The sequence below is a fragment of the Mytilus galloprovincialis genome, chromosome 7 (assembly GCF_965363235.1).
Source record: "Mytilus galloprovincialis chromosome 7, xbMytGall1.hap1.1, whole genome shotgun sequence".
NCBI classification, from domain to species: Eukaryota; Metazoa; Mollusca; class Bivalvia; order Mytilida; family Mytilidae; genus Mytilus; species Mytilus galloprovincialis.
In genome coordinates, this window is record NC_134844.1 from 66124876 (window position 1) to 66188775 (window position 63900).

The window sequence follows — 63900 nt, forward strand, 5'->3', positions numbered from 1 at the left end:
TTGAGGTGTTTATTTGATTCCTATTATATAGTTGCTATTAATGTCTGTGTCATTTTGGTATCTTGTGGACAGTTGTTGGCAATCATACCACATCTTCTTTTTTATAAAATTGAAAATTATACAAGACTAACAAAGTCAAGATTTCTTCTGTAATTTTTTTCTTTCAAAATAAGTATTTGCTTTATATTTCTTAAGGCCCGATTTGAAAATATTGCCTTGCTATCACTACCTTTGGACAATTTACGTTTACTTTGTGATTATTGATTTTAATTGATTCAATTTAAAGAAAGGATATAATTGACCAATGAATTTAATGAATATTTCAAGTGGCATATATATTGAATTCCTTCATGAAACTGTTGTATTGTAGTATTTTCCAGATAAATCTTTTAAACATAGGTGTAGGTTAAGACTACAATGCTGTATATTGCATACTGTATCGCTTTTCACAATTTCGCCGTCTCTGTTGTTCTTGCAAAGTATGAAGGGATGTATACAAAATGTGCTCAAGTAGAGATAACCTCTGTTAGCAAAAGTCCGTTCTTAAACAGTACTAGTATATCAGATATTCATTGTGCAAAATTGTGCACAGAAGTTGCTAATTGTTATGTTTTTAGCTACGATTACTTGAGTGAAATGTGTCATCTCTATCAGATTATAACAACATTAAACTGTGATTCGAATGAGAAGAATAGAGGCATCATTTTTACCAAAGAAACGGGTAAGAAAAGATAACTTGACATTTTGTTTTGTCCTTGATTGTTGATAAGTGCATGTTTTTTAATGGAAAATTAGGAACTTTACCCTACTTTTCGCTATGTAAATAATCGTGAAATTATTTATCCGGAAAAGAAAACCAATGTATACATTTGAAAATAACCTGGAAAAAAGTATTTTTTGTCAGGTTCAAATCGATAAATTGTTTGTTTGCATTTCATCTCTGAAAATGATAGTTAAGCATCAATACTGACATTATTCTATTTATAAAAGATATTGAAATATTTAAAAAGTATTTTATGATCAACTAACCGTTTCGTACTACAATTCGTTAAGTTACGTCAAACCATATGCTGCGCACCTGTCTATCTTTTTGTATGACAATATAATGTTGTATATTAAACTGTTCAACCATTACGTAAACCTATAATATAATCATGCATGTTTATCGATTCAATTATAAGAAGATATCAAGCATTTGTCAATGCGAAAACAACATAATGAAAAATAAACCAAATAATTAATTTCACTATATTTACACAATTTGTTGTGTTTAATCGAATGTTGTATCATTTCTAATCACACAAAGTATATATTTTTTTAAATAACCAGACAAAATAGATACTAAATAATCAGAACAAAAAACGGATACTAGAAAGAAGAACACAACACCAACACAGAACGTCAAACAAAAGAAATAATTGGATAATGAATATTGCAATCACTCACTAAATCCAAACGCAATGTATACGTACGGCTAGGAGAGCCATACAGAAGAAACTTTCAAATGTAAGGTATCGAAGAGAAAACTAAGTAGCGGTCATGTACATGAAACGGAAGAATACAGATAACGAATAGTCGTCTGATATTTTAACCTTCAAAGCTGCATGCAGCGCACACTATTATATTTTTCTAAATTCTTTTCTCGTCACTAAATCATAAAACCAATGATGTGTCAAGTTTTGAACAGGCACTTCTGGCTATTCATTTTTTTCTGCATCAATTTTTTGTTTCCCCCCCCCCCAAAAAAAAACCCTAATGGAGTTAAAACACGAGAAAACCTTGTAATTATAGTCTAATACATCACTATTACTTGATTACTTTTGAATTAAACATTTCAGAAAAACTTTTTATTAATGATACATGATTATTTGAGAATATTTAAAATTGCATTCCTTATATGTTACAGATTGTCCTGCTAATTGGACGAGGTTAGAAAACAGTTGCTATTTTTTCGAAAACACAAAGAAAATGTCTTGGAATTACGCAACAGTAAGTTTAAAAGATAATATCGGGTATTAAGCATGGCCTTCTGAATACAAAGTGTTCGTCCGCAATTTAGTACAAAAACTAAAAAAGGCGCTAAATAATACAAGAAATCTTCGAGTTTAGAATATCATGTGAAGCATTTTATCATCTATTCGTTTATAATAATTAGTCTCAATTTGTCAGGAACACATGATATCACTTTGATTAAATTTGTTATCGTTGGTTTTGATCAAATGTACTGATTATAAAATTCACGTAAGAGTAAAAATTGGATATGTTAAAAGATTTGAGTTGGTCAATAGTTATTTCGATGCCATATTTAAATGTAGTTTAATAACAAATACTCAACGACATTTCTTAACAAATTTCAATTATTTTATCTACAATGGAAATTTAACCGAGAACATACATTTGAAATAAGAAAATAAATGATTGCACGTATGATGCGTGTTTCCGTAATTTCATAACAAACGATCTAACCCTGAATTGTAGTTAACATATGTTAAAACACCTGACTATGAGTGATTTCAAAATACATGCATTTAGATCGTTCTTTTGTTGTACTGTTAAACCACTGTACAAGGTGAGGGGGAGGGTTTATACCCCGCTAACATGTTTAACCCCACCACATTTTCTATGTTTGTAAATAAAGGCAACAGTAGTATACCGCTGTTCGTAATTCATAAATCGATTAAGAAAACACAAATCCGGGTTACAAACTAAAACTGAGGGAAACACATCAAATATAAGAGAAGAACTACGACACAACAGAAACACAACATTAAAATATAACACACAGAGAAACGAACTATAATATAACAATGGGCATTTTCCTGACTTGATTTTCCTGTGCCTGCTCCAATTCCGGAACCTGAAATTCAGATGTTGTTGTTTGTTTATGTGTTACATATTTGTTTTCATTCTTTTTGTAATTAAATTAGGCAGTTAAATTGCCCGTTTAATAGTTTTACATTGCCATTTCGGGGCCTTTTATATCTGACATGCGTAATGGGCTTTGCTCATTGTTGAAGGCCGTACGATAGCCTATTGTTGTTAATTTCTCTTTCATTTTGGTCTCTTGTGGAGAGTTGTGTCATTTGCAATCATACCACATCTTCTTTTTTTTAAATATATATACCCAAATTCCCCTAAGGTCAACTTTCCATGAGGTATTGCCTTTTTGAACCAAAGTGTCTTCCTTGTTGGTATCAAGGCGAAATGCAAGAAAATGTATGAAAAATGTCAAAACGTAATTAAAACTTTGCTGATGCTTGATCTTTCTGTTGGTATCAGGGGATAAGAAACGTCTTAATTTTCAGAAACACTTGAGTAATTTTGGATTTGTGCTACTTTATCTTTTGACGTCTTTATAAGGTATTGTTTACTTTTCATTTTCTTTATATGCACCACTCTTTAATCATATAACAGAGTAACACAATTTGATCACTGATTGTATGAATACTGTGTATCTCAAGGTGGATATCTAGCGGAAGTTACAGATGAAGCAGAATTACAGCTGGTTGATTCAATAATAAACGGTTTGTTTTAATTTCAACTATTTCTAATCAAAAAATAATTTAGGCCTTTATTTAAAATTTAGAATGCTGAACCTGATTGCAATGTTTTTAATTCGGTCTTTGAAGTACTGTTTCGTCACATTAATTCCAATACTATTAGGATGGCACCAAACACATTGACTAAAACTAATATGGCTCGTTTAATTTGCAAAAACATTTAACACAATATTTATTTCACCCTTTGACAAAAATATCAAAATTTAAAAAGACTTGAACCACACACTATATTGCACACATTTCATTTGATAGCTTGAAGGTTTAAAAAAAGTTTAAATGAATAATTGATTCAGGTTATCTATTAGAAAAAGAAAGAAAGTATTGAAATGTCACTTTCGTGATTTGTCAATTGCAAGATAAAAATGAATATATGTAATCTAGCAAATAACAATTATGAGGTCTGATAAGACCTTAGTTAGTCAGCTGACAATAACAACATATTGATACTGCTCCATTTAAAACTTCTCATTTCAAATTAAAAAAAAGATTTCAGTAGATCGCTATCCAAGCAAAAATGAACAATCAAATATAAAGTAAAATAATTTTTATAGTGTCCATCATAAAATCTTTTAATCAACGTTTTTGTATAGATTAAAAAAGAATTAATAATTAAGTGAAAATAACAGTAATAGCTGATACATAAAGTTAATTTTAGCGGATGTGTATATTGGATGCCGACTTTACAATGGGACATGGCAGTGGACGACTTCTGGTAAAGAGTTGTTATTAAATGACACCTTGTGGAGCCCTGGTGAGCCAAAGGAATCAGAATGCGTTCAAATTTGGAAAGGAAATAAATTGGATGACGTTCTGTGTATTATACCGAGAAATTTTCTCTGTGAGAAAGTAAGTATGTTTATTATTTCATCCTCAAATATTCATTTGTTTTTTACTTGACATACATAGGACTTACCTAATAAGTGATAAGTCAGAACGTAGACGTAGTTTAATGATGGAGGCAATTATAAGTTGAAAATGATTGATGTCAGAGCATCATTTAAAACGATTGTTTCTATCTGTTCATGGAAGCGCAGATGTCAGGGAAATTATTGATTTTTTTATTCCAAAATTTTATCAAGTTGTATTCGAATAATTATTCATTGCTTCATGTATTTCATTTTTGTTGAAATTTTATGATATCATTAATTATTGTTTTCTTATAAAATTATTTTTTTCTTATTTTCAAAACGCTGCGCTCAGTGAACTTAGATGAAACAATTTTAAAAAAGATATGTTGCCTCAAAATGTAACAACAATACACATTATTAGTGGGTCATATGCACTGGTATGGATTGTATGTTAAAACATTAATACACTGACTAACTGATAACAATTATATATTGTTCATATGTGTAAACTTCAAATTACTAGTTTCCTAATTCATTGTAATTCGTTCGGAACTTAATTTAATCAGAAAAAATAAAATTAAAAAAAAACAATAGTTCAAAGGATATAATTTAAGATCTTACCACATCATTTTTTTAAAAACTTCTTGTTTACTAAAAGCTGCTATTAGCGTCCATTCACATGTTTTGTTTTATACTGATTCAATAAACATATGGTTTATATATACCTTTGCCTATAAAAAGGAGCTTATCAACTTACGGTTTAAAAAATGTCACTCCCGCTCTCATATGATAGCTTTATTAACACTGAGTCCAAAAACATGTAGTGAAGATATAACTATGCCTGTGATAAGGGAGATAATATGCTATTTTCGGTTTAAAGAAATGTCACTTCTGGTCTCGAATGATAGGTTAATGTACGACAATTCAAACAATATATGATTTCTACGTATTTTTACATGAAATAGGTGCAAAAATTACATCTTCCAATTTACTCAATATCACTTCGGGTTGACTTTTTTCAAGGTCTATCTCACCCAACAATTTGCAAAAAAAATTATGGCTTAAGCATGTACCAATCTGACGGAATAATCAATGTACCTTAAAATAAATCATTTCGAGGGTAATAACTTCTATAAGGTGTCACCTGATTGTTTCAGAACAATGTATCAAATCTTCCACAAAATATAACAATCATTTTCCTTTAGTTCGTTTATATATAACATTAAAAGAATCGGTAAAAATGCCATAAAATTGTAAAAGACAAAATTTAGAAAATGACATTGACTTTCTACCTTGACCTCATTTTCTAAGTTAGGAATCAAGGACCTCAAATGAAAAGGATATATGTTAATACGGCTTACGGTTTATGAGTAACAAAAACTTTACGACATATTTATTTGATCAAGGTAGATAATTCTAATAAAATTTCACCAGATCGCTTCGCTGGTGTAGGTTTAATTCCACGAGGGTATCGCTAGCCCAGTAGTCAGCACTTCTGTGTTGACTTGAGTTATCATTGATATTTTCATAATTATAAGTTAACTGTTTACAAAACTGTTTTGGCGAATATCGTATTTGATTTTTATGTTAAATTGTACATTCCGTTGTTTTGATTTTTCTTTTAAACAATACTGTTTAAACTAAACACGCAAAAAGGGGATCAATCAACAGTACGTAAAAACAGTTCAGAAGATTGGTTCCAATAATTGAAATATATTCGCATCTAAAAACACTTAAAGAAAGTTGGGTTCTAAAACTAAAACTGGTGAAAATTAGACACTTTTTTATATAATTTACAAAAACGACCGATTGAAAATTCTCATTTATTCTTGTAAACATGTATTTATAAAAAATTTATGATACTCTAAATCGGCTGAAAGCCAATTAATTAGCTCTTTAAACAGCATATGATTCAATAAACAATGACAAGGAGTATTGCCTTATTTTGTATATAAAGAAATTCGTGTAATGACGGCATTAAATATTCAATATTTCAAAATTCGAGGTACATTTTCTGAAGACAAATGTATCACTTTGAATATAAGGATGAATTGCAAATATTACAAGTACTGTTAGTTAACAAACACAATGACAAATCGTACATATGTAACATCAAAACAAATATTATGTGTATCATGAAGTGAAAACATGTTGTTTATTTTGTATTTTCAGGCAACTTTGTTTGTATGAGAATCAAACTTTAAAGATAAAAGAGTGGTGTGTGACTTGGATTTGTTTCAGTTAAATCGATTTGTAACTATTAAACAGCGGTATACTACTGTTGCCTTTACTTATTAGTGTTGTCTGGATTAATCCTGTTCACTCGTTATTAAGCATTTGAATATAACTCGAGACTAATATACTAATATCGTTTAAAAAAGGAATATTTTTATGTGAATAACTTTCTATATTTCTAGTATTATACTGTTTCTATATCTTCTGAAGTTATCTGTTGACGTATTTCATATAATATGTGAAAACTATCTAAATAGCAAATGTTTTCATTGTAACGCATTTTTTTTATTTTTTTTTGTGTTGGCTTTCATCACGTTTACCCCTTTATTCTTAATGATTCCGTATAAAAGAAGTAAAATAACAAATATATCGAGCTCCCAAAAATTTGAAACGGAATGTTCCACATCAAATGGTAAAATCAAAAGCTTAAACACACTAAAGTAATCATATATCTTCAGTCAAAAGTAAATGTGACACATTCACTGCATGAAATGATGCATTTAATATAAAATTAAATGCATATGTTATGCATATGAAATTTCAAATTACAAAAAATATTATGCATTTACTTTGCTGGAAAATTTCTAATTTAATATAGATTTAAACTAAATTTAATATTGCAAATAAATTCCCAAATTTCAACCTAGTTTAAAGGTATTTTTAAATCTAAATAAATTTCAAATTTAAAGAATTTAAGTATAGACTAAATTTGAATAAATTTCTTATTTAAAGAAATGTTTATGTAAATTAAATTTGAATAAATTTGAGATTTAAAGAATTTTTAATATAAATTAAATTTCAATAAATTTCAAATTTAAAGAAGTTTTGATATAATTTAAATTTGAATAAATTTGAGATTTAAAGATCTTTTAATATAAATTAAATTTCAATAAATTTCAAATTTAAAGAATTTTAAATATAAATTAAATTTAATTAATTATGTAATTTAATTACATGTAAATTCAAATAAATTTCTTGTTTATGACTTATTTAAATTAGAACTTCCATCAAATTTAATGCAATTTAAAGTCAATATAATCCTGTATAACTACTTACAAAACAATAGTGCAAATGAATAATAAAGAAAAGGCAGAATTTTTCCCTCTGCTTTTAAAAAATTTTTTTTTGGAAAAGGGATGTTGGGGATTTGTTTTTACTTTAACCCAAATATCTGGTTTGAAAATATCTAATTAAATAAAAAAACAAAAATTAGGAAAAACAGGATTTTTTAATGGTGATAACTTTGTAGCTACTGTACATATAAAATTGATCCTCCAACTTTTCTGATCCATGTTTACAAAGTATTAGACTTGAAAGGCATGGATTGCTGCTCTGTGTATTTACAGAAGAATAATATTTGTGGTTTCAAATGACAATGTGCAAATGTATAATTTGTCAGTAACATTGAAGACTGTATTTTTCAGATGAAACTTAAACAATAATCCAACGAATACATGTCACTCATTTGCAAAGCTCAATACCATTTTGTAAATATGCCTTTACCTATATGTAAAGAATGGCAATGCATCTGAAGTTATATAAGAACTTGAAGAGTTAGAATCTAAGACATACAAAAAACACAAACACCAGATATAAACTATAGGACAAGACTATCTATGTGTGATTTGGATTTTGACAATGGCAGCAATATACAATACAGGAGATAACAAAAACTTTTGGACAAAGCATAACCATACACAACAATTTCTAGCATTTTCTTATTGTCATCCTGTCTAGGGCATAGTTATTTTCATCACTTCTAATCGGGTCAGAATAATAAAAAAAAAACAATTTTGAGTTATCTCCCTTTGTATATACTTCAATAAAAGAAACAAAGTATCTAACAAATTAATTTTATTCAGATACTGACAAATTAGAGTTGTTTTGGTGATAAATTAAAATAATTGTCAAAAAGTTTGTTATACAATTTTAAAAACATTTAAAACAAATAAAAAAACACTTTTGTTTAAAAAAAGTAAAGTTCTACATCAAAGAACCTCATCAAATTCAAACTAATTAATAAAATAATGGTTATTGACAAATTAACATGCTTACTTGTATAGATTATTTAAGAATCCTAACAATTGGGTTATAACAAATAGCAAACATAGGCACCTCTAAATTTCAAGTTTGGCATCATAAAAATATTAATGAATAATCTCCCCTGCTAGCATTATTTGTCAATTTTAAAAACTTCAAAAAGCAAAAAACAAAAAACATAACATTATTTACATGATTAACATAATTCGTAAATTCACAAGAGTGCACACACTGAAATGTCTCGCCTTCTTTACTTATCATTGATATTATGTTGATAGTCCTAAGTATAAAGCTTTATTAAAAACTGTCACATAAACTTAACATTAACCAAGATAACTAAACAAAGAGCAATGAACCACAAAAATGAGGTCAAGGTCAGATGAACCATGCCAGGCAGACATGTACAGCTAACAATGCTTCCATACAACAAATATAGTTGACCTATTACTTATAGTTTTAAAAAAATAGACCAAAACACAAGAACTTAACACTGAGCAATGAACCGTGAAAATGAGGTCGAGGTCAAATAAAACCTGCGCGACTGACATATAGATCATAAAATATTTCCATACACCAAATATAGTTGACCTATGGCATATAGTATTAGATAAAAAGACCAAAACTAAAAAACTTAACTTTGACCACTCAACCATGAAAATGAGGTGAAGGTCAGATGACATCTGCTCGCTAGACATGTACACCTTACAATCATTCCATACAACAAATATAGTAGATCTATTGCATAAAGTATGAGAAAAACAGACCAAAACACAAAAACTTAACTATAACCACTGAACCATGAAAATGAGGTCAAGGTCAGATGACACCTGCCAGTTGGACATGTACACCTTACAGTCCTTCCATACACCAAATATACTAGCCCTATTGCTTATAGTATCTGAGATATGGACTTGACCACCAAAACTTAACCTTGTTCACTGATCCATGAAATGAGGTCAGGTCAAGTGAAAACCGTCTGACGGGCATGAGGACCTTGCAAGGTACGCACATACCAAATATAATTATTCTATTACTTATAATAAGAGAGAATTCAACATTACAAAATCTCTGATCTTTTTTTTCAAGTGGTCACTGAACCATGAAAATGAGGTCAAGGACATTTGACATGTGACTGACGGAAACTTCGTAACATGAGGCATCTATATACAAAGTATGAAGCATCCAGGTCTTCCACCTTCTAAAATAATAAGCTTTTAAAAAGTTAGCTAACGCCGCCGCCCGATCACTATCCCTATGTCGAGCTTTCTGCAACAAAAGTTGCAGGCTCGACAAAAAAAACATCCTGCTGTTCGAACATTGATTAAAATTTCATTCCAAATGCTGTATGCAAGAATAAAAATAATAAGGTGTAATTAAATACTTCAAATATGTACAATTGAATAAAATACCACACAAATAAACTTTTATCAACAAAATTATGTAATGTCAAGCAAAAAATTATCAATATTGAATATGTACTTGGAGCATTGAAGAAAATAATAAGTTTATATGCTTATAAATATATTTGGTGTATTGACTGTCTCCTGATTAGTTAAAATTTTTTAGTTTTATTTTCAATTTTTTTTGTTTACAAATTTTATGAAGTCAACATGTGCATGATGTGTGTACTTTGTTATTATTTATATAAATAAAATAAAAAAATTCTTTGAGCCTTATTTTTGATAGAAATTTATTTATAATGAATGGCAATAACTTATTTTGATTTTATTGAACCATAAAATTAATTTTCAACTTTTTACATTTTACATAATCCTCTTCGCAGATTATCTAATGTGAAGATTCAAATAGTTATCTCCCTTTGACCAAGCGATTATAAATAATGTGAAATCTTACAGGAAAAATCTTGACAGCAAACACAACACACTGAAATGAGCAACACTCAAATTATTATTCAGCATTTAATTAATTAGAAAAGGCAACAGAAAGTTTAAGTAAAAAGAAATATATGTAGTTTAACCAAACACATTAACATAATCTGATGTCACCGATATGCTGCACTTGTAAATAATTTAAATAAAAAATGCCAATGTTGAAATAAAAGAGCAGTAATTCATTTTTTTACTTTAAAAAATAATCAAATTCAATAAACCAAACCACTTCATTTTAAGGGTTCCCCCCTTAAACTGAAAACTGTCAACTATAATTCAAAAGTAAACATGAAGGTATTTTTGTTCTTGCAAATTCCAAAAGTGTACCTTTGAATTGGTCCTTATTAAAATTTAAAGAAATTTTTATTGATATCTCTCAATTTTGTGTCATATGCCCTTAAGTAAAAATCCATGCAAGTTCTGTACATTTCTTGTGACAAGGCCTCTCTGATTTACTTGGACCTCAGCTCTTTGCCTTGTGCATTCAGCTGTCTCTGGTATTTACAGTCTAGTAAATGACTTTAGTTTATCCATGTAAGATTTAAAATCTTGTGACAGTCAAATCCCAGTTGTGATCAGGCGAGTTTATCTACAGAATCACTGTCCCAACTTGACATTAAATCAATTTGCATGGCCTTTCTAAGTTTGTCCTTTTCTGACACTGGCAGTTTCTTGGCTTAAAGGGCCTTAGCTCTATTTTGTAGCTTCTGTAATAAAGTAATAAAAAAAAATGTTTAATTTTATTAAATTGACAAGTGATATATATGTGACAAAAGCAATAATTTTCTGCATGCAATTATTCTATCTTAATGCAGTTGTAATCAAAATCATATATTTAAAAGATATTCTAATGAGTGACCCAAAAATATCTCGTGGAATAACTCTATAAAAAGAATAGCTAGAAGTTGTGATAAATTTTCTATTTTCAATGGACCATGGAATTGGGGTCAAACCATTAATTTATCCTTAGAAAGATCATAACATAAGGCACATGTATATTTATTTTTAAGTTGATTGGTCGTTAACATCATTAACAACTATCCTGACCAAAAACTTTTACCAAAACTTGAACCTAAAGCAGAACAGATGAAAGAATAAACAAACAAAAGCATGGATCATTAAACATAAACCCCTTCTACTATTGTAGGCTGGCATAACAATTTATCACAACTATTACACATTGTGATTTATTTATCAACATCAAAAAAATTATTGATTTGTATCAGTTTAGTTTTTCAACTATATTTTAAAACTAACTCCTTCTATCATTGTTTGGTCTTATTCACGGTGTAGAATATATACAACTTTTATAATTTGATGTGTGATCCCCTCAGGGGTTCAGGCTTATATTTTGGCAAGTGTTTGATGTGTCTATGGGCACTATGGAGGTCTAAAATTAAGTAGCACCCCCTTTTTTTCGCTAGGGAGATTGATATTGGAATAGCTCATTATTGAGTTTGTTGTCTTTATCAATTTCAATATAAATCACAATATCAGGTACAGCAATTTTTTTTTCTTTTGACATATAAGAAGTATTTGTAAATAGTATTAAAATACAATCAGCTGTATACAATATAACCAAAACAAAAATCTGAGACTGGATTACTGCCCTTTTATCTATTTATTATTTGATCTATAAAATAATATTTAATCAATAGAAATGTGAAAATTTCAAACAAGATTTAAGTCAGTTATTGTTTGATTTGGCTAATTCTACTAAATACTCAATTATTTTGATTTTTGTTGTTGTTTTTTTTCCTGCAATTATTTTGTAACACTCTAATAAAAATGAGTATGAATTCAATCCTCCATGACTCTATTCATGCTATTTGTTAGATGTCTCTACTCTCATTGGCAACAACACTTCATCTCCTTATAAATTAATTTTTGCAGGCCTCAACTAACAGTATTTTCCATAAAATATATAAACAATAAAAAGCTAGTACAATCATGACAATGAGTACTATTAATTTATCCCAAGACTTGGTCTGGTCATGTCAAATTAATGTAATCACCAAATAGCTTACTTCAAAATAGAACCAGCTGCTGTTTTACATGTCCAGACTAGATTGTTTATGCCTATAAGCATCACAAACAGCTGCTTACTGCAAAATAAAACATAAAAGTTCCTAAAATAAATGTGTATTGCCAGGAGATAATTAGTTGAATTTAAACATTCATATTATATTTGTTAAACTTGGTCTAAGGAAAGGGTGTACAGGATTTCCAATACTCAATATATATATATATGTCTAGCGGGACGGCTGCAGTGCAGGCGATTTGGTGTCACGATATCACAGTAGCATGGGTTCGAATACCAGCGAGGGAAGAACCAAAAATTTGTGAAAGCAAATTTACATGTACAGATCTAACATTGTTAGGTTGATGTTTAGACGAGTTGTATATATATATATATACATGTATATAGCCCAGGTGGTCGTGTGGTCTAGCGGGACGGCTGCAGTGCAGGCGATTTGGTGTCACGATATCACAGTAGCATGGGTTTCGAATCCCGGCGAGGGAAGAACCAAAAATTTGCGAAAGCAAATTTACAGATCTATCATTGTTGGGTTGATGTTTAGACGAGTTGTATATATATATTTTACAATGTTTGGCTATTTAAAACATTATGATCACATGCATATATGTATATATTCTGACAGACATTTCAACATACATGTAATATACATAAGGTATATTTATAGATTTTAACAAGGCTAAGTAAGTATATAAGCTGATAATACTAAAAAGGCATACATGTAACTCTATCTTTTATCAAAGACAATGGCACGTCTCTATTTGAATTACATGACTTACAATGTACATTTATATCTTTTGAAAGATTTTTAAAATCATAAATTCAGAAAATGTAGACAAAATATATATATACAATATATACCTTTATATGTGAAGGAACATGGATGGCTGTTGTATTCCCTTATCTTTGAGCATCTGTTTCTGCTTGAAATCGATTCTCTGTAACAATTGGTGCAATTATTCATTTTTTTCACTGTCATCAAGATTTCTGTCTGGGAATCCATCATCTTCTTTATTAGCTAAGTAAAATAAAAACTTTTTGAGAAAATGTAAATATTCAACATGATGTTCATACAAAATGATATTAAGTTTAAATTCTTTTATGGGCTATTTCAAAAAAAATGATGCCTTTCCTTTAAACCTTTGTCAGTCTCTTGTATGATACTATATCTGTAATGTTTTTAGGTCAGATAATGTATTATGATTAGTTGGTCCTAACTACCAAAGAAAATAGCAGTATGTGCTCTGTTTAAAAAATATTGTCCAAAATTGTACCTCAAAATGTCAGGAGTGTAACGCTTTTAGTGTGACATTTAGAAGAAAGCATGTGCATTCATTGATGATATAGAATAAATAAGGGCAGATACAATACCAAACAATATCTTTCATCCAACTATTATATCTTGACTATGATGTCTTGTTCAATTCTTCCATATATTTTCATTTTTATGAGCCTCATAAGGTAAGTAAAATAAGTTTGTGTAAAAAAACATTGTTAGTAAAAGTCAATATGCTGCCAGAAAATGTCTTTGTAGGTGAAATAACATGTTTCTGTACATCTTGCACGGTTTATTTTTTTTGTTTAGTATCATAGCTTGGCACAGGTGCATCCAGTTGACCCTGAAGTTCTACTACTGGAATATTATGGTTACAATAAGAGGACTACCCAGGTCTATCAGGAGTGTAACAACTGGGCTAAGATGTATTTTTTTTAGAAACAATGTTGTTATAGTTGTTGTTTTTTCTTGAATTTCAGTGAACATTACCTGTTACAGTTTATCAGTAACAAACATGCCATTATTATGGCCTTCATTGCTTTTGTATGCTCGATACTTCAATGTCAGGAGTGTAACACAAAAAATGCCTTATAAAGTTCAATCTTATTAGCAAAGGTAAGTTATTGGAAGAAAAACAAGCTGACAATTATTATAAAATGACATTACTACACCTTAGCTTAACACAGAATACAAGTCTACATCATTACTTTTGAAATTTTTGAACTAAAATTGCAATTGAACTACATGTAGCTTGTTTAAATGTGTTACAGTCCTGACATACAAGTATTGAGCATAAACAAGCAATAAAGGCCACAATAATGGCATGTTTGTTACTGAAAATATGCAACAGATGGTGTTCACACTCAAATTCCAGAAAAGAACAACCAATAATAACAACATTGTTTCTATAAAAAATAACATGAATGTTACACTTAAACATTTTAAAGCGTTACACTCCTGACATTTTTGGGTACATTTTTGGACAATTTTTAATATACAGAGCACATAATGCTACCATCTTTGGTAGTACGAACAAACTTATCATAATACATTATCTGACATAAAAACAGCATATATATAGTATCAAACAAGAGACTGAACACAGTTTAAAGAAAAGCCATCTTTTTTTTTAAATAGACAATTAGCAAAATTTGTAAATATGTAAGAAGTATATATTTTTTTTTAACCTGTTCTTAATTTGCACTAAAATAATATGTGAAATATAAAGACTCTACATGATTTCAGGTCAGTTTCAGGTTAAAATATGGTAGCAATAAATTATGGTCATTTGTTACACTCCTGACAAGTTTCTGATGTAGCTTATCTATAACAAAATTCAACATGATTCTTTATAAAAATAATTGTAACATCTTTACAATGTAATGAGAAAGCCAATCTGTCTTGTAAAAGTGATTTTTCTGCACACTATTCACCAAAGATTCTTAAAAATTAAAGTGCAATTCTCATTAAACATGTTAAAAGTTTGCTCTTTGCTCAGAAATTAAAAAAATATGTAATCAAATATCTAATAAATTTATTTATTTGTGAGATTGTAAATTTAAAATAGATATATCATTACTGATTTTCTAAACATTCCATTAAAAAACAGTCTTACAGTTACTGAAAAATAATGTCAGGAGTGTAACAAAAGGATAAAAAACACATGTTGGTATTTTTTAAATGAAGAAAACTTAGAATTGACTGAAGCAATTGTTGTGAAATTTTCAGAGGATGTAATTAGATCATATATGTTTGCTTCCTTATACTTTTTATATACAATTAAAGCTTTTGCAAAGAGATATAAAAACTTTTGAAATAAGATATTAAAGATACACTAAAAATTGGTGAAATTTACATATTTAAAAAAAAAAAAAACTGTTTATAAAGTAAAAAAAAATTGCAGGAAAATCATTTAGTACCTTTATTGCAACAAACAAAAAAATTACATTGATATTTATATTCTTATTTATGTTTGTCAGTTGATATTATTATTTTGTTGTTTCCTTTGAAAAGTGGATGAATTCTTATGAGTAAAATGTTGTTAAAATTTTTGTCTTTATTATTTTGCATTAACCCTTGGTAGTTTTGTAAACTTGAATGTCTCTGGATTAAAGAAAAATGATAGAAAAAAGATTAGCAATGACTTAATTTTTTACCATGTTTGTCACACTTTGGCATCATTTTTTTTTTAATATAAATGCCTTTTAAACTTGAGTCGCTGAACTGTAGTAACATGTATATGTTACAGTAAATAGGTGAAATTAGGAATTACATGTAATTACTAAACACTTGAAGTTGGTCAAAAATTATCTGTATTATAATGCTCAACTTAAACTATTTTGGATTAAAACTAAAATTACTCTGATTTAACCAAATATTTGAAAGTCCATATTTATTCAAGATATTTTTTATACATATCAACCATTCAAAATTTTAAGAGTACTAACTGATCTTCTAGTTAGTATTACACAGCTAAAACAATGTTGTATTATGGTCAGGTGATCAAAAGTTATGGTTGTTTTAGCAGTCAGTAAATAGGTGTAAATATTCATTTTAAATTTAGTAATTACTGGTAATAACTGGGCCGTTTAAGGAATTACTTGTATTAACTAAGTGCATCGGGAATTACCTGTAATTCCTAAATTTTAGTAATTACATGTAATTCCTAATTTCACCTATTTACTGTAACATATATATAAACAGCATGTAAAGGTTTGAAATGTTTCCAAAAAAATACTCAATAATCATAAAATAAATGAAGGAAGTATGGTAACCTACATGTACGTATCATTTGTTTGGCTATAGTAATTGGATCAACATCAGTTGGTCTTTAGCGGATAGCATTTATTTTGGAAACATACCACATTGTTTACTTTAATCTAATTAATCTTCATATACAACATGTACAATGTACATATACATGTATCTTAGTTTTCTCGTTTGAATTGTTTTACATTGTCATATCGGGGCCTTTGTGGTATGGGCTATGCTCATTGTTGAAGGCTGTACAGTGACCTATAGTTGTTAATGTCTGTGTCATTTTGGTCTCTTGTGGACAGCTGTCTCATTGGCAATCATACCACATCTTCTTTTAATATATCATTAAGCATTTGAATCACAGGCACTTGTTTCTATCCATTGGAAGAACCACTATCAACGTATATTTTCGAGAAGGTACCCAAGTAATTTTTTCACCTCTCCGCTTAAAACCATTATTTCTGGTAAATATATACGTTAATAGTGGGTCTTCAAAGGGATAGAAACAAGTGCCTGTGATTTGAATTTATACCAATATCAAGGGTACAACTGATATGTCACCTGGGTAAGTAAGGTACATGTACCTATAGAACAAGTCAATTATCCAATAATCTTAAAAACTATAGCACAGTTTGTAATTATTCCGTGACAATAAACAATAATTTGGTTTGCACGACACTTTGACCATGTCCCATAAGGTTTTGGGAATAAAATATATTGGGCATGCATATCAGATTAATCATAAAAAGTAAATTGATTGTGTAAGGTTATGTAATATATAATGATCTATATTAAAGTAATGCGGTTACCAAATCGAAAATCATGTTGAACTTGAAGTGTGTTCTTCTTTTGGGATTTGAAAATCCCGCAACATGACGACTTAAACATTGCTATAATAGAAAACACTCGAGACAACCGAAAGGTGCACGGTCGCACTAAATACCAATAATATGTTATTAAGCCAAATAAAATAATGTATCCTAATTGATAGATTGATATGATGCGTATATAATATAATTGTTTAAAAGATGTGAATAACAGAATAAATGACAAACACATGATCTCCAGAAATTAACTAGTAAAGATAATAAAGTATTTTCCTGGTCTACTTTTTGGTCTTAACTTACACTGTTATTATAACAACATTACAAAAAAAAACGCGGGACATGACCAGATAATAAATATAATTTTTCATACGTACAAATTATTGCTTTAATAGTAAGCATAGGTACTTGGGTACAGGACATTTTTTTTACCCTACCCTTTTTTTCCAAAATCTGTTATATTTTCGTTTTCTCACTTTCGTATTATTTATTTTTTTCGCGTCTGTCTGTACGTGTCATTAGAACATAAATACACTACAAATTACTTGGTTTTGCTATTTACTATCAATTCCAAGTTTACTATCCACAGCGGTCACGGATATATTACTAAAGAGAGTGAATTTTAAAATAGAAAACGAAAAAATAACGGATATTGGAAAAAAGGGGGAGGGTAAAAAAAATGGTGACATCCCATTAGTCTGACAACCATTATTCGGACAGCCCAATACTCCGACAACATGTACTATTGACAGCCCATTATTACGACAACCCATAACTCCGACAGCCCATTATTCCGACAATATGCGTTTTTCTTAGTGTATGGATAAATTTTCTCTAAAAAAAAAAAAAACTCCGCTCTCTGATATTTGTGGTTGTCCGTTTTGATTCCAATTATTTTTTGCATGCGGACATTAATTTTGTCTCAGTATATTGGAGTTGATACACATGATTATAGCAACTGCTCAGTCCTTAACCTCGCCCCTCTTTCGTTTTGCGTGTCTAGTTACTTTATTTATCTTTATATTTCGTTGTTTGTGTGTCTACTATCAGTCTGTGCTGTTCTAGCTCGCTATTTCTTGCATGTGTGTCTTGATCTACCTTCTTTTCACTAGATCTTCGAATCCCCCTTTTCGCGTATCAGGGGAGTGAGGTTCCCCCACTATGAACTACATAAATAAATAATACATCGGAGTTGGAAAACACTACCCGCCCTCTTTGGTCGCAACACTTTCTCTCCTTGTATCACTCATCTGAGTTTTATTTAAATTTATTTTGTTGCAGAAATAATGGGATAAAGTAGCGTCAGTCAAAATAAGAAAAACAAAGAGACAAATACGTACCCAGAACCTAAAAAATAAGAAGACAAATAGGACGAAATATGTGCTCAGAAAAGATGAGCAATTCCAATCATGATCAATCATGAATACGGTATCATGTTCGGGAATGAGAATCCACGAAATACGGAGACAGTACATGTAGCACTTCTAATAGCGATCGTTCAGACATAATCCGAGAGATGACACTCAATATTTTGTTGGGAGACCGATTTTGTATCCTAAGATTATTTTAAATTCTATAGAGAAAGATATGCCTCTTTTTTAATGATTGGTGGAGATGCAGGGCTGCATGATAATTTACAACAAAACTTATTACGAAAAACAAATATGACGGACATGAATATTTCGGCAATTTCTATCTAAATATGCATAAGGAAAAGTGATATCGGGCCAGTGACTGTATATGTCATAGAAATATACAGTCAACGCATTTTGACTGCTCAAGTAGAACGAGTGCAGTATAAAAGACAATAACAAACTAGTAGAATAAGACAATGTGTGACATTCTTGTCCTTGTGTCTTTGTCAAATTGTTTAATTGTAAAAACTTAGTAATATGTGTTTTGTTGGAAACTTATTTTTCATTTAAAAATTGGTTTCAAGAAGAAACATATTTAGATATCATTGATTTTAAGAAAGGTAATTTATATGTTAATTCAGAATCGGTGCTCTTCCATTACATGAAGAATTGAAAATGCTAAATACTCAAAAAATCGTATTGTACAGCTGATACAGTTTAGGATGAGCGTCATTTTTCAATCGAATGCTCACTTCATTATAATTTGAGGGAGGAATTCTTTCGCCATATTTCTAGCACATATCAGAACTTTAAAACGTTAGACAATTATGATTAATTTCGAAGTGAACACAAGAAAACTTTACTATTATGGAGAAAAAAATGAGGATCATATCGTTAGTTCTTTTGAATAATGTAGTACATGTCTGGATACTGACTGTTAATTGATATTAATACGTATTTTTTTTGTATATTTTGTCTTAGCTCCGATTGTGACTGAGGCTTATAGTGCTATAAATATAATTATATCATATTAGTATTGTAATGTCTTAATGTTGACACAATCATTAGACCGCCGCTTCGAAAAAGTGGGGGTATACTGTTTTATCTCTGTCTGTCCGTCCGTCCAACCGTCCATCCGTCAGTTCGCCGCCCGTCCCATAACTATTTTCGTTGCATCTTTTTCATGAACTACATTACAAGGATTTCTGAAAGGTTTATTGAAGTCAGTTATATCGTGTGATGCTTTTTCAAACTCATTACTCATTACATGACAGCCAAGTTGAAAACTTTTGTCACATTTTTCTCAGGTACAATACCATGATTTCTGATATTTAACTTCAAGGTTTATATAAGTCAGTTATACTGTGTAATGCTTTTTCAGATTCACAACTCAAAAACTTTCTATCTACCGAAATCTTTGGGCAGGGTATCATCAGTAGCTCGCGCCATCAATGCTTGTTGTTGATTTACATCTAGATCCTTTAATTTGAAAAATAAAATATTATTTTCTGTTTTATTCTATATACAGATTTCGAATTGATAATTAACATTGAAAGTATACGAACTACCTTAGCCTTGTATTATATATACGGAGTTATTTCTTAAAATATGTTATTACAAATATAAACGTAATAATACAGACAGACACATTTTATTTTACCCTGATATCCTGATACTTGACTTGATAAGTGTCGGAATTATAGGTTGTCGGAGTATTGGGCTGTCGGAGCAATGGGTTGTCGGACTATTGGGTTGTCAAACTAATTGGTTGTCGGACCAATAGGCTGTCGGACTAATGGGCTGTCGGAATAATGGCGTGTTACCAAAAAAAAACAAAGTTCCGATGATAGTAAGACCCTTATTACTATACACATCCTTGATTCATGACAGTGATATATGCATTATAAACTGTATACAGAAATATACAAGATATTGACTTCTAAATTAACTTAATGTTACCTCAGTTACTGACTCCATGTTGACATTATTGTGTAATGTTGGTGTTAAATGAGATAGGTGTTGAAATTCTTCGTCGAATAACTGAATTTGGTGTGTCGATATCTACTGATCCTCCACATGCCCCGGGCAAATCCAGAGGCGCTAACCGGGCATTCTTTTGCATCTGACCGAGAAGACTTTCAGAAGGACTGTATAGACGAATCTTTAATTGTTTTAGAACCTTCATCAGACCCGAGTCTTGCATGGAGATGGACAATGATAGACGTAAGTACTGGTACATTGTATTAACGATTTCACTACGAGGAATATCATCATCTTCAGAATGTGAGAGACAAGCAAATCCGCCAGACGACATATCCAGACAGACTTAGTCAATGATGCAAATAATATTCTTGTAGACTTGTAGCCAGACTGGTATATATATATATAAGCAGACTGGTGGACGTGTAGGACATGAAGACAAACTGTTAGAAACGTAATCTGGCGGGTAAACATGTATATCGACTTGTAAACACGGAGACAGACTGACGGACACATAGAGACCGCGGTTAAAACGTAGTGACTTGTGGACATAGTCAGACTGTTGAAAATCATATGGACAGACTAGGGGGCTATAAGAAAGACTTTTGAAAGTAAAAACAGACTAGTGGATAATTGAAAAACTGGTGAACATGTAGACAGACTTGTGCAAATGTAAATTGACAGAAAATATTTGTCAGCCTAAAAATCTAATTCTAACTCTATTGGGTTTGATTTTCAGACTTAATAGACATTATTTTATTAAACCAATCATGGGCCCTTGTCAGGCAAGATACAAAAACATCATACAGTGATTATATAAACATTAGTGAAATACACAATATTATAAGTAATACACAAATAATAAATTGATAACATGAGCAATGTAGGATATAATTACATGTATATGAATACGAAATCTATATTTTTTTTTTTTGGGGGGGGGGGGGTATTATGTTGTAGGGCAAGCTAGGGTAACAGTTATCAAAGCCCCCCCCCCCCCCTTTATTTTTTTCAAATAAACGATTTTTTTTTTATTAATCTTCATTTTGTCGGATTAGAAATGTTCTATGATCTCATTTATGATTTAAGTATAAACTAAAGGACACTTTTTTACTTGGTTGTGCTATAATGGATTTAGTATTACCATTTTTTTCAGTTAAGAACAAAAATGAAAATAATGGATTATTTAAGGTTCTCGCATTAAAATATTCAACATAATGATTCTTTATTTGCAAAACAAACAAAAAAATAATTTTGATTATTGCAAATACATAGACTAAACAAACATAATGAAAAATTGTAAGGTTAACAGCTCATCGGGTCAATTTAATTAGCCGGATATCGTTGCCTTTACCAATTATTTCACACCACATTTTACACTAGTTTAACAAATAATTCATACTTTTTATACTGATTCAGAAGCGTTGTCTATGTGGTTTATTTATTATAAAAGTTGTAGGTCACTGGGTCATTATCAAACACTACAGGAAATTAAACAATGTATAAATTTGTCTTTGGTGTCTATATACTATACTGACTAATATAAGTTCAGCAGCGCATATTTTAATATATTTCAACAAATAAACAATACATATTGTCTGTGTGTGTGTTACAAGTATGCAAGTGATCTAATTATTACAGGAAATAAATGGAACCATAATGCGTGATTTTCTTTACTTGAAAATGGAAAAACTTGACAGAAATTAAGATAGATTTGACTTGAATGTATCTGTTGTTTTACCTTAATTGTAAAGCAGTATATTTTGAATTTGTTAATAGTATAGAATTTTTTATTAATCTAATCAAGAACCCATAAAGGGCATCATTTTACAACACAATATGTTAGTATACTAGTATATATAATGCGACGTAGGTAAAGATTTTTCTTTATAAAATATTATCATTTCCAATGTTTTGATGAAAACACAAAAAAAAAAGTCATTATGTGGTCAAGAGGATAGCGTTGAAAAACTAAAAAAATGTTTGCACTTCGCCATTTTTTAAGTTAAATGGTCAGTTTCATTTGGCCTTATTAACATTTTTTAGTCGAGCGTCACTGATGAGTCTTTTGTAGACGAAATACCCGTCTGTCGTGAATGTAAAATTTCAATCCTGGTATTTATGATGAGTTTATTTACATCTTTCTATTAAATATACCAACCGAGCTATACACTAGCTGTTGGCGCTTTTAATCTTGGTTGCAGTATTGAAAATAAATTGTAAAAATGAAACAATGTTACTTTTCTTAAAAGAGGATTTACGTATTCAGCTTCTTTTTTTAGAGTGAATGGCAATATATTTGTATTTTTTTTTAAACAAATACATGACAGGGTGCTGCCTGAACTAAAGTGAGGGGTATCTCCAGTCAGTTATTCCCTTTATGGTATATAATCAATAAAAAAAATCCCACAAACGGGGGACCCGCCCCCCCCCCCCCCAAAAAAAAATAATTGGATCCGCCTATATCAACCGAGCTATACACTTGCTGTTGGCGATTTTAATCTTGGTGTTATTTAACATTTGCAGCTATTGAGAATAAATTGTAAAAATGAAACAATATTACTTTTCTTAAAACAGGATTTACGTATTCAGCTTCGTTTTTAGAGTGAATGGCAATATATATATATATATATATTTGGCAATATATATATATATATATATTTGGCAATATATATATATATATATTTTTATATATTTTTTAACAAATACAGGACATGGTGCTGCCTGACCTAAAGTGGGGGGGGGGGGGGGGGTCTCTCAAGTCAGTGAATCCTTATATAGTATATAATCAATAAAAAAAATCCCACGAAAGGGGGACCCCCCCCCCCCCATCCCACCCCCCTCCCAACTGGATCCGCCTATACCAACCGAGCTAAACACTTGCTGTGGGCGCTTTTAATCTTAAGCTATTGAAAATAAATTGTAAAAATGAAACAATATAACTTTTCTTAAAAGAGGGTTTAAGTATTTAGCTTCGTTTTTAGAGTGAATGGCAATATATTTTTTTTCTTTTAACAAATACATGACAGGGTGCTGACTGACCTTATGTGGGTGGGGGTCTTTCAAGTCAGTGATTCCCTATATAGTATATAATCACTAAAAAAATCCCACGAGAGGGGGACACGACCCCCCCCCCCCCCACTGGATCCGCCTATACCAACCGAACTATACACTAGCTGTTGGTGCTTTTAATCTTGGTGTTATTTAACATTTGCAGCTATTGAAAATAAGTAAAAGAGACAACGACTCGAAAACAAGCAGACGATAGACGAAGGCAATTGGGTCTTCAACGCGGCGAGAATTCCACGCAAAATACGGATATAACAGAAAATGTTCTATAATTGCCGATCCGACACATGTATTGTAACTATCCATGCACCCATCGATTCAATCGAAAAACTCGACGTACGACCTTCGACAATAAACCAACACATGCGAAATGTATATACGTAACAATTTATAAAATGTCCCGATGTGACAAAATGTGAAACAATAGCCTAGAGTATGTAAAAACAAGAACAAAACAAAAAACAAAATTTGATAGAAAGCAACCATTGCATCCCTGAAAAATAACTTTCAATTCAGAAACTCAAATGTATTACGATCTTAGAAATCTTAGAATTCATGGCTATAAAGCTGAAGAGAAATGTTTAAGCATACTGAGCACTATGAGGTTTTGATTTTTTATAAGTATCAACTGCAATTTCAAGCTTATTTTATGACCTCACTTTCATCGAAGGGTATATTAATGTATCGCCTACAGGTTCGTTCGTCTACCCGTTCGTCTGTTCGTCAAGCTATAGATTGGTTTGTCTGGCTATCACCTCGTACAGTTTTTGAGTTGCAACTGAAACATTTTAAGTCAAATATCCTCAAAATTCAAGGTAGTTGGATACATTTTATTATAAATGCAGAGAGAGATCATGGTTTGTCCTGCTTCCTCTTCCGACATTTTTTTAACTATAAATTTATAGTTTTAATTAATATTTCAGAGGTTGCCTGAACATACAATTGAGATGTTCATCCATGTATTCCTATATATGCATCTTGATTTTTGTCAAATATTCTTAAATGCCAGGAAGTTGAACCTTAACAATTATGTATATAACCAGCATCTATAGAGCTACTCCTACATTTTTTTAAGCAACGACCTTGATATCTTGTAGGATGCAGAGGCGTATCAAGGAATGCGGTAGCAGGTGGGCCTCCCCCCCCCTTTTTTTTTGTTATTGATTATAAAGAGAAGCACTGAAACATGACTGGCACAGGCCCCCTTTTCGGCAGTACTGAGACCCACTTTTGAAAATTTCTAGTTCCGCAACTGGGATGTTTATACGCATAATAGTGATGTGCAAGTCCATATTTAGTCTTAGATACATGATTTGTTTTATTAGTTGTTGGTGGCTTTGAACTAGCTGTCAGTTAACTGCGAGTACTTTGAGATATGTTCCTATAGTGTCTTTTTGTTGGGGGATGAACAAGTACTCGGCCACGTCCACTTGTAGTTTTGTCATCTGATGAGTAAAGCCATTTTCAAACGATTTTAATAGTTCGTTCTTATGTTGTACTGTTATACTATTGTCCCATGTTAAGTGCATGGGGTTGGGATCCCGCTAACAGGTTTAACCCCGCCACATAATATAAGAATGTGCCTGTCCCAAGTCAGGAGCCTGTAATTCAGTGGTTGTCGTTTGTTTATGTGTTACATACTAGTATTTTTTTGTTCGTTCAATGTTTTATATAAATAGGGCCGTTAGTTTTCTCTTTTGAATGGTTTTACATTGTCATTTCGTGGCCTTGTATAGCTGACTATGCGGTATTGGCCTATCTTATTGTTGAAGCCCGTAGGGTAACCTATAATTATTAATTTCTGTGTCATTTTGGTCTCTAGTGGAGAGTTGTCTCGTTGGCATTCATACCACATCTTCTTTTATATATATATAGGATATTTTTTTCAAATATACATTCATATACATTATAACTAATAATTGGACTAAATCAACTATGGCTGGGGTATTTAAAACGTGTCTTATAGACACACATAATTTACGTTTTACTTCTGTATTGCGTTTTGCTAAATGAAATGTATGCAAACCTATGTTGTTTTATGCAGTGGTGTCACAAGGGGGATGGGGAGGGATCTTCTGCATGCATATGTAGTTCCTAAAATTTTATACTATATTCATTTAAGTCTGAATTACCCGGCATAGTTTTCTCGTTTGAATTGTTTTACATTGTCTTATCGGGGTCTTTTATAGCCGACTATGCGGTATGGGCTTTGCTCATTGTTGAAGGCCGTACGGTGACCTATAGTTGTTAATATTTGTGTCATTTTGGTCTTTTGTGGATAGTTGTCTCATTGGTAATTATACCACATCACCTTTTTTATGTAGTCTTTCTAAAACATTCGATGAACATCTTTTCATTTTCGCCAATACATTATTTTTTTTCATTCGCCCAAATTTTAGATAAAAACACACTTCTTTCTGTTATTTGCACCCGCCATGTTCGCCATGGGACATGACTGTGTGATAATCATATATAGGCGGTATGATATAACTTATAATTTTTTGTGAACGGGATGACGATCGGAATTCATTTTTGTTAACTTCGGAAATTAGTACATACATGTACATGTAAAAAAAAAAGTTCTTATTAATAATCGTGTCAAAAATATCGCTCTAATATATATTTTGACAACCTGGCAGTCAGCACTGTTCTTCTTTATATTTCTTAAATGTACCACCCTACGCGACATGCGTTGCATTGCGGTAGACCAGTCTGTTGGGCTAGCAGAGAGAAAACTCAAGTGAAATTGGTAAATGGCTATCGCAGTTTTGCGGTGACCATTCCTTCCCCCATGAAATCGAGGATTGTTTCACGTTTGACATTATGTCTGACGCTCGAAGCCGTCATCCATGCATTCTAAGATGTTGTACTTGTATATGCTGAACTTCAAGTTAGCCATCTCATTGCTGGTCGGCTGCACGCGTTGAAAACTGTAAGAATAACGGTGCAGTTTTTCATGGATGTAAACAGAGTGCTTTTATCTTAATTTTACTGGTATGTTTTTAAACAGTTATACCATTGGCATTGTCCCACGTTAGGGCGATGGTTGGGATCCCGCTAACATGTTTAACCCCGAAACATTATGTAATGTGCCTGTCCCAAGTCAGGAGCTTGTTATTCAATGGTTGTCGTTTGTATATGTGTTTCATATTTGTTTTTCGTTCATTTATTGTACAAAAATTAAGCCGTTCGTTTTCTCGTTTGAATTTTTTTACATCGTCAGATAGGGACCTTTTTAAAGCTGATTAAGAGGTATCGACTTTGATCATTGTCGAAGGCCAAATGGTGACCCATAGTTGTTAATTTCTGTGTCATTTTTGTCTTTTGTGGGGAGTTGTTTCATTGGCAACCATACCACATCTAAATTCTTTTTTATAATTCTGCTCGGAAGCCTACTTTCACCTCCTCTTGAGTATGTTACAACAGTTATATACAGGTTATGATTGACAATTTATAACTTATGTACTGGCTAACGGAAGAGATTTATAATGATCAAAACGACCCTGTAAGTAACATGTACACAAACAACGCAAATGAAACACAAATTCGGCAAAAAAGAAATAAAAAAAATCAGCGCAAAAGAAATGCAGATCAGACCTATGTGCAAATGATGAGTAATCAATGATAGCGTTAAATTAGAATTTGAATGTTATGGTCCCATATCATGGTTTAAAAGAATTAGGGACCAAAAACTGGCCATAATAAGCAAAACAACGTTTTTCTGGTTTCCGGACAATAACTTGTGTAAAAGTGTATTGATATCTATAAAATTATACTACAAATATTTGCACAACGGAGGGAGGGTTGGGTTTTATTTTGTTGGTTATAGCTCAAACCGTTCAGGAGTAAAGTGCAAACAAGAACGTAAACACAATACACGGATGTCCAACTCGCACTATCATTATCTATTTTCAGTAGATAGTGAAATTGGGGCCAAAACTCTAATTTGGCATTAAAATTAGAAATATCATAGTATAGGGAAAATGTGTACTTAGTTTCGAGTTGATTGGACTTCAACTTCATAAAAAAACTACCTTGACCAAAAACTTTAACCTAAAGCGGGACAGACGGACGACGAACAGACGAACGGACGCACAAAACAGAAAACATAATGCCCCTCTGCTAGCGTTGGTGAAGAATACAAATGGGTATTTTTAATGATTTTCGGAATATCAGTATACTAGTAATATTATCTATAATTTAAAGCACAAGATTCATAAGACCCAGAGGCCCCCTCCCCATTTTTGTGGGAACAAAATGGTTGATTGTATAGGGAATCACTGAATCATGACTGGAGCGCCCCCTTTTAGGTCAGTCGACGGGCCCCTCCTTATGAAAAATTATGCATGGATCCGCCACTGAGGTTTCATTCCACAAAAGAAAGGTTGGGTCGATTTAGGGGTTGAGGATATATTGCTTAAAATTGTTATAATAATAGAGGCCAAAACAAACTTTTTGAATACTTTGTAAAACCTAGATAGTTAATATTAATCAAAGAAACAAAAACCCTTTACTTCTCCGAAATCATTCCAACTGAAAATGTCAGTTTAGTTGTATACATAGAGATGAACGCGTTACGGACATAATTTTGCATTTACTAATCAATACATGTTGAGTAGTACAATTCATATTTCACTAACTGTTTTTCAATTTTCACTGAAGTTATAAGTAAGTAAGTAAGTAAGTAAGTAATTTGTTTATTATAGTGACTTGTGAACATAAATATAATACAATTACAAAGTTTATAGTCAAAGTTACACCCGGCCCATTGGACCTATAAGTCACCTTTTTAAAATATCAGTAAGGTTAAACATAATCACGTTATACATGTATATATACACAATTTCTCAAATCATTTGAAATTAAAGTTCAAAAAGTTAGAATAAATATACACAAAAATTAAATGTTATATAAATATATATTTTTCAGTTCGTGTTCCTAAATTCATGTCTTTAATGTGTAAAGATGTTTAGTAACTTTTTATCACAGTAGTATTGTCAGTTAAAATATTTTGGTTAATCTTTGGTGATGTATTTTTTTCCCTTAAGTTAAAGGTATATAGAGTAATGATCTCTTTTTAAAATGCATCAATATACTTTTCTATTGAACCGTCTAAAATATATTATAAGCTTATATTACACATTCACCTTTTAAATAATTTCAATACATCAGTTTTATTTAAAATTAAAGATAATTCTTCTTCTGAACACCCCGCCCCCCCCTTTTTTTTTCTTTTTTTTATATGTTGTATCGAAAAGAAAGGATCTGAATCAGAATTTACATCTATTTTTATCTGTGATCATGTTTCATTGAAAGCAGCTGTGTACCTAGTTGCATGGGGTTGATATAAATGACATGTTAATTTGAAGTTATGCAGTTACTGATAAGTTTCCTTGTCAGTTTTACTGGATAATTTAAGAGTGTTCAGACTGGAGCGTTGTCAATGTGCACAACTTGTGTTTTTAAATTATAAAATTTCAATAGCAAGGTCAACATTCCAAAACTGAATGATTACCTTTGGAAGACAAAAGTTTAGTCGGCAGAATAGCCTGCTACAATATTGTACAGATGCTCGAAAAGCATCTTTAACTGTTGTTTTTGGGAGAGGAGTCGTCAAAATTATAAAAGAGGATGTGTCAAAATCAGAGGCGGATTTAGAGGGGACCAGGGAGCCCCCCGGGTTTCTGGGGGAAGTTTGGTTGATTATATAGGGAATCACTGAAGCATGACCAGAGCGGACCACCCCCCCCCCCCCTAATCTTAGGCAGTCAGTGTGCCCCCCACGTATAACATTTCTGGATCCGTTAGTTAAATTCCCTATTCTCATACTATATATGTTTCTTATCATGGAACTTAATGCATTAATTCCCAGGGGAAGGCTATAGGGATAGCTTGAATAGGTCTTTCAAGCTTCATTAATATATGAAAAGGCTGGGAAATTTAAAACGGTCAGGGTTATTTCTAATTAAGTGTCTGATGCTAGTAGTATTTATCGTGTTGCGGTTAAAACCACATTAAAATTTTGTAAATGTGTCAGATGTTTCCGGCATTATTTGTAAATTTGCACCCATTTGACATCAAAAATAGACTGTAGGAATTTGCAAGTGTCGATAAGCTTTGTTTTAAAAATGTTTTAAGAGGGAATGGCAATGTAGCGCAAATCAGATCATTATATAGGTGTAGGTCTCCATTTTGGTATATAAATATCTGGAAATATACATGGACATATATATCATGTTTAAACAAAAATATACATTAGAAAAGGGACAGGTTATAAGCAGATCCGGGTGGGTGGGGTTAGGGGGGGGCGACGGGGTCGCCCCCCCCATTTCCTGAAGAAAAGGGTTGATTATATAGGAAATCACTGAAGCATGACTAGAGCCCCCCCCCCCCCCCCCTTTAGGTCAGTCATTGCCCCAAATCCCTAATGAAAAGTTCTGGATCGCCACTGCAGGTATATGGAGTCTTAATGGCTGACATCTACCTCCAAATAAATGAACAAATTAAATTCAAGATTAAACGGCCTTTTGGGAATAACTTTTTTGAAATGCCTATTTATTTTGATATTTATAAACATCATACAATAATATTTCAATAAAATCTTACTCGCAATGGGGATTCCTTGAAAATAAAGAGAAATTGTCTTTCAAATGACAGCACGCAGAACATGTATCTATATACATGTATGTTACTGTACGGCTTCGTTATCGATCCGTAGCATACCACATCGTCTTGGTTACATGTATATGCATAATTGTGTAAATTATGTTTGCATTTTAACCCGTTTGGGTATTATGGTTTGCAAAAAGATTATCAGCTAATTAAACTACTTATTTGGGGTTTTTTGGCCGCTAATTTGGGCTTAAATTTTATTTAAAAATTACCAACTTGACTGCCAAAAAAAATCTAAAAATGTATATATTATAGTCCAGGCATGTTTCATATTAAAGAATTCCCATAATCGAGTTCTTATCAATATTAAAGTCAAACATCGAGTAAGAAATTTAAGTATCGAGTTAACAAAGTAGGTTCAAATTGTCGATCAGACTCTATCAACACTGATCGATGAAGCCACCAGAAGATTGATTTGACTCGTTCAACGAAAATTTTCGGGTGTCTATCTTGCTTGACACTGATTCCAATTTCTATGCGATAACCTTTGAAAGTCAATAAAATTCGAATAGGGATCAAGAAGTAGAATCCATGCACTAGATATTCGTCGGGAAATGTTAGTATATATATAGAGAGATCAAGAAAGGTCATCATACAAATATTTGAGGTAAACGGACAGAAAGTCACAGGACAAAAGTCACAAGACAGAAAGTGAAAATTTGATAGGACAAACTAACAGTCACACTTACAATCAGTCACGCCGTTGCCGAGGAGGCATTAATTTTTAACCTTGTCTGTTCGTACGCATACGTAAAAATGTACTAATCTTATCGGGGCCTTTTATAGCTGACTAGGCGGTATGGGCTTTGCTCATTGTTGAAGGTCGCATGATGACCTAAAGTTGTTAATGTCTGTGTCATTTTGGTCTCTTGTGGACAGTTGTCTCATTTGCAATCATACCACATCCTCTTTTTTATAAATACGTCCGTACGTTCAAAAAAATGTATCCGTTCTTTAACTTTAGTTTGCCTTAACCAAATGTAAGAATCTCACACACAATGCTTATCACCACATAACACATATCAAGTTTGAATTTTGGTCTCAATAATTTTCACCGTTCCAGAGTTATGCCTTTTACAAATATGCAAAATTGCTGAATATTTCGTTTCCTGTCTCTAACTCAAATTTGCCTCAACCAAATGTTATGAAGTTTAAAAATGCTTACTGCCACAAAAATCACATCAGGAACACACTTTTAATGTTCTTGATTTATGAGCCTTTATAACGTCTTATGCAAGCGGGGGGGATTATCTGCATATGGCCCATGCACACATTCCATATTTAGTTTTTTTATTAAGTGTTTTCTTTTTCAAAGAAAACTAATCTCAGAACTAAATTGTGACTATTTTGCCAAGTGACTTTTTGTCCGTGACTTTTTGTCTAGTGACTTTCTTTCCTACATATTTTAATGGTCAGTACTTGATAAGCTTGACTTTTACTTGATAAATAAATATATACGACGCTTGGAGCTCAATGCCATTAATCTGCGTTTTATCTGTTTTCTAGATTTATTCGAACAATACTTCTTGATCACTGGCTGACTACTGCCACCATTAATAAATCCAAACCTGACCTATATTCGACTCTACCAAACTCGATCGCCTTTTGATTCCTATACTTAACCATGCACATGCACGAGTACAAATGATCGCTACAAGACTCTATGAAAGATATCCACATAGATAGGAAGATGTGGTATGAGTGCCAATGAGACAACTCTGCATCCAAGTCACAATTTATAAAAGTAAACCATTATAGGTCAAGGCACGGTCTTCAACACGGGGCCTATGCTCACACCCAACAACAAGATATAAAGGTCGATAAAAAATTACTGGTGTAAAACCATTCAAACGGGAAAAACCAACGGTCCAGGTCTGATCTATATATAAAAAAAAAAACGAGAAACGAGAAACACTCTTTCGATCGAGGTATAATATATATCTGTTATTAGGGGCTGAAGGGTCCTGCCAGTCCATTCCATTATTCAAAATATTCATTTCATTATTTAAAATTGGCTATTTTTCAATGTTCACGCGTAATTCGATATTTAAGTCCTTGGTTACTCCTGTAATATCCGTTGCAGAACATATTGTCTATATACCTTTTGTTCCTCTTTTAATAAGCTTTCGATTGAGGTATAATATATATATCTGTAATTAGGGGCTGAAGGGTCATAGCAGTCCATTCCATAATTCAAAATATCCATTTCATTATTCAAAATGGGCTAACATGTTTAACCACGTCACATTATTTATGTACATGTATGTGTCTGTCCCAAGTCAGGAGCCTGTAATTTAGTGGTTGTCGTTTGTTTATGTGTTACATATTTGTTTTTCGTTCAGTATTTTACATAAATAAGGCCGTTAGTTTTCTCGTTTGAATTGTTTTACAATGTCTTATCGGGGCCTTAAATAGCTGACTATATATGCGGTATGGGCTTTGCTCATTGTTGAAGGCCGTACGGTGACCTACAGTTGTTAATGTCTGTGTCATTTTGGTCTTTTGTGGATATTTTTCTCATTGACAATCATACCACATCTTCTTTTTTATATTTCCTCATTTTTACGCATGTTTTTGCATTTAGGTCCTCCGTAAACCCTCTTATGGTCATTGTGAATCAAAATATAGCTATAGTGTCACAGTCAAAAATTTTTTATATTTATTTCACTATTCACCGCTTCGATTTGAATAATGAAACATAAACCATTTCATTATTCATCATTCATTTTTAATATTGAATAGTGAATAGTGAACAATGAATAATGGACGTACTTCAGCGCGGTTCATATATGATATATGGGTAGGCCCAAATTGAATACTAACTTTTTTGCAATCTTTATAATGTTCATGTCGTGTTTTTGATACTTTTCGTATTTCATCGAGCACCCATAATATTTCATAATTGAAGGATGGCTAAAATATAGAAATAAGAAATATATTGTTTATTTTCAAATACCACAAATATCTGCCAAAGACCAAACGACGGTAAATTAAACAAACAAGTTGATAGACGGCCTTCAACAATGAGCAAAAGCCATAAAATGTAATGAATTGTTAGACAATTCAAACGAAGATCACCAACAGCCTTCGGTATGTTATGATAAAACATGATAAGACAGAAAGCAAAAAATCAGGTCCCTGAAAATTTGATTTTACCCTGAACACAGACTTTAATTTTACATGTGACAGAATCACGTTGTTTTATACTTCGTGCTTAAGAAAATAGACACATGCATGGCCCAGAGGCGGATTTAGAGTTGGTTTTTTTAAGTTGGCAGCCCCCCCCCCCCCCCGATTTTTGGTAAAACAAAAATGGTTGGTCAAACAGGGAATTGCCGAGGCATGATTGCAGCGTACCCCTCTTCGGCAGTCAGTGATCCTCCCCCTTATGAACATTTCTAAATCCGCCACTGCATGCATGGCAAATCAGAAAATAAAAGTCAGGAATAAAAGACCAGTTTAAAAATCTTTGTTTTCTACTAACACTGTCTATATTTTAAAAAGAATATTTAAGATAATATCTTATTTGAAAACTATTTACTAGTAGGTTTGTTTGAAATTGGTGAGAGAAAACAATGTTGCAGGGAGAATAAAGATTTTCATTGAACTTTATATTTCACTCTAAGTCATAAGCCCTGATTTTACACATAATTTACAGTTTTATCTCAGCATGTTATCAGTAATCTGTTACATATATAAACTTTGTGGTCACACTTTCTCTATGGTTCACTAATTGTAACCAGATGTATGTTGACTAAGTAAACCTCAATGTTAAACTGTTTTTATCAGAAATTGTTTTGTATAATTGGTATGTCCCTGTCCTTCCACAGGTTTCATTGTATTTTCTGCTCTCTCTGGTCAAAAATATGATGATTTTGAAAAAAAATCTGGGACTATTAGACCCCGTTTACACTGACAAATAAGATCGATCTTATCGAACGCGGCCCTTGTCTTTTTAAGATCGATTCAAATAAAGATCGATTCAGTTTCGTTGCCAGTGTAAACAGGGTCTTATACTAATAGTATAATAGTCCAGATAACATTTATAATAAGAAAAAAATACAAGATTGATAATGAAAAAACGAATATTTATTTTCTATTCCTTGTATTTCTTAATCTAATTTAATTTAATAAAATGTATGGAAAAAAAAAATCTAGATAAATTTCTCATTAACTTAATGACTTCCTATTTTTTAAAACTATTGTTGAAGTGAATTCAGGAAAAAACAAAGATGTACCGTAAACAATTATTCCAGCATCGACAAAGGATCTGATATATATATATTTTTTCGTGCGTAAAAATTAACTCTTAAGTAGGCACGAGGTATGCATTGCCCTGCCTGTCTAGTTTGTTTAAATGATCAAACAAACTTTCAATTCCAAGTGTAATACGTAGCTGTAATTAATAGAAAACAAAAACTAACAGATCTTGGAAAAAGGGGGAGGGCTAAACAAAAATATTGTCCTTGATCTATGGATTCATTTTTTATTTATTTTAAATTTTAGATATTGATTGAACTTAAACATACTTTGGAGTAAAGTAGTTTTGACATTTTAGCTACCATTTATTTTACTTAAACTGCGGATCCGGAGTCCTTGGGACTTTTCTGCGTGACAATTTCTTTTTGGCTTACGGTAATTCATCTTCTTGAATATTTTGTTTTCTTGGGAAAAAAGTTCTCCCTTGATGTCTTTAGCAAAGGTTTTAGGTCCAAAGTTGCATTCAATTTCTCCTGATTATAATTTTGATAGACACCCTTGACCCTAAACAAGAAAATCTGGAATAGGTGCAAAATGAAGACTTGCTGACAAGAAACCTGTATTTGAAAGACAATCTACTGTAACATTTTTTGCAAGTGTTTGAACGGTTTATTCAATTTCATTTCATTTTGAATATTTTATAAGTTAATATAAACTATACGAAGATTTCAATTGAACAATTTGTTTAACTTTAAAAATCATCAGAATGAATTAATCTATAAGTAAATTTGATAATTTCCAAGCTGGAAACGTTACAAGGTTTAAAGAAAATCCATAAAATAGGGTAACAAGAATTCTGATGATTTGTGACCATAACGAATCACCTTCACAATGTTATTCTATGAAACCCTACTATAGAAAATTCTAAAAGGTTCTATACGGGACTAGATACTAGCTTTTGATCATAAACAAGGTTCTATCCAAGTTTGGCAGAAATCAATGACAGTTTGAGAAGGTTATTATCATTTTTAAACCTTTTACCACAGAATGAATATTTGTGGAGGCCGCAACCAACTACGACGGAATGTAGGATGGCTATGTATCGCTTTTGCGACAAAAGTTGCAGGCTCGACAAAAAGGGAGAAATATTAAAAACAAGAAAAATGTCTGAAAAAACTGAAGAAAATAAATTAAACATAGTAAATTAACTAACATGCGATACAAAATTTCAAGAAATTCCATCAAGTAATATGGGAGAATATTACAGCACACACAACTATATAAATCGAGATATAAATGTTGAAAAATAAACTTTGAAGTCCAAAGAGAATTTGAGCAAACTGGATTTTATGACAATATGCACATGACTTTGTTTCATTTTAAGATAACAAATCCATATTTATTTAAGTACAAATGCAGTAACAGCAACACATGATTTTCAAAAACTTGAAAAACATGAACTTGTTTCAGCTACCTGTATTTACCTATCTGGTTAATTAGTATGATTGTTTTGATAAGCATTCCTTTTTGTTGTAATAATTACTTGCACCTTTTTTTTGGCATTTCTAAAGATATCTTACATATGTCTTCCTATGCAAGTCAATAAAGGCATATTGCCAAATTCCATTTCTACAAAAACTGAGGTAAATATGTCATTTGATAAATAACATGGTGTAGCTTTTGGTGTCATTTCAACGTCGCATACGCCCTTGTCAAAATAAATTTTATTAAAAGATAAACGAAAAATATTAATTACACCCCAAATGACTATCCCCCTTTCTCCCCCATAACAGTACAATGCATTTATCAATTTCTTCTTTTCCAGCCTGCCCATTAATGCTTGACAATATCTGAACCTATGTCATTCTCTTTTTAAAAGTGTGTAATATTTGCTACTGTGCAAAACAATTAAAATTGCAATACACTATAATCCCTTTGCAGTTGACATAGAATGAATTAAAGTTTAATTATAAATATTTTAATATATTTCTTTTTCCATATCAACTTCTGATATCAAACTTTCACATAGAATCGATTCTAAATTGGCTAGACTCGATTTAGTCAGTTCTATACATAGAACAGTATTAAGAACTCTTTATCTTAAATGTAAATAAGTCTTATTAATAATAATATATACATATTGTGAAGCCAAGGTGGTCGAGTGGTATATATAAATATATAAATATATACAACTCGTCTAAACATCAACCTAACAATGTTAGATCTGTAACTTTGCTTTCGCAAATTTTTTGTTCTTCCCTCGCCGGGATTCGATTAAAACTGACGAGGAAAGGTAACACACGGCCGCTGAAAGCTTTATTATTGTGAAGCCCAGGTGGTCTTGTGGTCTAGCGGGACGGCTACAGTGCAGGCGATTTGGTGCCACGATATGTCAGTAGCATGGGTTCGAATCCCGGCGAACCCATGCTACTGAGATATCGTGGCACCAAATCGCCTGCACTGTAACCGGAGCGCTAGATCACACGACACACATGGGCTTCATAAAAATGAACCTTTCGCTGGCCGGGTGTTACCTTTCCTCGCCAGTTTTAATCTAGCATCGTACTACAGTACAAGCTATAAAAGGCATGAAGATGTTATTTTTACAGATCAGCTAAATTATCTATATATATAGTGAAGGATCCTACAAATTAATGTAAGATACAGTCACAGAAATAATTATATTTACAAGTACGTCTGAACCAGTGACAATTTTACAACAGATGTATCTATCGGATCACCAGCAGTGATGGTGATACATGACTGTGTACATTCTGTATATACAACTCGTCTAAACATCAACCCAATAATGTAAGATCTGTAAATTTGCTTTCGCAATTGTTCTGTTCTTGTTATATATATATATATATATATATATATATATATAGGGCAAACAAAAAATGCGAGAGTAAATTTACAGATCTAACAGTTCTACCTATAACAGTTTAATACAGTTCTATCTAAAACTGGTTCTGACAGTTCTACTAAGAACAGTTTTTGGGGTAGAACTGTTCTAGGTAGAACTGTTCTAGGAGAGTTTACAACAGCTCTATGACATATTATTCTGACAATTCTAACGAGAGATCAGAAGTTATTTCCACTGTATGATTCCAAAAGAAGGTCCTGCATTTATTGTTCCCCTTCTTTTTTTTTTAAATCAGGTCGTCATTTTGCACTTTTTTTTTTAATGACTCAGAGGACATAAGAGAAAAAGGTAAGCACGTGTAACCTGCCCCAAACGTTAGATTGTGTTTACGATAGAAAAAAAAAGAAAAAAAGCTGTTTACTTAATAAAACAGAATAAAAAGGGTGGGTTACCCCAACCTTGATATCCTTTTCCCAGTCTAGGCGTATCAGTGCATGTTCATAGATCTCCGTTGTAGAAAAACATCTTCCTATATCTATTTGAAATACATCCAATTTGGGGTCCTCATTGCGGTCTGCTTTTAAATCATTTCGATTTCTTTCAGAAACAAATAAAATACAGAATTGTGAAAAATATAAAATTCAACTTTTGAACATGTTCAGTTCAATATAACTACATATGTACAGTCATTTTAAAAATGAATTATCTTAATTTACTTGTCATAGTGTTTCTGAAAAACTAATGCGCGCCAATGTAATTACGCAAACGTAAAAAAAACAAGAAGTAATTGTAACAGGATGCTGTTACGAAGTCTCCCAAACAAAGCTCCCATAACTCGCCATTCCTATGGTACCATCCATTTACAAGTATTCAAACAGGAGGGGATGGTGGTGAACACCAGGGACTTTACCTACATTTCATTAGATTTGTTTTATCGTCCCATACAAGAATATATATGGTTTAGGGGTAGGGATCTCAATCATTTAAAAGTTGTGGGGTGGGGTTGACCCCATGGACTCTCCCTATATTTCATTTGATATGCTTTATTCTTCCATTCAAGAATATAATATGGTTTAGGGGTGGGGATCTTGACCGTTTACAAGTTTTCTATCAAGATGGGGTTGGGGTGACTCTCTAGGGACTTCCCTTTTATTTCATTTCATTTGTTTTATTGACCCCTACAATAATATAGATGGTTAAGGGATGGGGATCTGGACTGTTTACAAGATAATAGCACATTCTCAAATTGAACAGGGTGGGGATGACCCCAGGTACTTCCCTTTAATTTCATTTGATTTGTTTTATCCTCAAATTCAAGAATGTATATGGTTTAGGGGTGGGGATCTGGACCGTTTACAAGTTCCCAAACAAGAGGGGGTGAGGTGACTCCCTAGGGACTTCTCTTTTATTTCATTGCATTTGTTTTATTGTCCCCTACAATAATATAGATGGTTAAGGGATGGGGATCTGGGCCGTTTACTAGTTAATAGCACGTTCTCAAATTGAATGGGGTGGGGGTGACCCCCCATGACATTCCCATTAGTTTTATTTCATTTGTTTTATTGTCCCATTCAAGAATATATATGGTTTAGGGGTGGGGATCTGAATGGTTTACAAAATAATAGCATATTCTCAAATTGAAAGGGGTGGGGGTGACCCCATGGACTTCCATTTTCTTACATTTGATTTGTTTTATTGTCCTCTACAAGAATATATATGGTTTAGGGGTGGGGATCTGGACCGTTTACAAGATAATAGCACATTCTCAAATTGAATGGGGTGGGGGTGACCCCGGAACTTCCTATTAGTTTCATTTGATTTGTTTTATTGTCCCATTCAAGAAAATATATGGTTTAGGGGTGGGTATCAGGGTCGTTTACAAGATAATAGCATATTCTCAAATTGAAGGGGATGGGGATGACCCCCATGGGACTTGCCCTATGTTTTATGCAATTTGTTTTATTGTCCTTTGAGCATTTCTGAAGACTGCATGTGTCTATCACTTATAGTTTTCAAGTTATATTCTTTTGAAAATTTTAGAAAATAGAATCCTATGCCCCTCCCTTCTTTCTGCACCCCCCCCCCCAAAAAAAATACCCCTAAATAGACCCCAATGCACAAACGAACAATAAATTGCTCATCTAGACATATAAGTCTAACATTCTATGAAACCCTAAGTTAATCTGACAAGCGATTTGGAGAAACGCTGCGGACAAGTTCATTTTTAAAGTGGCGGAAGAAGAGGAAGAAGGAGAAGAAGAAGAGGAAGAAGAAGAATAATAAAAATAATAAGAACTGAGCAAAAACAATAAGTCTCCAAACTTTGTTTGGGAGACTTAAAAATCACAAAATGCGCGCAAATGAAATGCGTCCGCATAACTTTCACTTACGGAAAAGCGATTTATGTTGTACAAACGGGTATCATTATTTGCGAAAGAGTCGTTAGCAAAATACGACGACTGGGAAAAAAAATCCCGTTTACTTCGTGAATATTGTGAAATTTGCGCTAAAACAGCTTTTACTTTTTTTTAGTGTGCCCTTTTATACTAGTATGCGGCACATTTGGTTATTTTTTTTTTAAAGAATTATCCACCCATCTGTAAAACTGTGTTGAATATATTAAAAAGAAAGACAAATTTTAAAATGTATAATCTTAAATCTTTACGCTTTTCCAATGTAATGGGAGATAACTTATTTTTAAAATAAATATTTTCCTCTGAAACAGATATGATTGTTGACAAAAAGAGTTACATCCCATCATAAATATTATCAAAAAAGTAATACGATATTTAAAAAATATCTGACAAAGTGCACTGTATAGAAGTAAATTTCGTATATATATGATTATTATAAATATCAAATGAAAGAAAAATGTCAAAATGTCAAAATATATTTAGTTTATAATAAGGGGGATAATCAAAACTGCTTGTTTCTAAGAATATATTCTATTTGTGTTGTTGATATGTACATATGTACTTCGATAAATACATGTTGTTTAAACTATTCATAACTGAATTATTCCTTATAAAAGACGATAAAAATCAATCAATGAAATTTAGCCATTATCCAAAGCTCTTGTTATTTGTTGTGTTTTGTATTTACTGTTATAAAAGATAACCAGAACGTCCATGGAAATCTGACGAAGACCTTTACTTACTTGAAAATCTCTAAAGGTTTGGGGGATTTTCAAGATTTAAATATTGATTTACGTAAGTTGTAAATATTTTTTCAACGAAAGTTTCTTTTTTCTTCTTCTTCCTTTTGAACAATTATAATAAGCCCGATCGTAAAGTCGTCTTGTTTTCTTAATAACGTTTTCGCTCCATTTTATTTTGTACAACATGTATTCACATGACAGTAGTGAGGCCTTGTTGACCCTTAAGAAGAAGAATTACTTCATCATTGAAATTAAACAAGAAACATAATATAAAAAAGAAGATGTGGTATGATTGCCAATGAGACAACTATCCATAAAAGACCAAAATGACACAGACATTAACAACTATAGGTAACCGTTCGGCCTTCAACAATGAGCAAAGCCCATACCGCATAGTCAGCTATAAATGGCCCCGATAAAACAATGTAAAACACGTTACCAAAACTGGCATTAAATTTCAAATTTACCGAACAAAAATTGATCCGTATAAACTTGTTATTTAATCTAAATTAAATTTCAGTTAAATCGTCTGATATTAGTAGTTTCGATAAAAAATAAACGTATACCAAAACTGGCATTAAATTTCAAATTTACCGAACAAAAATTGATCAGTATAAACTTGTTATTTAATCTAAATTAAATTTCAGTTAAATCGTCTGATATTAGTAGTTTTGATAAAAAATAAACGTATGTTTAAACGAAAAATTTAACGGTGATAAACTAGATTTAAACCTTTTAAATAACAAATTTAAACTGCTATTATTTTTCAAATAAATAACAAGTTTAATAACCCATAAATCGGAATTAAACTTAAGAAAATAAGAAATTTAAAAAAATTATTAAACTTTCATAAACTACTAAAATAATTCTTCATAAATCAGACCTTAAATTCAAAACTAGAAATTTAATTTATGAATAAACTTTGTAAACGTATCATTTCATGCAGTGATTATTGTAGTGTTTGTTATTTTAACTCATGTTTGACATATGTTATGTAAATATGGGTTGAGACATTATTTTTACACTTATATGCAAAGCAGAATATGCTTATCGTTTAGGCGAACTCGGTCTCAATCACGTTGAAGTTCATATGATACGTTCTATTTTTGAAACTTTTAAAAACATGTATATCACAGTTATATATCGATGAACTGATAAATTGATTATTAATTACAAATCAATGACATGTTGACTTTTTCATATAGCCTCAAAATGATTTCTATAAAAGATGAGTATAAGGTTAACCCTTCTGAATTTAAGGCATAAACATCTGAAATTGACACACGCACACAATTGTATGGTTCTGTATATGACATATATTCTAAAATAATTATGAAATCGTCATATTACCATGACAAAATAGTGTATATAATTTGAAAAAACGAATAGCTCATTTACTTATTTGAGATCTTAATTATAAAAGGATAGTCATTTGTAGCGATGTCAATTGAGCTTTTTAAAATTGCTCGTTCAAAGCAATTATTTGACAGTCCATTTACAAATCGATTAGAATACTGGCATACTAATGTCTAAGGTATACATTATTTCTAAAGATTACAATAGCATGCATATTACTGGAGATTAAAATCAGAACACGAGATGTATAGAACTATAGAATAGAACATTCCACGGCTTAATTGAATTTCTTCTTAAAAAACAAAATAGACCAAAATGAATGCAAATTGGTTTAAAAATATGTTTATCTTAAACTAAAAAGATTCATTACACTGAAAGATAGAAATTCTAGAAAACGTATACATTACAAAAATGATATATTGTGCGCTTATCTTGACACAAATAAAATATAGGAAAAAAGCAAGATAAACAAATAAACGGTGAATTTTCTTCTTAATAAACAAAAGAGACCAAACTAAATGAAAATTGGTTTAAAAAAATATTTTTTTTAAATTAAAAGATTAATTACACTGATATATAGAAATTCTATAAAACGTATATATTACAAAAATGATATACTGTGCGCTTATCTTGACACAAATAAAATAACAGTTTTCCCTGATATAGGAAAAAGGCCAGAAAAACAAATAAACGCTGACCTACTAGATTACAATTTGATCATCAAGTGTACTTATCTCTACATGATAAAGAATTGTTATCGTGTAAGGAACTAAATATTAAAGAGACATTAGTTTCAATCATTTAATGTCTTATACTGTTGCCACCAAGGTCATAAGTCATATCCTATGCTGTGTTTCATTAATCCAGCACATATATAACATTAGAATAGAACATTACGGTGTCAAAGAAAAGTCGTTTATTGTATAATGGATCAGTTGTTATGCCCCATTTATGCCCCATGTATAGGCATTCTTTTTTCTGGTCTGCAAATCTGTTCGTTCGCCCGTTCGTCCGTCCGTCCAGTTGTTCCTCCTTTTGTCCGCCTGTCTCGATACAGATTATTTTTTTTGGTCAATGTACATTTTGAAAAAGTTGCAGTTCAATCAACCTGCAACTTAGTACACATGTTCCCTATGATATGATCTTTATAATTGGAATGCTATATTAGAGTTTTGACCCTAGTGCACGGTCCACTGTGCGATATGATAGTGAGATTGGCATCCGAGTACTATGGACACCTTATTGTTTTAACTTGATACAGCTTAAATTAAAAAAAATGTCATAAAAAATATGCAATTTCAATTCCGACTATGCAGACTTTTTAGTGCTTCAAATCACTATTTTGCTGCTAACGTTTCGACTTAGTTTTAAAAAATACAAATAAACATATTGTCAGTTGTACTTTTATAACACCATGGTTAATTCATTTAGGAAGGAAGTAGTCTATGCCATATTATTGTAACAGAAAGCATGTTATGAAATACTGCAATTTAGGTTTAGTCATTGTTTACAAATAAAAAACAAAAACGAAAATGGCACAAAGAGACCCATCAAACAAACACTTATCTAATGATCAATATAATATGTTGTTATACACATTGTTGATGATGTTAAACTTTAACATGTTTGAAATTGTGAAATAGGTTTAGGTTTATCTACCAATATGATAAAAAATAGAGGCTAAAAAAAACCACCTGCGTATAAATCAAAAGTCGAAGATAAATAGACAACACAATAGAAAAAAGAAATGTATGTTCTGTCTAATAATACGGAATAACTTATTCATATCAATTAATTATTGATATTACAAAATAAAATGCAACTCAAATAATTTGACAACATTTTCATAGAATTGTGTATGTGAACTGTTCAATGACAACATCAATAATTGAGTCTACCAATAGTATTTGCCACCTGACAGCACATAAGGAAATCATGTCACCAACTCCATGAAATCATGGTTCATGAATGCAGCATAAATTATGTCTATAAAACTTAAAAAATGATATGTAGATTGCTTCTTGATGTCATGTACACGATACAACTATCATAACACAGTAATATGTCTCTTGTATTAAGATTTGTGACATGTAAAGCAAATCATACAAGTCTATTTTTGTTGTTTGTCGATTCCTGTTTGATTGCTATGGTTTTCTTATACATGTTTTAGAATCATAAGTTTTCTACTTTTCGTATAAGAATACTTAATAACCTATTCATATTAATAAGTGATTGGTATCACAAAATAAAATGCAACTCAAATAATTTGACAACATGTTCATAGAATTGTGTATGTGTAATTATAAATGGCAACATCAAAAATTGAGTCTACCAATAGTATTTGCCACCTGATCAGCACATAAGGAAATCATGTCACCAACTCCATGCAATCATGGTACATGATTGCATCACACATTATGTCTACCAAATTTTCAATCCTTTGAATCATATGTAGATTGCTTTTGGATTCCATAAACACGATATAATTATGCTAACACAGTAGTATGTCTCTTGTATTAAGATTTGTGACAGGTAAACCAATCATATTAGTCTATTTATGTTGTTTGCCAATTCTTGTTTGGTTCACTTAGTTTTCTTATAGATATAGAAAGATGTGGTGTGAGTGCCAATGAGACATATCTCCATCTCAATAAAAAAAATCATTATAGGTCAATGTACGGCCTTCAACACGAAGCCTTGGCTCACACCTAACAACAAGCTATTGGAAAGGGCCCCAAAATTACTAGTGTAAAACCATTCTAACGGGAAAACCAACGGTCTTATCTATGTAAAAAACAAGAAACCAGAAACACGTATAAATTACATAAACAAACGACAACTACTGTACATCAGATTGTACATGTTTGAAAATGATTATTTGTTTTACTTTTACACTTTCGTCAGGTTTGTAGGAACATATATTTGGGTAAATCTATTTTGATTATATCACCATAGCATATGTCATTTACAATGCTTTGGACCGATAAAGCATCACCAGATGTAATAAATTTTCGAACGTTGATATTGTCATATTAACATTCATTGTTACAGCAGGGTCAAATGTTAGATCATTTTAAGGAAGTTTGTGGTATCAAAGTATATTGCGTGTTTGGTTTGAAGTTAATTTTTGGACAGAGAGGTTATCTGCTACTGACTAATTTGAATAACTTCCCCTGTATAAAATTTATATCAATACGTCGATCCGGCCTGAAAACATACTAGAAACTTTATGATACAACTTTCAAAATATCTGGAATGTGTTCGGTTATTTCTGTATCAATGGCAATTTGAATGACTGGTGATTATCAAAAAAATGTTTTTTTACTTTGACATTTTGAATGTTACAAGGGAAACATTTTCCAATATTCTTGGATCTGATGCATCTGATTTGTTACTAACAATGTCCTGGGGAACAGAACTGGCAAACAAAGAATTAATAAAAATGTATTTAAAAAAAACAATATAGCATAAGGTATCATTGACATACAATAGAAAAACAATGAATTTTGGGTATCCTTTCATGAAAAAAAGTTAGCCGGCCAAAAATACATAAGGAGACAGGAACAAAACTTGTATTGCTGTTCTTCATCTGAACGACACAGTCTTCAATACGGAGCTAAAACAACTTTTAAATTTATTCATGTTTGAGACGACCCATGACACGATAGATATTGCACATTTTGTAAGATTTAACGTCACCATGGTCAAACTAATGTCCGCGGTCAAAAAGAACATTTGGAAAGTAGTACATTAGTACATTTTTTTTAAATATTCTCTACGCATACGGAAAGATATCTTATATAACTTTGTGTAATATGTTTTGAATATTTATCTATCAAATGACTTGTGATTTTGATTGATACAAAAACTTTGTATGAATTCTGAACTCGATGGCATACAGTGCCTATTTCTCAGAAATGACGTTCTAGGTTTAATATATATAAAGTTTCGGTGATCAGTTCGATCTGATATGTAGTTTAGAAATTATGTACATTGATCGAACCCGACCCCAGAACGCCAAACACATTTTGAAAGTGATTTATTTTTACTTGGATAGGAATGGGGGTCAAACATTAAAGGTATAAAGAGGTCGTAAGTGTTTAATTATTTACGTTAAAATGAGTACTGAACCGTTGTATAAATTGACCACATAAGTTATTTTCAAATGATGAAAAAGAGCACTTGCACAAAGACTAGCTATCCGTTACATAAGATACTAAAGGTGGATGTCATGATATAATATTTTATTACCTATTAAACTAGTTGAAAGTTGATTCATTTGTTTGTGTTTTCATTTGCGCCTATGGTATAATTCATAGCACATTAACATGTAATAATCACAAAATTAAGAATGGAAATTTGGAATGTGTCAAACAGACAACAACCCGACCAAATAGAAAACAATAGCTGAAGGCCACCTATAGGTTTTAACTGTAGCGAGAAACTCCCAAATATATACACAAGTAACTAAACTATATTCATGTTTAAATGAATTTGTATTGTATTGTATCTTAGAACAAAACTTGACAGGAATTGTCCTCTTCTAAGACCTGGCAGAACTATATTGGGTTCGTATCAGGCCAATATAATTTATAGGATGTTATTAAACATTTCTCGCAAAATGTAACCTTTTTGTATGAATTTAAAGAAAGCAAAATACCTAACTTCGAGGAAAATTCTAAACGGACAGTCTGTAATCAAATCTCTAAAGTAAAAAACTCAGACACTTCAAACGAAAAGATTACAACTCTAATATTCCTGACTATGTGCCGGAATTTCCATATTCACATTGCACAAAGTGGTCGATTAAAGCAGGTTTTAAAGAAAACACACTTTACCTCTCACTAGTATGCCAGTCGCTAAAAAAAAACATTATATATACAATTCACAAGGCAAAACTAATATTTAAAAGGAAACGTGGAAATAAATCAAAGGCCAATAATGCACGTAAGTCCCCGGGGTATCATCATCGCAGTAGTGAGTACTTTGTTATAACTTAATCAACACGACGGGTGCCACATGTGGAGCAGGATCTGCTTATCCTTACGGAGTACCTTAGATCACCCCAGTTTTTTTGGTGGGGTTCGTGTTGCTTAGTCTTAAGTTTTCTATGTTGTGTGTCCTAAACTAGTATTTGTCTATTTGTCTATTTATTTTTAGCCATGGCTGTGTCAGTTTATTTTCTATCTATGAGTTTGACTCTCCCTCTGGTATCTTTCGTCTTCCTCTTTTGATACTGACCTGATTAAATAAAAACTGTGTTACATTTTCCGTTTTAAAAAATCAGTTATACTGACGAGCATAAGGTAAAAACTATATCAAACAGAGTTGACCATATAAACAGCACTTATATACTTGAATTTGTATATGCACTTTGTAAATACGAATGTTTAACAAACCATGACTCGTTTTGGTGAGAGATATAATAAGCATCTATATCTATTTTTGAGTAGGTCCTGTTTCAAAAGATATTATATATATGCTTCATTTTATAAAGACATAGTCCGTGAAATTCCCCTCCCCCAAAAATAAAATAAAAGGCAGCCTTGCATTCCAAGGAAGTTAGTGGGATATAAAAATATGCCTCAAAGTCCAATATTTTGACCTATGAGCATACGAGCTTTTAATTCTGGAATTTGATTTGGTTTTATTAAACTTGAAAGTAAAAAGGTACAGCCATACATTGAGTTTCTATTTCTTGTTTGAATTGTCAAATACAACCTACAGTCCTCAATTGTCAAAAGAAAAATTTGATTAGATATAAGTACGTGTACTCGTCTTTGGTTAAGAAAAGTATAATATATGTTATTCAAAAGAATGTATCGAAAAAAACAAAAAAAGAAAGGGTATGGAAAGAATTTGAGTTATTCCACTTTTAACAAGGTTGCACAATACAACCCTGAAAAATCTCAACCCTCCCCCTATACCACTGGTTTACACTGATCACCGTAATTGCAGTTACGGTGATCCCAACATGGCGGAGCCCAACACAGGTAAAATCGTCTTTTTGTAATTTTTCCATGTTCACGCGTTATTTTAAAGAATTACTCAGCCGCTAGGTTGATATGTACGGTTTTGTTGTATGTGTGTGTTGAGATGTCATATGTGAACTTGTTACCGAAACAATACCCATTGAAAATTCACTGAAGTTCTTCTGAAATCTAATTAAATTTTTAAACAGCATATGATACAATAAGCAACGTAAAGATTAATGATACGTGTTATATTTTTCTCATATATTTTATGATGGTATTGTACTTAACCGGGAGGGGTTGTCTTCAATACGGAGCTGAAACAACTTTTAAATTTATTCATGTTTGAGACAACCCATGACACGATAGATATTGCACATTTTGTAAGATTTAACGTCACCATGGTCAAACTATCTTTTACATTATGACGACATAATCCTTTAAACAGTTTGATTGAGGTCTTGTACTTGCATATCAGAAACTGCTAGTAGTCACTTGTTTTAATTTATGTAATTATCATTGAGAAAAATTTAACCCGTATAACACGGATCACAACTTTTTGTCATTATGCTTAGTTTCTTTTTGTTACATATGTTGACATTGAACTGGTACTTTTTTTAAATGAGTTTTACAGTGCATACTGTTCCAGGTCAATAGCTTCTAGCCTTTGTTAGTCTTGGATTTTTTTTAAAAATAGTTTCTGTATATGTTTTGAAGTTTGATGCGTCAATTTTTACTGAACTAGCACACATTTTGTTTAGGGGCTTGTGTAAAGTTCCTCGGTGAATTGAAGATCAATTGGTGGCATCTGGTTGTTTTCTGCTCTTTAATCAGGTTGTTGTGCTCATTTCCATTTTCAATTTGTTACATGCATAGTAGTTTATGCGATGCGATTATTTGCAAGATTGTTCAATATTTAAAAAAACGTTGTCGATTTTTCCAATGTTTTTGTTTTGAATACAAGTATCAGTTTTAAATAACAAAAACACTGTTACTTTGTGTATAAGAATTTAATTCTGTTAACTCGTCACCGAAAAATTGAATATCTGTCGAATTCAGAATTGTATATTTATTAATACGTGTCTTAACTTCAAATGAAAAAGGATTATTTCTTTTTACTTTTCTATGATTATACTATCCCTAAATATTTATATCAACTGCCGTTATCTGTTGACGTATAGCATAACCAATGTTAAAAAAAATAGCAAATGTGTTTGTTATAATCCAAATAGTTTTTTGTTGGTGTTGACTTAAATCTATTTCATCCGGTTTTTTTTCTAAAAAAAATACGTATGAAAGGTAAAATAAAAAAATCTAAGGACAATTTAAAACGGAAATTAACCGACTGAGTGTTATTTAACCCTTTATAATAAATTGGACCAAGAGATCGATGTGTTTGCATGTGAATATATTTAGTACATGACATTGTAGTATTGTTTGGATGTTTTGACGCAATAAAAAAACTTTTATTGAAACACTTTGTTGTCATGTAGCTGAATTTTTCACACTTTAATTTATCAATTAAAAGAGCTTTACTACGAGCCAGCAGCACAAATAGGTAGTTTATCAAGCAATATACTGTGGATTCATTAATATTCGTTGAATACAAATGTTCGTGGGTTTCGTGGGAAAAGGTGAACCCCGAATTCAAATGTTCCACGAATAACATATTTTCAATAGGCTTTGTACACAGAGATTGTCAAAACCACGAAATCTAATATCAACGAATATGCAAGTTTTCAGCATTCCACGAAAATTGTTACCCACGAAAATAAATGAATCCACAGTATAAGATTAGTACACATATTTGAAATACACATGAGATAAGTCTAACTGTCGTAAACTCCTCTTTTAATCCAATTATGACGTGGAATACATGATGCAGTTTATTTTCTCCTATTGAATGCGAAATACAGAATCAAAATAAAAGTTGAAATGACATAATACTAAGAGATTATTGCAGATGATGTGTTTCTTGGATGCGGACTGTATAACATGCATTTTCATTGAAACACTTCTGGTAAAAAGGAATGGCTGTCAAATAATACACAGCGAGCCCCTGATGAACCAAAAATGGAGGAGTATGTTCAGATATGGGCTCGGAAGTTTCGATTAAAATATTTTCGTTTGAGCAAAAATAAGCAGGCTAACGTTCTTATTTTCACATCATGAAGAACTTGCTGTTAAAGCTATGATACTCTGAGCAAAAAGTGATGTGAGATAATTCTGAAATACTGAAATTCTAGGCAAGTAGATTCAGCCATTAATAAACATATTGTCACATTCAAAAAGCTCTTCCTCTATACAAACAATGCTGTTATGGCTTAAGTAACTTTTTTTATGAATATACTTTCAATCAATACGTTTGATTAAAATGTATACTTGTACACACCATTTTTGTGAAGCAGTTAATTTTCTAGAATATACCAACCACTCCAAAAAATAAATGTTGTTCGTTTACGAAAATAACAGTCATGTAATTGTAAGCCATTTTTTTAACCATGAAATTTGTGTTTAATTATAACCAATTGTGTAAAGATGTTAATATCAGTGAAAATACACCTACTTCATGTAATTGTATTACTTCTTCAAACATTTATTGACCCATTTCCCATGTTATAACAGCAGATCTTAACATCGTTCAAGACCGAAAGTTAAAATCATTCCTCAGTAAAGGACCTAAATATCGTCCACCTTCAGTTATTAATTAGAATGAGTGTCGTAATATCATCCACGACTCACTCCGTACTTACTGTTTGAAATGGATAAAACGGGAAAAAGCTGACAAAAAAATCTTTGGACTCTTTTTTCAATTCAATAATAAACATAGTTGATGTACGTATTCAACATTTTAAATAACATTTTATTATTAACAATAACCACAATAAACCTATTTCTCGTATCAAACATAAACTAAAAGAACTAGCCAAGGAATTTGTTTTTGTCACGGCCGATAAAGCTGCTAATAATATTATTATTGTTTGACGTAAATTTTACATTGAGGTTCTGAAAAAAGAAATTACCAATTCACCATCATTCCAACTCAGTCCATTTTCAGAAAACGACATCTGTAACAAACATTAACTTTTAGCTTCCGCTTTACAAGCAGAACCAAATACAATGAAAGTCCCAACTATGTATTGGCTTCCGAAGCTCCACAAAACACATTACAAATATAGATTTATTTCGTCTTCAAGCCATTGTTCCATAACCAAATTGTCTATTCTTCTTACCAGTAAACTTGGTACAATAAAAAACCTGATAATTAATATGTTCAATTAAGGCTTTCAAAAATAGTGGAATTAATTACTTTTGGAGTGTCGAGAACTCGTTGGAAGTACTTGATAAATTGCATGCTTATATTGTTGATTTTGAATCTGTTCAAAGTTTTGATTTTCTACCCTGTGTACCACATTGCCTCACATTCTCATTAAGAAAAAGATCACCCACCTAAGTAAATGGGCATTTAAAAAGCCAGAATATGAATATATATGTTCAAACTCTTTTAGGTCATTTTTTAGTAGCAATAAACAAAAAAAACTATGTCAATTGGACATGCTTTGATACTATATATGTCCTTGAATTCTTACTAGATAACATTTTTGGGAGATTCCGTATATCGTCAGGTTATCGGAATTCCAATCGGAATTCCAATGGGGACTAACTGTGCACCACGTATTGCGGACCTGTTTTTGTATTGCTATGAGTTATAATTTATGACAAAAATCAGCAAAGACCCATCAAAACAACATCTGATAAACAACTTTAATAATACTTTTAGATATTTGGGTGACATTTTGGCTCTCAATAATGACGACTTCAGTATGTATACTAAAGAAATGTATCCTGTTGAACTTACTTGAAATAAAGCTAATACTAACAATGACCACTACCCTTTCCTCGATCTTGATATCTATATAACTAACGGAAAGCTAAATACTAAAATTTATGATAAAAGAGATGATTTTTCATTTCATATCGTTTATTATCCATTTTTAGACAGTGACGTTCCCTTGTCACCATCTTACGGTGTTTATATATCTCAACTTGTATGATTCACTCGAGTATGTAACAATGTTTTAGATTTTAACGATTTTAATCTCAACATTGCGACTTCTTATACGTTAAGGTATTTCGCATCCAATTTTTTATGGAAATATTCTTTATAAAGCATAAAAATGGCAGTATTCACCGCAGAAACTAACAAAACCTTTAAATAGACTAATTAAGAAGGGATATAGTTACGATACTGTTGTCAGGTCATTAAAGATTGTATATTTGGGCGTTGACATTGATTCACGTATAAGGTCTTTGCGTTGGAACTAAACACATTTATTCATAAACCAGTTGTTGGCATGACACGGGTTATGTTTTTCTCATATATGGTATGATGGTATGATACTAAACCCCGGGAAGGATTGTGCCTAATATTCATATGATAAAATCATAATCTTTCAATCAGTTTAATTGAAGTCGGGAGCTGGCATGTCAGTTAACTGCTAGTAGTCTGTTGTTATTTATGTATTATTGTCATTTTGTTTATTTTCTTTGGTTTCATCTTCTGACATCAGACTTGGACATCTCTTGAATTGAATTTTAAATGCACGTATTGTTATTCGTTTATTTTTCTACATTGGCTAGAAGTATAGGGGAGGGTTGAGATCTCATAAACATGTTTAACCCGCCTCATTTTTGCGCCTGTCCCAAGCCAGGAGCCTCTGGTCTTTGTTAGTCTTGTATTATTTTAATTTTAGTTTCTTGTGTACAATTAGGAATTTAGTATGGCGTTCATTATCACTGAACTAGTATATATTTGTTTAGGGGCCAGCTGAAGGACGCCTACGGGTGCGGGAATATCTCGTTACATTAAAGACCTGTTGGTGACCTTCTACTATTGTTTTTTCTATGGTCGGGTTGTTTTCTCTTTGATACATCCCCAATTTCCATTCTCAATTTTATTTAATGATTAATACTTTTTTACAAAATAAAATCCAAAACCTACTTTCAATAACCAGAACGTAAAGTGTTAAGAGCTAAGTGTCATGAAGGACAATACTTCAAAATTATTTTTTAAACTACAATATTTGGATAAGTATCAAACCAGAAGCAATAGTATTTTACAGTAAAATGATACCTCATATTGAATTTGAGAATACTGCCGTTTCTAAATAGACTCATCGTTGCTTCTGGTGTTTTCACAATTATTTCTGCTTCCATATCAATATCTATTGTTGTGTAGTTTACTCTGGTTCTTATCTGTTATTTGATTGGTTTTATTCCTATACCTTCCCCCGTGTTGCCCTTGCAACGTACCATTAGCTTTAAATGTATTGAATATAAATGTAAGAAGATGCGGTATGAATTTCATTGCGATAACTCTCCACAAGAGACCAACTGACACAGATATATCAACTATAGATCACGGTACGATCTTCAACAAAGAGTAACACCCTTCCAGCAAAGTTAGTTCTGCAATTCCTGAAATACTAAATATAAAACAATTCCAACAGAATATATAACTGCCAGATTTATGTGCACAATAATGCAAAAAAAAATAAAAAATATATAGAAACAAACGACAACCACTGCATTTCAGGCTCATGACTTAAGACAGACCCATACATAATGTGTGGTAGGGTTAAACAAGGTTGAAGGTGTGCCAACCCTCCCCGTACGTAGTCAGGGTTACAAGTCCAAAAAGCTATTAAAAGCTTTATCATCTTCATCATCAGCATCTTCTCCTTCTTCATTACCAGCAACCATCACAAGACGTGTATTAATATTTCTTCACATTGAACTTTCCTGTCATGAAAACAGGTACGTACAGGAAAGGTTTTGCTTAAGGCAAAAACATCAGTGTGAGTACAAAGAAAGTCCGAAGACAAAAAATACCGGTTTAAAACTATCCTTATCAATCCATCCAAGATTTAACGGAGGTCAAACAGTAGGATTAAGAAGGTGTGATGACATCTATATGCGTATCAGTTATATACTGTTGTTGTATTCATTCAATATTACCTGCACCTTCTTGAACAGGACCCCAGCATTTGCAACCTTTGAAACATTTTACAGGACGTACACAACATTTTGAATTCGCTCAATATCATGGTTGGCACTCCACTATACGACGCACAAACGCAATGTGTATTCAATATTTCAATATTTCAGCCGGTTCAACAATGGACCACTTCTTACTGTTGACATTTATGCAAGCATCTCAGTGAGTTTGAGATCAGCTTTCAATTTACTGGCAACTGATATGGCATCTCCAATATGAATATTGAATTGCTACTGTATTTTATATTTGCCTGGACCTTGTTGTGGTTGTATGACAACTGCATTTCTATAGACATCAATGAGTAAAGACTGCAGTTTCCAAGTAAACTAATTTAATTTAGTACCAACATTGAGAAGGAAATCTCTTTATTTATCAAGTAATGTTGTCATAGGGAATGCTTTTTTTCACCATGTTATCGTTGTCAATATAAAATTAGTAAACCAGCACTGTTATATAAGATTTCTGCTTCCAGAGCTTCTAGTTTAGGGGGGGGGGGGGTCGTTTCGTAATACAAGCGGAATTATAAAGTGCTTGAGGTTTAACAGATGGATTTAACAATATTTCAACTTTCAAATTATCGGCATTGTTTTTTAACAAAACTAAAACATTTTGATTAAAATATGCGAAATCTTTGATCTTTCTTAAATATTGTAACTTTCGTCTTAACTTTGGACCAGAATGAAATGTACATGTTGCTTTCATACAAATAAGATGTTTAATAAGCTATAAAACCAGATATATCCATCATTTATTGCGAATGAAAATGAATTTACCAATTAAGGAATTCGTTTTTGTCACGTTATTATAAACTTTTCGTTTTGAATTTTTCGCGGAGTTCGGTTTGTTTGTTTATCAACTTTTTCTTAAAATAATTTCTTCGGAGGAAATAAAAGTAGTTATTAGTATCCTTACTTTACTATTCGCTATAAAGATATGTTCTTTCACTAAATAACTCAAACTTCGGTTACTATGTTGAACGTATATATTATACCATGAAGGCTACAACAGATAAAGTTAAACCTGCCTCATATCTTGACTCACATCTAGAACTTTACAATAAATGTCAGTTGACAACAAATTGTTAAGACAAAAAAGATGATTTCAATTTCCCAATTGTGAACTTTCAATTTCTATAGAGCATTTGTAAGATTGGTATCATAAATGGTATTTACATAGCATCAGATGAACCAAGTTCAAGTACAATCGAGGGGAACGTGTGGAATATTAAAAAGGAAAACTGTAATTGAAATTTAAAACATAAAACTTGGCAGTGTTGACAAAATTATCACCGAGATCGATATAAAGACGGCTCCTGGATATGAAGGTGAATGACTTAAACATGCAAAGCTGTCAACGCATTGTACCACCAATATCAATTGATGTATCATATCACTGAAATCTCATTTCTTAAAAACAAAATTGCACAATTGAAAATTCCCGATAGTTCTGCGTATGTCCCTACTCGGGTCATAACTGAAGAGGTTAATGTAGTATGGTCAATAACTAAATAACAATGACAATTCTACTTTGTTTTGTACTGCGTCAGGAAATTGTATCTGCAGATGTCGAAGGTATTTCATTTTCCTTAAACCGGCCTCGTTCTAGATTTATAAAAGGACAACATAGTTTTTTCCCAATCATTAATAGGAGCACTTTCACAAAACTCAATTTTATTAGAGACTTAACCTTTCTGAATTTTCCTCGTAGTTCAGTATTTTTGTGACTAACTTTCTACTAGTTTATTTGGATATTAAATAAAGGTTTATAACTCGTTTTCCCACTGAACAAAAAACAAATTGACACAAATATGTATGTTTTTATTTATGCCATTGCCATGATAGGCGCCAATCCGAAAACTTGAAAATAAAATATTCTTGCTTCTGCACAATATAAAAGTTAGTACACAAACTTAAAATCTTTATGATAAGTGTAACGGTCTAATATTAAATGTCATTTATAAAATAAGGTTTAATTCACCAATTTCTACATTTGAAAATGGTTGTACCAAGTCAGGAATACGAAAGTTGTTGTCCATTCGTTTTTGATGTGTTTGGTCACTCGATTTTGCCATATGATTAAGGACTTTCCGATTTTATTGTCCTCGGAGTTCAGTATTTTTGTGGTTTTATAACAAATTACAAAATATAGAGGACGATGTATCATTGAAAATGAGACAAAATACACCAAAGTTAAAATATAGTGAATGTAATTAGCAATTATAGGGAATATTCAGCCTTCAACAATGAGAAAGTCCATATAGCATGATGGGATATTAAAGGCCCTGACATGAAAAAAATAAATAAATAACAGCTTCATGTATAACAATATGATTAACGGAAAAAAAATATGACAGACATGAACCAACGACGACCACTGAATTACAGTCATCCAACATGGAACATACATACGAGTATGTCGATGATTGACATGTTTGATACCTCCCCTAACCTGTTATAATTGCGAAACAGCAAAACGGATTAACGAATTGTAGGAATCAGTTGACAAATTATAAACTAATCAGATCTATTCAAAGCAGAAAAAAACCTCAAACATAAAACATAGGCCTGATGTGTCATGGTATTTATTTATGCCTTATAAAAAAACAATAAAAAAATCAACACAAAGTACGGATTTGACAGTATCCGAAGGTACTAATAGCTATTTCAAAGCCAAAAACAACAGATAAAACAGTTATTATGAATTTAAGACTCAGATATGATTCATTTAACAGCATACATCTAATGGATTTAACGCCTTTAATAGAAATAGAAACAATGCCGTTGTGCAATGCCTCAACAAGAGATTTGCAGATTGAAGTACTGTTTAAATGCATATATGTATAGCGAAACTATAAATGAACTCATCATAGATATTAGGATTGAAATTTTATATTAACGCCAGACGCACTTTTCGTCTTCAAAAGACTCATCAAAGACGCTCGTAAAAAATGTTAAAATGCCACATAAGTGCAAAGTATAAATGGATTTAAATCTACTGATAACAAAAACATCAAAAGCATAAAAACAATACACAAAAAAGTAATTATAGTGTTGAATTTGTAATCCTTTATTATAAGTTTATTATAAATAAAGGATTGTTAAGTTAACCCGGATCGTATATTAATTTTCAGGCAAGTAAACAATATCTCTGTACAATAAAGCCTCTGCTATTTCGTCTGTAATAAGTTTTTTTTTAAAGAAACAACGAAAGACATCCAACATCTAATGGATGTAACGGCTATAACAATTATAGAAAAAATGTCGTGGTGCAATACCTCAACAAGAGATTTGCAGATTGAATTACTGTTAACATGCATATATGTATAGCGAAACTATAAACGGATTTAAATCTACTGATAACAAAAACATCAAAAGCATAAAAACAATGCACAAAAAACTAATTACAGTCTTGAATTGGTGATCTTTTGTAATAAAGGTATCATAAATAAAGAATTAATAAGTTAACCCGGATCGTATATTAATTTTTAGCCAGCTTAACAATATCTCCGTACAATAAAGCATCCGCTATTCCGTCTGAGATAAAAAAAAAAAAAAAAAAAAAAAAAAAAAAAAAACAACGTACTTCAAAACCAAATCTTTGTTTCTATGGAAGAATTGAGTAGTGGTTTTAAGTAATTAGTGGTTATGAACTCCTTTACCTAACAATTAACAATTTGCAATAGTATTAATTAAAATAATCATCTAAGGATGGTTTTTTTTCCTAAATGGTGTGCTTATTTTCCATATTTTTAATAATTATACAAACCATTATTAATACAGCTACGTTTCGAAAATAAAGTTACAATGATATAATAACATGGTATCTTGATACATTGAAATTCCGTTGTTTTGCATATCTAAATAATATCTATCTGATTTGGTCGTAAGGGTTGTAACCTGAAATGTTACTGTAAATGCTGGTACTCCTATCCCCCCCGAGAGAAACGAAAAGTTTAGGTTGCCGGATATGCCGTACTAGTTTAGGAAAGTTACCGATCTTGTTTGTTCCAATCAAAATCAATATGTTAAAAACTGCTCACATTTTATGCAAGGCATCAAACATAGCAAACAGAAGTGATAATATACAAATCACCATTTTTTTTTATTCTTTATGGAAGCCTTGGAAGTAGTGTCTGACTGTAGTAATACATTTCAAAAGTGTGATTCGTCAAACGTAATATGTACTATATGGTATATAATTAATGTATCCATGGTTTTAGACAAATATATGAGTAACCGTCGTTAAGATTGGTGAAGTATGTAGATTAATGACATTTCAGAATAGATTTAAATTCAAAAGGTCAAAATGGAATTGACAAATCAGTTAAGATGAATAAATTTATTTCCTTCATAAATATGCTGCATGTTAGCCTTTTCGTGATAAATCATTTCTTCCGACGTGTAGATTAACACTAGAATGCAAAATATTGCATACTGCCTCATGTGTTATGGCGCAAACTGGTAATACGTATACTAAATGCCGTCAAGTAGGAACAACATCTTACAACAAACATATGTTCTTAAACAGTGAATGCATGTCAGCTATAGATTGTGCAATAATGTGCAAAGAAGTTGCTACATGCACGGCATTTACCTACGATGATTTGACTAAAACGTGTCGTCTCTATCAGAAGATTGAAACAATAAACTGTGAATTGAATAAGGAAAATGGAGGAATTACTTTTACCAAAGAAACAGGTAGGAAAACACAACATAGTTTTGTCGAATTCTTGTACGCCAGACTTGATAGATATTAAGTGATATACAATTTGACTGTTATGCCTGCTTTATTTTGATATAGGAATTATTATATAGATATAGGAAGATGTGGTGTGAGTGCCAATGAGACAACTCTCCATTCAAATAACAATTTTAAAAAAGTAAACCATTATAGGTCAATGTACGTCCTTCAACATATGACTATTAATGTTCTGTTTTCTCATTTGTTAAAAGGATAGAACATCGTCTTTTGATAAAAACGTTATAATCACTGCGTTTAATATCACGCGTGGTTAATATAAGATTTGGAATAGCGTCCCAGGACCTAAATATAGATATTCTAGAGCAACGGCAATGACGTATGTTTATGCCGTCAAGTTTATGCCCGTTGGTTTCTCTTCTTGCTGTTGTTGGTGTTAATGATTTCTGTAAAATGTATTAAATATTTAAACTTATGCAATTTATAAGCAACTGCAAAAGCACAACATATATATTAGTGTAAACTGCAGGGGGGGCAGTTTTTAAAACTATTCTGAGCAAATACTAGAAAAATGGAGAAGACTGAAAAGCCATATAATTTAATAATTGTTGAATTTTGGTTTCTGTTGATAAAATAATTTAAAAACTATTAAAATCTAACTTAACTCGTTAAATAAACTTTGATTTACATTTCACAATCAGCTTTTTGAGTGATAACATTTTCATATGTTATTACCAATCCCTTCAGTCTCATTAGCCAAAGTGTAGAGAAAAGGGATATGTGGTTTTCAATCATTCATAACAAAGAAGTTAAAATGATATGCTTTTTGTTCTAAAAAAAAAAGAGAAAAATCCAAAATTTACAAGATTGCTCACATAGAAAATTTGACCTTTTATATTTACGCCTCTCTATATTTTTTTTATTTTTTTTGGTTAAATTTATTAACATTTGTCAACTTCACCTTAAATGAAAGTATGACAAAAGTTTGATTTATCATGATATAAGCATTACACGGGGAAAATAAAAATATTAAAAAACCATCAAAATTGGGTAATTTCAAATCGCAGTAACATAAGAAAAAAAGCGCACCACTATATGATGCTTTTCTTCGCCAATCATTTGTTTACAGTCATATAAACTCAAAAATTAGTTTCAAAAAAGTTTAATTCTCGAAGTTTTTTGCTCCTCAGAGTATCATACGTTTGAATTATATTTTTAGCACAACTACATGAACTATGCAAAGGTGTAATGTCAAGTAGCTGTTGGTCTGACTTTGCTATAATTCTTTTCGATTACTTCGCAAACTGTGTCAAGCAATATAGATAATTGTTCCAACAAGCAAATAAAAAAAATTGTTAGAATTACTTATCGATTTATTTTTCCAGAGTGCCATGTAAACTGGGAGACGTGTGGAAATAGCTGCTATTTTTATGAAGGCACAACACGACGAACTTTGGATGAAGCAATAGTAAGTTGAGTCAGTTATTTTTTTTTTTTTTTTTTTTTTATTTATTTTCAATATGTGTTAGCTATTTGATACAACCAAGGACAACATTATTTCGAAAAATGTCCGACCTTTGGATGTTTAAAGTTTATATTTGACTCTTATTGTTCACTTAAGATATGCTTAATATGCTTTAAATTTTTCGCGTTGACTATTGTTTGTTCCAATCATACATTTTCCAATTTGTGTGCGTTAACTGATGAAACATAATTTTAAATGAAAGTAATGTCTAACGGACTGTTGTATCTATTATTTTGGCCATAACATGCATAATGCACATTACTTTTATATGTTTTTGCAATATGCATTGTACGTGTGTTATTAATTTTATGCCATATCAAGTAGAAAATGAGCATCTAAATTAACCTTTTAGTGGTTTCTGTTAATAGGAAAAACAATCTGATTGATTATTGTAGGAATACTGTATATCACAAGGAGGATATCTAGCGGAAGTCACAGATGAAGAAGAGTTAGATCTGGTTAACTCGATGATAAAAGGTTTGATTTGATTTTGAACTAATTTAATCAAAATCATTAAGTTCATTTTTTATTGAATTAGTCAAGACGTCGAAAGATCAATTTTATGTTAAGAACTCTGAATTATATAACAAGTTGTATCGGCAAATACATAGCCACTATCACTACATTTCAGTTTGCACTTAATTGAAAACTGTAAAGTCAGTTTTCATGTTTTTACTATTTTCTGATTTCATAAACATTTTTAAAATAAACTGAAAGTGGCTTTATTGACATCAAACGCAATTTCTTAACACCTCGAGTTTAACTGCAGCTGTAAATTATACAAATTGTCGAAAAGCGTTATTTTGTTACATAGAATAGACGGATAAAGTTTTATGTTTTATTGTTTGTAGTTGAAATTTTATTTGTTATTTTCTATGCGTAGGTAAAGATAATTAATTACCCAATTCATTTATAGGTTTTAGTGTAAAGCAGCTATATGTACATGATTTATTTGTTTTACAATTTTGTTGAGAAGAAATATCGACATAGTTGAATACTAAATTGCACAATTACTTACCCAATTCTGCATCACTGTCATAAAATACATCCAACAACATAATTACAAACCTTATCTTAATATTTATACTCATTTTATTTTAAATTTACCTATGATGTCACTTTGTGTGGTTTTGAAAAATTCTTGTGAAAGACAGTTTATATTTATAGTATGATGTTGTTATGAACATGTACTGTCCTAAATTTATTAATGTATTTGTTGTTATTTTCTGGTTAACATGTCGAAATGTACTCTTATATTATCTATTTGTGTATTTCTCTGTCCTGAGTGTTTGTATGTTTGTGTTCTGTATTCCTGTCATATAATTCAGTCATGTAATGGTATATTTGACATTGTCATCAAACACAATGTTTGGGTAGACACAAAAGCAGGTTGAACCCACCATTATTTTCTTAGAATAACCTGGTCCAAGTCAGGAATATGGCAGTTGTGATCTGATAGTTCGTTTCTACGTATGATGCATTGTCGTTTTGTTGTCCTATTATAGTTGATGAATCAGTTGATAAGTTGATGAATCAGTTGATAAGTTGATGAATCAGTTAATAAGTTGATGAATCAGTTGATAAGTTGATGTTTCATTTTATAGTTGATGTGTTTCTTTTGGTTTTAATTTGCAACCAAGATATTTGTTTTATCTCAATATCTGTATGACTTTTGAACAGCGGTACACTATTGTTGTCTGTATTTAAAGTCTTCCAAAAATGGACATGTGTCCCAAATACACAAACCATAAGAAATAAATAGTACTTCAGATAAAATGTATTAACGACTAAGGATATACATAGTCTTTCATATGATATTTCTTAATTCCTTAATTATTTCTTAAGGAATGATAAGACATGAATGTTCTTTCAAATTACATTTTCAATCCCTAGCGACTGATAGGACATACATTGTCTTTCAGGTTACAAAATAAGAAAGTAGTATCATTCAGATGACATTTATTAGCCCATAGGAACTGACAACATAACCGAGACATACATTGTACAAATAGTCTTTCAAATGACATTTATCAAGTATTTACTATTAGGGACTGTAAGACATAGATACACTTTCAGATGACATTGAATAATCATCCCCAGAATGAGCAGATTTTTTAGATATAAATACAAACAGGTCTTTGATATATAATGGCATGCCTACATTGAAATGGACATATGACATCAACTTATTCATATGTTACAAATGAACATACGTTTTGGATTGGATAAAAATAAAAAAAATAAAAAAATAAACACCAAGGAAACGGCAAATCTAAATCTCAAACACTTTAAACAAATAGAAAAAATAAAAACACAACAATACTGAGAGTTCAGATGAAAATTCAAAACGGAAAGTCTATAGTAAATGGCAAAATCGAATGTTGAAACACATCAAACGACTGGATAACAACTGTCATATTTATGACTTGGTATAGGCATTTTCTTATGTAGAACATGGTGGATTCAACCTGGCTTTAAAGCTAGCTAAACCTCTCACTTGACTTTTTTTTTTGCAGGAAGTGTCCTTCTTGGATGCACACTTTATGACGGATATTGGCAGGGGAGAACTTCTGGTCAAAAGTTAGTGTTCAACGATACCATGTGGGCCCCTAATGAGCCCAGAGGACAAGGACATAAATGCATTCAGATATGGAAAGATCACGGGAAATTTGATGATATTTCCTGTCTTGGTATAGGGGATATCATATGTGAAAAAGTAAGCATATTACGATTTCATTTTATTGTTACTAAAGCCTCAGATTTATAAGCATTAAGTTTTGAAAGATTATTTTGAAATTTAACCAAGTAAATATAGTTAATGATAAATTAAAAGTGATCATTTAAAAGAAGAGACGAACAAAAACCAATTTGACAGGGACAACTTAAAGGTCAAGATTAATTGACAATATCGAAAAGACGAGAAGAAAAAAACAACAAACACTTAAAAATGAAAATATTTAGGAATATGAATCCCACTATAAACTTGAGTAAACTTTTGTGTTCCGTTACCTGTTACATTGGTATTTCGTATGACAACTTTTAGTAATAAATCTTATTTGGTAAAAACACAATCCATAAAAGGAAACAGGATTATGGTAACGGCTCATTAAATTTTTTTTAATAAATAGTTTCCTTTGGTTAAAATATACAGATGGTATAATTTCAGGATTATGACATTAAAATTACAAGAAATTTGACTGTATTCGTAAAAATATGACCATGATTACGGTCAATCTATAAAAACAAAATATTCGGACACAACTAATTGACAAAGAGTGTTTGCCGTATTATTAAAAAAAAATAATGCAAAACTCTGGCAAAATGGCTCTATAGATACATCAACTTGCTGAAAAGATATTGATAAAACAGATATATATTCCAATACGCTTTTGTGTAATCCAATTTCACCACCAGTGGTGTTTGCAAGGCTTTCAACAGGAATGAAACAACAAGCTTAACTAATGTAAATGGAATTAAGACCAATGAAGGGCATTTGTTAATTTACTGGTTCCTGGTGCAGTGTTA

The 63900-nt window shown here is 31.5% G+C and overlaps 1 long non-coding RNA gene across 1 annotated transcript; it reads right to left on the reverse strand.

Annotated features, from left to right (window-relative positions):
• Window positions 1-10719: 10719 nt before the first annotated feature.
• LOC143083495 (uncharacterized) lies at window positions 10720-13591 on the reverse strand. Its single transcript, XR_012980739.1, has 3 exons — window positions 13472-13591; window positions 12600-12677; window positions 10720-11279 (listed from the first exon to the last, which is right to left on the reverse strand). It is a non-coding gene; the product is annotated as an uncharacterized LOC143083495 (long non-coding RNA).
• Between the last annotated feature and the right edge of the window lie 50309 nt (window positions 13592-63900).